We start from the raw sequence: 70,629 nt of genomic DNA, 5'->3' as shown, positions 1-70,629 counted from the left end.
TAATGCCACTGTGATAAGTTATCAGAAGAGCTGGCACAAGTGGGCTACCTTTAAATAAGGAATGAAGGCACTGGTCCCACTCTCCTAAAATGGGTGAAACCAAGGAGACTACTGAACCACCTAGGCTGAACGGTAATTAGGTCTTCTATCAGGAACCACAGGGACCCAAGTCTTCATCTTTCCTCAGATACCCTGAGCAATATCTGACCTTCAATTAAGAAGACTCAGGGCTGGCGCTTGGGGTGAGAAAGGACATAGGAGAGCTCTGTCCTTGGGGCTGAGGAAAACTGATAGTGTGGAGAGGCTGGGAGGGGGAGACTGGGGCCCTTCTCTGTGTGTTCTAGGGACCGTGCTATTGACTACACCTGGTGGGCTCACACACATATCAGAGTCCCTGTCTGGGAAAGTGCAACCTGTACCTGGTTGGCCTCAAACAGGGGCTCGGATGTCGAAACTCCTTTCTTTCCCAGTTCACACTGTTGGATGTATAGAATTGAAATGAGCTTAGAAAGAGAAATGAGAAACCTTATAAAATGGGAATCATCAACAGGAATGATAACCTGCACACCCTCCAAAGCCTTTTGCCCTTTAGTCATTGTCATGTGAGATGAAATATTGGGGTGTGGGCAGTAGGCTGGAATTGGGAGAAGATTGCACAATGTTTCACTAAGGAAAGGGTTTCTCAATCGAGGCCTATACTGCATAGATTTGTGACAGGACTGAGGTGCCAGGCTGTTTGTCCCCTAAGAGGCTCTTTAGTATCATAGGGTCATGAAGTATCATCCCAAATTACTCAATCCAAATTGACCTTTGTCTCCATAGAATTAGCTCCAGAAAGTCTGGAGCCTCACTCCTAGAGAGGAATCAGGAAAATTGTGCATGACTTGGAACAGGAGTAGGTATGCTACTTGAGAAAAAAGTGTGAGACACGTGAGAGGAGTGGGCCCTTGCCGCTCAGCCTCTCTCTAAGGAGGCTCCTTGGGGAGAGGAGCCCACAGAGGCCCTGTAACTCTAATCTTCCTGGGCTTCCTTTGGCTCTAGAAGGATTTCAGAGGGTAAATTCTAGGCATCCATCAAGGGGCAAAAATGTACTTCCCTTCATTTTCCCACCTGTGCCTGGTTTCAGGACAGTCACTGATGTGGCTTCATGATGTCCTATGGTTTTGGGAACCTGAATGAACACTCAAGTTTATCCTCTCGTGAAGCAGTCTTGAGCTGCTTCATGATAGGGGACTCAAGAGTTGGAAAATTTTAGTTTAAGGTAAATGGTCATAAACCTAGTAAGTAATGCACATGTTAAAGCTATTGTAATCAGAAACTACAGCCAAGGCCCATCTTGGCTCCGGGGAGAGACAGCCAAGCTCCTGGGGAACTGCTAAAGATTCTTGCCTGGGGAACAAGTGGAGGCATCTGGGTCATTGTGTTCCAGGAAGAGACATATGACCACCGCCTCTGGGACCAGCTAACTGCCCAGGGAGAGAATACTGCAGTTTTTAAGTCTAATTTTTCCTGAGTTTCAAACCCCCTTACTGCACTTTGTTCTCTGTTATAAAAAGGCTGGCTTGGAAAGAAAATGTAAGATGTCCATTAGGGTATGAACCCAGCATCTTATCAGATCACTGGCCATCTGAATAAAGCACCCAGAAAGATTTAATCCCTGTTTCTGCTTATTGGGTTCAGTACATGACAGGCAGCATGAATGCTGGTGTCTTTCCCTGTTTCACTCATGTGTACATGAATAAACTTTGTCTAGTGTTTCCTCTTAATCTGGCTTTTATCAGTTAATTCAAAGGCCCTCAAACAGGAACCTAAATGGGTAGGAAAAATTTTCCTCCCAACACCACTTAAGATGATAAGAGTACTACCTAAGGACTAACAAACAAACAAAACATGGGTGGTGGGTGAGGTGGTGGGTGAACTACAGAAACATGAAACTAAAACCTTATGCCATGGTATGGCTTCCTTAGCCCCAATGCTACTCCCAAAGTCATACACACTAGCCAATAAGGTTGACTTGACTAAAGATTTCTAGGACATCATGGGACAAAAAAATTAAAAATTTTTATTTTAAAAATTCTGTTCTTCCTACCAAGGTCCCTTTGTTTTCTCCTCTTCCCCTTTCTTTCCCTCCCCAGGATTTCAAAACTGGCTGCTATTTTAAGCCCAGGTTTTTAGCAACACCAAGATCTGTTACTTGACTCCACCCCAAAAGCAATTCAGAGATCACCCAGTGTTATTCCTTTGTGAGAGATCTCAATGCAAAGAGATCACCACTCTCTGTGAACAATCACTGACCTACCACTTATCAAGGGGGGACCCTCCCAAAATGGAATTTATTTATAAAAAATTGTATATTTATTCTTACACATTTAAACATCAGTCACTTTCAAAGTACTCTCCATTTGATGCAATACACATATCGAGGTGCTTTTTCCATTGCTTAAAACAGTTTTTGAACTCCTTGATTTTGAAGCCTTTTAGTGCTTCTGCTGTTTTTTGTTTCACCTCTTCCACATGGACAAAACGTTTCCCTTTGAGGACTTTTTTTCAGCCAGGGATACAAAAAAAATGTTGCTCTGGTAGATAGGAAGGGTGGGGTGAGGGGATCATGTCATTTTTGGTCAAAAACTGCTAAACACTCAGGGCATTGTGGGTGGGCAAATATGCTCCTAAATTGTTGCATTCACCAACCGCGAGGACAAATGTCGGAGACTTTCAGGGTTCCAAAGATGTTACTTTATTGGCCAAGTTTAACCTGCGCAGGGGTGAACTCTCCAAAGTGTCCGGAGACACGGTGCCCGCAAGGGCTGCAAATGAGAGTCGCGCCAAACCTTACAGGCTTAGGGTTTTATAGAGGCGCGCAAGCAAGCTGGATACAGAAGCAGATGTGGCGGTTAGCGGTTGGCTCAGGGGCACAATAGGGTTACTGACTATTGGTGAGTTAACTCGTGCACTGGCTCGTGCTCCTTTACCTGATTGGTCAGTTGAGCTCGTGCACAGGGGCAAAATTTCCCTCCCTAGTAACTGTCCAGATGGCTATCTGCCTGACTAACCTTGTTGCTCTTACACCACATCCTGGGACACACCCCGCTCTTCGGGTGTGTCCCGGAGCCTCTTTGCGTTAGTTAGTGAAACACCTTTTGCTTCCTTACAGCTATGTTCTGGCTAGTTCCCCTTTGCCCTCAACATAAATCACCCATTATGAAATGGGCAAATACCTTGAAAGAGTCTTCAAACAACAACAAAAAATTCACTGAGGCTGAATGCAGCCTGTCACAACAATGCCAGCTGGTACACTGATACAGATGGGTTCCTAGAACACTTTCCCAGCAGGGGAAGCCTGTACTACAAGGTACAAGGTACCCACCCTCCAGAAGATAAATTGTGTTTTGGGGTCCTCCCTCATGGATGCTTTCTAAACACGACTTTAAGCACTTTGCAGGTCTTACCTTCTTTCGTCCTAATATCAGATCTAAGAGGTACATTATGGCCATTTTGGAGACCAGGAAACCAAGGGGCAGGGAAATAAATCAAGTTCTGTAACTAGCCCAGCTCTTAAGGTGCTAAACTAGAATTTGGACTGAGAGAGTCTAAATCCAGAGCATGGACGGCCAGACAGTCCAGTTTCTCCGTGTGTACCTGGCTCTTGAGCTGCTGCTCCAGCACTGCAGTCCTGAGCCCGCGAGTCCCTTAGCAACTTTAGGAAAAACATATTCAAAGGGAAGAAACTTAATGGCTTTGATGTTAGGGCCGTTACTGAAGAGGCACCTGAAATAGAAGCAGCACCTTCATTTTGGAATGTGGAATTTGCTAAGCAGTTAGCTGCAGTAAATAAACAGTCCTTTTTGGAATGGTTTTATCCAGTGGATGAAAGAGAGGAGACTATGGGAGTTCCCAGTTAGCAACAAAGCAGGTTTTGATGATGATGGTTCAGAACTTCATGGACATATATTTCTAGGTAAATATGTGGAGGATTTTCCAAAACAATGACCAGTTCACCACTTCATGGAGCTGGTGACATGTGGCCTTTCCAAAAACCCACATCTGAGTGTTAAACAGAAAGTTAAAATATTGTGAGTGGTTAAGAAGTTGTTTTAATGAAAAACAGGACATTCTTTAAAAAGTGACATACAGTTCAATGGGAAACCATGGAAATTTTTATTTCAAGCTGTTGGAGAGTGATATAACTAAATAAAATAATTTTACTATAAAAATAGCAAGTCTAGATTTTGATATTTCTCATTTAAGCAGTATCAAATTGTCACCCAGCAAAAAGAAATCTCTTTCTAGAAGGGAACTCTGCTGCTAAGAAATACGATGTTCTCTATTTTTTCTCCAAAAGGGATTTTGGGTTTTGGTTTATCTTTAGTTTCTTTACTCAACTCTAACCTATAGGATGAGTGGTCACTGTAGATAAAAACTGTCATACACTCAGGAGGGTTGAAGTGACCAGAACTGGGTGGGGTCATGAAGAGGCTTCCTTCTTAACCAGACTGTTCAGGTACTCTCCACCTCCTTCCCTAGCTAGAGACAGTTGGGTACCTCTCCCTACTTGCCCCTCACCCCTCGCACCCCCATATAGCCATCTGCTAATAAGAGATAGGGAATTCTGGTCAGAGCCACTCCAGGACTCCTGGGTAGAGAGAGGACCTCCCTTTCCCTCCCTCTCCCTTGATTACATATTATGTGCCCTTTGCTAATCTCCAAGGGCTATTTGGACTTGGTTGGGGTTTGAGCATTACTGCTATAGTGGCTTTCTCTGTTGTTCCCGTGGACCAGCAGGAACAAGTAATGAGACACTCATTACTTGTTCACACAATGAACAAGTAATGCCCTTCCTCACAATGCCCTTCTTTTCCTCTAGGCTGAAGCCAAAACGCTCCTCCCCTACTTCTCATCTTGGAAGCCAAGCCCCTTTGTAATCTACGTAAAGTCCACACTACAAGGATCTGGTGACTGCATAAGTTGGTTTTCCACTTGCTCTCGCCCTTGTCTGGAATCAAAGCTAGAGATCCAGGTAAGTGGCCCAAGAGGTTGTCTCAGGAGCTGCTTCTGCCTGAAGGTTGGAGGGGAGGGAGCCAGGGTGGGTGACGCTAACAGTGTGAAAGCATGGGCTAGGGAAACACAGCTGGAGGCAGAACGGGGATGAGGAGGGAGTACTATGGTTGCAGAGAACCCATGGGGCTGGAGAGGGAGCAGCCCCAGGCAGGGCAGAGGCAATCATCTTTTTGGAATACAGTGGCATCCCTTTGTGAGGCCAGTGTCAGGCACTGGGTTGAGTTTCCCTTGTGTTGTAGGACAACAGGGCTCTGTCCACCACGATCCTGGATGTCATGATAGTATCTGGGATACAATTTGGCTCATGGTTTGTTTAAAAGGATCTTCTATTGAGCCACTAGAGCACTGAGTACAAACGTATTTTATTTTTCAAATGTATCTTTAGATTTTTTTAAACAACCCTCCAGTATTCAAAAACAGGACTGACGGGATTTTAGGTTGCTTTGGAGGTCACAACCCAGAGGGAAGGACTTCCTCTCTGTGACTAGTAGAAGTTAAATGCTTTTGGAGAAGAGTCTGTGTGAGTGTCTCATTACTTGAAAAATCTTGCAGGAAGATGGATGTCTTTCTGGCTGACTGGAGTGTAAGCCAGGGAGACCACAGGTGGGAAATGAGATTCTCTTTCCAAAGTAAGGGTTTTCCTCTTCTCTACCTGTTCTGGCTAGGCTCCTCCAAGGCAGTGAGGACAGCATGGCTCAGATGTCCTTCATCCTGTGCCCACTGCTAATCCTGGTGCTATTGGTGCTGGGATGGGCCCAGCCTTCCCTGGGCAAGGAATCGTGGGCCATGAAGTTTCAACGGCAGCACATGGATCCAGATGGTTACCCCACCAACTCTAGCTATTGCAACCAAATGATGAGGCGCAGGAAAATGACTGAGGGAAGGTGCAAGCCGGTGAACACCTTTGTGCATGAGCCTTTGGTGGATGTCCAGGCCATTTGCCTCCAGGGAAACATTACCTGCAAGAATGGGCAGCCCAACTGCCACAAGAGCAGCTCCAGCATGAACATCACGGACTGTCGCCTGACGAATGGTTCCAAGTACCCCAATTGTGCATACCGGACCAGCCAGAAAGAGAGGCAGATCATTGTGGCTTGTGAGGGAAACCCATACGTGCCAGTTCACTTCGATGCTTCAGTAGAGGTCTCCACCTGAGACCAGGGCAGTGAGGTGCCCGACCTCATCGTGTCACCTGCCTCTCCCCTCTTTCTTCCTTGCCCTGTGGGAGATCACTCAAGTTTGGGCTCCTATATGATAGAAGCATGCTTCCCTGGTGTGAGGTTTGCCCTTGTGTGGTTTGGAGGATAAGGAGTGGGTTGTGAGGAGGGCTCCATTTTAACCACTTTACTGCTTCTTTCAATAAAACTCAGTTGCAACCACCTGGATTCCTGGATTCTGTGCAGTCTCCATTTCTGCTTTCCTGCCAGAGGGTGAGAACTGTAAATCTGGTTAACTTTGGTGAGCAGCGAATAGAATCATTAAATGCCTCATCTTTTGACTGTTGGCTTTTAGAGATAATTCTTTTTTGAGATAATGTCTTTTCAGGTAGATTCCTTGATGTCAAGCATAAACTTTTAAATCTTGTGGAGGAAAGACTGTTCCATGGTGTGACCCCTTCTCTCACCATTGAGCTGGACCAGACAGAGATTATTTCCCACAAACCACCCTGAGAGACTGTCTTATCATAATTGATGTTCATTATGACATAAATCAGGACCCTTTCCCTGCCTCCTGTGACTTGCTACTTCCTGGAACAGGCCATTGTCCTGACCTGGTCAAGCATGTAAAGTAATTTTTATACCTGGTAGCATTCATGTACTAGTATTCCTGATTATCTCTCCCCTCCCCCTTTACCTTATGTAATTCTTTGTCAGGTGCTGCAGGGATCCATTCTGTCTTGCAGCCAACCAAGACATGCCTTGTATGTAAGTTTCCCTTAATGAATTCTACTAATTACCAGACTGGAGTGACGAGCCTCTTTCATTGGTCTTTCCTTCCCCTTAGGGAAGCAGGATTCCAGTTCTTGGACCTTTCCCTGTGTCCGCATTTACTAACAAGTGTGGGATGTTTTAGATAAAAGGGAGCTACAGGGGACACTGTCATGCTGGATGGACTGACAGAAGGAAAATCTTAAACACTAAATTCTCTGACACAGAAGGAAGGACAGTGTGACCTCAGGAAAACCCTGCTCAGCCTCGGGGTTTGGAGGAGGAGTGTATGAAATTATAATCTTCAATTTGCCTTTCTTTCTTTCTTTCTTTCTTTCTTTCTTTCTTTCTTTCTTTCTTTCTTTCTTTCCTTCTTTCTTTCTTTCCCTTCTTCCTTCCTTCCTTCCTTCCTTCCTTCCTTCCTTCCTTCCTTCCTTCCTTCCTCCCTCCCTCCCTCCCTCCCTCCCTCCTTTCTTTCTTTCTTTCTTTCTTTCTTTCTTTCTTTCTTTCTTTCTTTCTTTCTTTCTTTCTTTCTTTCTTTCTTTCTTCTTTCCTTCTCTCTCTCTTTCTCTGCCTCTCTCTCTTTCACTATTACTAAGTCAGAAAAATAGGAAGCATTTTTCAATCTGTTGAGATTTTGCTTCCCAGCAATTGTCATCGGTTTGGCTCACCAAAAATTCTCTAAGGAAAAAATGAAAAATAAAAATGGTCATTTCTTACTTAGAAAATTGGAACCTTCCATTCAGAAGCTAGAGGGGACTTTAGAAAGAAAATAATTAGATGCCAACTTGTGTACAAACTTTAATTGGAAGTGCCTGCTTAGACTGCTGTAGAAGAACTAAAAAGTGATGTAGTTGAACAGTAGTGTCCACGGAAGGTACGAGAGGAGTAAGAGTACATGCCACCCATTTGCCATCCCTGACATAATGTAAGCCCTGCCTTCTGAGGAGGAGCAACCTGAATCTCAGAAAAGTTAAGTGGCTTGTTCATGGCTGCTGCTAGTTAGTGGCAGAGCTGGGAGTAGACCCCAGGTCTTCTGGCCTCCAAGCCATCCTTTCTGCCACTAGAGTATACTTTAAAAAAAAATCCCCAGTCTCCCTGCTCCACCACGTGCTGTGGGGTTGTGGCTCTTTCTTTCTGGGTTCACAGGTGGCTCTCACAGATTTCTCAGAGTACATGGCCTGTGACTCTCTTCAGCTCTTGGCAAAACTTCCTTATAGCCATTGAAAAGACTAGACTTTCATCACTTAATCATTTTATATGTTCCCCTGTTTATAGCTGCATCTGGCTCTAGACAAGGTCATAGGGAGAGAAAAGCCCTACTTCCAACCAGTTTGACCAGTTCTGTCATTGTCTGTACATACTACATTTATAAATATTGGAAGTGATATTTTTCTTATGAAAGTGAATGCTTAGCCCTGGAAGCTTCTGTGAGGAGGAGGGCCTGGTGATGAGAGGAATCAGAGATCCCTACATTTCTGGGGTAACAGAGATCTCACTGCTTACCAGCAGTGAGGATGCAGGTGGAAAAAAAGGAAACTTTAAGTTTCCAGATATGTTTCCTGTAGATAGATTTTTCTTAAGGTCATCTGACTCTTCTTTCCAAGCTCGAAGCTCCTCATTTTTCCTCCTGCTAGTGGTAACACTTTAGTGGGGCTTCTAAGAATGCCTACTTGGTGTTTTGCTGCATCTGTACCCACATACTCAGCAGCCATGGCCCCTGGGTCCTTGAACCTCCTGGGTGTTAGCCTAAAAACAAAAAGCAAACATGAAAAGCATAAGTGTTTTGGGGGGATCTGAAAAAATTGCAATTCGGAAGAACAAATTCAGGCAGAAACCTAGATAGTGTTCCCCCTTCACAGGAGAGGGGCTCAAGGTTTTTATAGAAAAATGGGAGAAAAATAAGTAAGTTGTATTTAAAAAGAGTTTATTGGTGCTGGATGAATAACATTAGATTTGTACTTTATGCATTGGCCTGAGATTCAGCCAGAATTGTATTTAATTGATTGGTTAGCGATCTGGCCACCCACAAAGCCCAATTTTATCAATCCTTACAAACAAAATATTCTGGTTATTACTAGCTTCTTGGAATTATGGTAATTTGGCCCAGTTTGTAAAATAAAGAAAAATAAGACATGCAGGGCAGTTCCTCTGAAATGGCTACTTTGGCTCTATGTTTATGTGGCTCCACTCATGTTATCTTTCATGTGCGACATGAGACTGCTAGAGGGCTCCATGTGTGGAAAAAAGTAATAGGTGACAACAAACTGCCCAGGTTCAGACTTGCACAGCCAGGGAGACAGTGGGGAAGGAAAGTGGCCTAAATAGGTGGAGACTGGGAGAAGAAAGATGGAGTCTTGTCCTAGAGGGGTCAGGCACAATCAAGAAGAGAAACAGTTGTTTGAAGACAAATCAGAGGCCTCTGTTCTCTGGAGAGACTATTGCTACCCTACAAATAAGGAAGTACTAATCCTTCCAGTGCTAACAGCAGATTTGACCTTGGTCCTTGATTTCAGCTAAGACAGCATTCAAAGCCAACAACTCAAATAAAAATGAAAGTCTATTTAGAGATTTGCAGAGGTAGAAGTGAACCAGCTGGGCTGTGTGACTTAGGAAACAAGTCACAGAAGTAAAAGAAGGGCCCTTGGAGCTGAGGAGAAAGGAAACAAAGATGACATTCTTGAGGGAAGAAGAGGGGTAAAGGCATGAGTGTGTTCCAGAGAGAGTGTGCCTGAGAAAAGAAGAGGGAGGGGAAAGGCATGCGTGTATTCCAAAGAGAAAGAGCACACACTAAGTCCCTCATCTTAAGGGTTTTCCTGTGTTTCCTAAAGGAAGGTATTTTAGGGGTCTCAGGGGAGGATCCTAATAGAATATTCAACAGCTTTCCAGATGTGTCCTTTCAGAGTCATGATTTCTACTGATTGGTCAGTGCTTGGTTAGGGGGTCATTAATCATTGCATGTGGTCCTGATGTCAGCTGTGGTGTCACGTTGTCTGGTTTTGCTGTTTTTCTGGGCCTGGAGCTGAAACACAACCAAGGCCTAGATGTCATCTCTAATTTGATCAAATCCCTGTCTCTGTGGTCAACAGGCCCAAGCCCTAGTTCCTAAGATCATTTGATGTTGATCAGATCCTCACGGTCCTAGGGGCTTAACACCTCGGGAGTAGTACAAAAGCTTGTATGGGCATCATATAAGGTTTTTCTCCAGCCCCCTTGTTCCTTCTCTAAGGAAGTCTAAGTTACTTGACTAGTGATATGAAAGATCTAAACCATATGACTAGCAACATGCTAGGGGAGGAAAGGTTACCCTTGGGGTAAGGTTCCTAGCCTATAATACTTGTTTTCTCTACTTTTGCTCCTTGCTAGGAACCTGGAACTTTCCATGTGGGTGATATTCCATATCTGGACTACCTGCTCTGCTCATGCCTGTCTAAATGCCTACTGTATCACTGGAGACTAACCCAGGCAGATTAATCTTAAAATGGAGGTACTAACATGTTAAGATGGGTATCTGCTTGGCGACAGGGATGGCCATATCCTGTGAAGAATAATGCTAATTTTTAGAAGCTTCTTTAAACCAAGGAAACTTTAAGAATTCCACACTTTCAGCGGACAGATAAACATGTTAGAAGTTTCAGCTCTTCCTTACCTCCGTAGCTGTAAGTGTATCTGATACAGTCGGCAGTTAGACGGACATGAGCAGAGCAGGAATGAAAGGCTAAGTACAAAAGGTCACTAGGGCAGAAAGCCTGGGGTGTTTAGCAACAGGCAAAACTGGGAAAACAAGTATTGTGGGGTGACCTGTCCTCTCCTCGCATATTACTAGTCATGTGGTTTAGACTCCCTGAGCTTTCATACTGATAGTCATGCATTTGGACTCTCATCTGACCTTTCCCCCTCTGGCATGTCCCTAGCCATATGGTAGACTTGCTTAGAGGAGAAACAAGGCCAAAGTATAGCCTCATCTGACTTTCATACAAGCTCTTGTATGACCACTCCCTTAAGTATTAAGCCCCTAAGACAATGAGGTTCTGATCAACATCAAATAATATTAAGAACAAAGCCTTGGATCTGTTGACCACAGAGACAGAGTTTTGGTCAAAGTAGAGATAACATCTAGGTCTCAGTTGTGTTTTAGCTTCAGGCCCAGAAAAGCAGCAAAACCAGACAACGTGACACCACAGCAGACATCAAGACCAGATGCAATGACTAATAACTCCCTACCCAAGCACTGACCAATCAGCAGAAATTATGGCTCTGAAAGGACACATCTGGAAAGCTGATGAATATTCTACTGAGATCCTCCCCTAAAAAAATTCTGTTCAGCCTCTCTCTTTTTCCCTCTCTCGCATGCCCACCCCTTTCCTTCCCCCTTTCTTTCCTCAGGCACATTAACTTTGCTTTCTTTCTCCTAAGCTCCAAAGGCCCTTCTTTTGCCCCTGTAACTTGCTTCTTGAAGTATGTGTAGCTCAGCTGGCTCACTTCTTCTATGGCTCACTTCTACCCCTGTGATTTTCTAAATAAACTTTCACTTGTATTTGAGTTTCTTAGCTTTGAATGCTCTTAGTTGAACTCAAAGACTGAGATCTAACAACTGGTGTTGTTCACCACCTACATATGGACAAAATCATAGTGTCTTTTTCCTCTTCTGGCCGGACAATCCTCTTCTTCCTCTCTCTGTGGTAAATTCTTTCTTCAGTTTCAGCAACCAGTGGTTCCCCAACGCAGTACTATATCCACAACTAAAATGAGTCCTCCGATTAACAGAGTAAATGATAATTATAGCACGTTTCTCTTTTCCAAGAGTTACCTCATCAGTATTTGCATGTTGAGCTCTCTCTCTCTGTAAAATGAAAGCCTGCTCCCAATCTCCTCGTATGCCTTCTTAGACTGGTTCAGACCTTACAGAGCAAGTGGGATCATTAGGGCCTCTGAATCTACTTGCTCATGGCAGGAAGCACTTTAATATTGCTTTTGGGCATAATCATAAGTCCATATATTAAACAATTCTCCACATGCATTATTCATAATTTATGATGGAGTTACTACCTAAAAGGTATGTTACTGGTACAGGTTTGTATGCCTAATGCTTAAAAAAAGATCAATATTCAAAACGTTAGAGTTTGAAGGAAAGTTCATTGACCAAGAAGGTCCAACTCAAGAAGATTGGGGAGGGGAGTTGCCTTATAGCTTCTGCAAATCCATCTCTAGGGAGCAGAGAATGCAGATGTCTTTACGTCAAGGGAAGGGAGGAGGGCCGAGGCAAGAGGTGGGTGAGGATCTCAGACAACTAGGTATGACAGGGATCTGAGAAAGAACAAGAAATTTCTAAGTCCCTTTGTTCCTGCCAGTCCACTGATCCCCAGTGAACTGAATCCAGTCTGGAGACTCCTATAAATCTTTTATAAACTGTCATTACTTTGTATGTATTTCCCCACCTCTTTAGGAAAGGCTTCTTTTGACAAGGGGCTGCTCTTGCAAAGGCTCAAGCCTTAAGCAGAATTCCTCTAGTTAGTTAGCATATCTCTAACAGGAGATATTAACCCTAAAGGTGATGGGAGAAATGCAGGTTAGAATTAAGACAGAGAGAACAAGCATTTCACTCAGTTTTAGGGAGAAAATAAAAGTGTACCTCCTGAAGACTAGACAGTGGTACACCTGGAAACATCTCAAGACTGTATCCCAGGGGCCACTTGCTAGGGCAAAAATCCCAGATTTTTGGTACCTTCAGAAACCATTCAATGAATTCACATATACTTTGGGTTTCCTTGTAGCTTGCAGTCGTGGGTGGGAAGATGTTTTCTTACTTTCCCCCCACCTTGTTGCTTATCCCCCCTCTTACTACCTTATTATGTTCTTAATTAACAATTTACAATAAATAAGGCATCATTCATCAGAATGGATGGAGTCTCATTGTTAGATAACCTTAAATGCCAGGTTCTTGAGTCTCGATGTTGTAGAAATAGTCACTGAACTCAGTATGAGATCAAGCACATAGATTTTATTGCAAAGAGCTTGTTCACAGGGGAACTGACTAGAAAAGAGTAGTTGAGCTCTCTGAGGGGTTCTTGTGGGTGTCTTATACAGGGGCCTTGTTGTGGGTGTAGGACTTGGAAATGCGGATGAGGTCGATTGTATCACGATCAATTGTCAGCTGGTGGCAGTTGATCCTGGGGATGTCACAAGATGTTTCCCATGGTCAATGGACCCTTCAAAGTTCCTGTAATATAATATTTGCAAAAATATTCTTGTTAAGGTCATGGGTCCAGAGACTTGAGGTTCTGCAACCCACTGTGGGTTCTTGGCTTCACACAGTAAAGAACTCAAACACTAGCCAGCATAGAGTTTAAAGTGAAGATGAATTTATTAGTAAAGCAGTGAGAAACAGAATGGGCTACTCCACAGACAGAACATCCCCGCCTTTAGAGAAATTTGTTTTTTTATTGAGATTCACTTAATTAGGGGATTGGGTATTCGATAAGGGGGAGAATTATTCAGGATCTTCCTGTTATTGGAAAGGGACCATGTCTAGGGCTGGCCAGTAGTGTGTGGAGGTTTCTCAGAGGAGCTCCATCAGCCATGTTGTGGTCTTTTATGGGCTTTCCATTTCCCATTGTGGTGGCTGTGGATGTGTCGTTTAGCATGCTAATGTGTTACAATGAGCATATGAATGAGGCTAAGGGTAATTAGTTGTTATGTTGGACCAATGTGGTTTCTGTCAGTTTTAAGCCAATATGGAGGGCAGTCTTACTATCTCCTTGACACTTCTTGAAGCTTTTATCGATTATAGCTGCTGTGCTCCATACCCTACTCATTACCATTGAATTGACAAAAACAACTATTTTGCCGAACATATGTTAAAAAGGATGTTATCATTGTTGTACATTCTATCTTTTTGTTACAGGCCCAAGGTTCATGTGCCCGATGCTCCAAAAGAAAGGCCAATAGTCAATAGATTAGACCTTGGAGCAAGGAAAGGTTCATTGTTTTTAAAATAGGCCTATCTTGAGAACTAATTCTCAAATCCATCTTAAAAGAGTCTGGAATCCAGCATCTTTTATTGTCAAGGGAAAGGAGGAAGGGCAAGACATGGTATGGGCTGGTCTTAGAGAGGTAGGCCTCAAAAGGGATTCTAGGAAGAGTGTGAAATTTCTCAATCCCTGTTCCCAGTGGGTCCATGGACCATCACTGACCTGAGTCCAGTTACGGAGACACCTGTGATTCTTTGAAAAACAGTCATTATTTTGTGCATATTGTCTCACCTCTTTGCTGACAAGGGGGCTGCTCAAGTTCAAGCAGAATTTGTTTAGTTAATTAGGATATCTATAGCAGGACCTGTTAGCCTGCAGACCATCAGAGAAAGGAAGCCGTTCATTCTGTTACACTTCAAGGTTGTGGTTAGGTTAATTTCAACCACTCAGCCAGGGCTAGTACTTTCTTAATAGTATAATTCAGGTACTAATGATTGACAAGACAAAGGGACAAAGAATAAAGTACTCACTAGGGGCCATACTTCCTGGTGGTCTTGTGATAGATGACTGTTTCTATTCATACCATCACCAGCTTGATATTTATTTGGTTTTTATGACATACTAGCCATTACTAATAAAGGGACCAAGTTTTGCCACCCTAAAGCTCTCTTTTTTTGGATATTAATTTTAAGCTGTTCATTAAGAAACAAAAGACTCAGAAAAAAAACTTTGACTCACCCCATTCCCAGCCCAACAGATTCAGACTGAGAAATTTGCTTCAGAAAGAAGGTCTTAGAATGCTGACTTGGACTTCCGCCAAGATGGAGGCATAGGTGGAAACACTGTGCCTTCTCCCACAACCAAGTTTGAATACAACAACGGTTTGGAGAAACAAAGACACAACCAAAGGACAGAAAATTGAATTATATGGAAGTCCGACTACATCTAACCGTTCAACGGGGACGGTAAGAGGGGCGGAGCCAGCAGGGAGCAGGGTCGGGCAGGACAGGGTCCCCGACCCAGGCGCACAGGCAGACAGGAACCAGTTGGGGTGCGGGGCAGACCGCGGGCGCATATTCGCACACAGTGAGACAGACCACGCAGGCCCCAGGGGGCGAGGGCTGACTGCGGTGGCACACTCGTGTGCAGTGGGACGAAACGCATGGGCCCGGTGATGGCAGCAACTGGGGCACGGGTGAGGGCCGTGGCGGCAGGCGGCGGACAGGACGCCATAGTCCCTCTTTGACCCCGCCCCCACATACAGCGTCAAAACCCAGCGACTTAGTTGCCCTGCAATACCAGTGAGAGCCATTGTCCCTCTTTGACCCCGCCCCCACATACAGTGTCACAACCCAGCGACTTAGTTGCCCTGTTCTAGTGAACATTTTAGGGCTCTGATCCTGCTATGGAACAGGCACGAACAACCCAAAAGATGGCGCAAGAAGAATTTGAAGTCCCAGAGCCAATAACTCTAAGCGACCAAGAAATTGCCAGCCTCCCAGAAGCACAATTCAGGACACTATTTATCAGGATGCTCACAGAACTGGTAGATTATAGTCACAAATTAGAGGAACAAAGTCACAAATTAGAGGAACATATGAAGGCTAAACTAATTGAAATGAAGGGAGATGCACAGGAAACCAATAGTGATGGAAAGGAAACTGGGACTCAAATCAATGGAATGGACCAGAAGGAAGAACAAAACATCCCACCAGAAAGGAATGAAGAAATGAGAATTCAAAAAAATGAGGAGAGGCTTAGGAACCTCCAGGACATCTTTAAACGTTCCAACATCCGAATTATAGGGGTACCAGAAGGGGGAAAGAAACAGCCACGAGTGGAAAACGTATTTGAACAAATAATAAAGGAGAACTTCCCCAGTCTGGCAAAGGAAATAGACTTCCAGGAAATCCAGGAAGCTCAGAGAGTGCCAAAGAAGTTGGACCCAAGAAGGAACACACCAAGGCACATCATAATTACATTAGCCAAGACCAAAATGAAGGAGAGAATCCTAGAAGCATCAAGGGATAAGGGGACAGTCACCTACAAAGGAGTACCCATCAGACTGTCAGCGGATTTCTCAAAAGAGACCTTACAGGCAAGAAGGGGCTGGAAAGAAGTATTCCAAGTCATGAAATCCAAAGACCTACAGCCAAGATTGCTTTATCCAGCAAAACTTTCATTTAGAATGGAAGGACAGATAAAGTGCTTCTCAGATAAGGTCAAGTTCAAGGAGTTCATCATCACCAAGCCCTTATTATATGAAATGCTAAAGGGACTTATATAAGAAAAAGAAGATGAAAAATATGAACAGTGAAAGGACAGCAAACACACAGTTATTAACAACCACACCTAAAACAAAAGCAAACCAAGAGGACAGCTAGATCAGGAGTGGAACCATAGAAATGAAGAACACATGGAGGGTTAGAAACAGGGGGGGGAGGGGGAGAAGGGGGGAGAAGGCACAGAAAATAGCATAGATGGTAGGTAGAAAATAGATAGGGGGAGGGTGAGAATAGTGGGGGAAATATAGAATCCAAAGAACTTGAGACACGTGGTTATAAACTAAGGGGGGGAGAATGGTGGGGGAGGGAGGGTGCGGGTGGAGGGGATTGAAGGGGGGAATGGAACAACTGTAATGGTATAATCAATAAAATATAATTAAAAAAAAGAATGCTGACTTGGCCCAATTTGAATTAAATATGTATGACAACGGGGGGGGGGGGCAGGGCTGGGAATACAAGACAGAAAACTGTACTTGAACAAGAATTAAATTTAAAAAAATTAAAAAAATATGTATGACAAACAAGAGGGCTTCAGACAAGGACCTATTGGCTGGATATACCCTGTGTTTCCTTGTTTCTTTCTTTCCTTTTTTAAATCCTCACCCAAAGATATTGATTTTTAGAGAGGGAGGGAGAGAAAGAGACAGAGAGAAACATGGATATGAGAAAGGAACATCAATTGGTTGCTTCTTGTGTGTGCTCTGATGGGGTGTAACAGTGAAAAATTGTAACAGTGGGAAATTGTAACTCACCCTACCATTCTTGACATTGTTTCTGTGAGTGCTGACTCTGACTAATGTACGGCTTATAGATGAACACCATGTTTGTTTCAGAATCCTAGGAACTAGTTTCAAAAGATATAAACTTCGACCTTCAAGCATCCCAGCTCTGGCAGATTTGCTGACCTTCATCCATGGGGCCAGGATGGTGTGAACCCATGATGACTGAACAGGATGGTGCACACCAGAACATCACTTGCTTTATCCGGATGACCAGCACTAGTCTGAACATAGAGAACTTTGTGACTCCCTCCCTTGATCTCTTTGTTCTGTTCCCCTATCCCTCCTTATAAAAAACCTCTGCTTCCAATGAGAGGTGGAGATGACTCTGAGACATGAGTCCCCCATCTTCCCAGAAGATGAGCTTTGAGACTTCAGTCCCCCATCTTCCAGATGGCCAGCATCTGCCAATAAACCACTCTCCTTTATATCAGCACCTGCCTCTCAGGTATTAACTTTCGTAGCAGCAGGCAGCTGAACCTGAATTTGGCTACATGGGGATTGAACCCACAACCTAGGTATGTGCTCTGATCAGGAATGAAACTCTTGACCTCTTGGTATACAGCATAATGCTCCAACCAACTGAGTCACTTGGCCAAGTTGCATCTTCTTGTTTCTGAATTGCCTCACAGGAACTTTCCTGCCATGTGTCTTCTGCTCTTTCTCAACTACCGGTAAATCACCCATTCTCACTTCTGAAATCAAATATCCTGTTCCCCTATTTCTCCTTTGTCCAAAAAATGTTTCTAAACATTTTTATACGGTGAGACAGTGTTGCCTCACTGTCTTTGGAATTATCATGCCTATGTGAATTTCCCCATGTGCATGCATTCAACTTTGATTTTCTCCTGTTATCGATCTTTGTTAATTTGTTATTAGCCCAGCCAAAAGAATTTTAAAAGTAAGAGGAAAAGCACTATTATTTTTACCCCCCACAATTTGGTGAGTCAGCCAGAATTACTGGATGGATTTCTGCCTGCTCCCTAGAGTCCTGCAGCTGAGGGGTCCTGGACGTCTGAACACAGCTGGCAGAAGTAGGATGCACTTAACCTGTCAGCTTCTCTGATGTCTTGTCTGTGGAATTCGGTGGAAATTGAAAGTGGTGAGCCTATTTCTCTCTGCTAAATGTAGATTGGCAGGAGGAAATATTTGTGAAACTAGTCCCTTGGGCCTAGTGACTCTTGGGGTTTTTTAATTTAATGTAATTTTTAAATTGATCCTTTTATTCCACAGACAGTTATTTTGTTCTTTCATGTCTATGGGGTTTTTAATGTCATTTTGTCTTCAAATGGAAATACCATAGGGATAGAACACAGGCATAGACTCCCAAGAAGCTTGTCGTTTGAGCTGGTCTCACAGGCTGAGGAGTTAAGTGGATCTTTCCGGACCAGCATCTTCCCAGACAAACGTTGCCATGAGTCTTTATATAAAAATCAAATGAGGTTTTTTTCATCCATCTTATTCTATGTCCTAAGAGCTTGGCTTGTGAGCAGCAAAAATATTTTCTCTGGTCTCCACCATCTGGATGATGCACTTACTGGAGTGCACTTGGTGGCAGTCACATGCACTGCCAAATATCTGTCTGTCTGGCTAGATCAGCTCTCAGGGGAGTTGGTCAGAAGGGGACCCAGCTCATAAGTGGGTAGTTATTGTCTAAACCATTATTACTGTTCGGGCTGTAAACTCTGCTTCCAATAGTACTAGCCTGGTGCCACAAGTAAGCAGGTTTGTGGCTGAAGGCACCTCACATTCGTGGGAGATCTCCACCATCCCGACCCCCTGTGTGATGATGGTCTGCACTTTCTCTGACTTGCTCTGAGAGTGAACTTTTGCGTCTGAGAGCTGCATCTTTTGCACTCTCTTCGTGTAAGCCTTTCGCTTCTTTGGTTAAGGCGTAAAAGGCTTATTGTTGGAGCTGCTATTAAAATTCCACTGTCACTGACCAAACTGTTGATGTTTTGAATTGAAAAATCTTTTAAATTAAAAACTTTAGAGAGCAATCATATTGGCATAATGACTAGCCATTAAGATATAGTTAATAAAATGGAAGGACAGAAATTAGAATAAAAACAAAATTCTACTCAGATCCTTTTTTATTTATCTTCATATTTTTGCAGATACTGTTTAAAAAAAGGACAATAGAAGCACAATTTCCCAGCACTTAAGAAGAAAAAATAGATACACAAAAATATAACTTAAGACTTTCGAATTAGCTATTTACCTTTTTGGGGAATTACAGGTGCTGATTAGGTTAATTAACAAGAGTATTTTTAATGCAGAAGAAAAAGTTGGAGATTTTCCCAGAAGGTGGAAAAATGTTAAAAGGGTTAGGATAAAGGATTATAAGAATAGGTATATTTAAACAGGTTTTAAAGGATTTAATAAATGATCATAAACTTAGCAAAATTAAGAGCTAATAGTTCAAAGTCTGATAGGAATATTTTGAAAGTCCCAACAGGTCTTCCTGCTGGGTGTTCAGAAATATAAACACAGCTCTCTACAGCCAGAGGCTGAGGTAATTAAAGAAAAAAAATGGGCACTTTTAAAAATAAGTGCCTAGCTCTGACTGGTAGTTCAGTTGGCTGGGTGTCAAGTCATCCCACAAAATGAAAGGTCACAGGTTCAATTCCCAGTCAAGACACATGTCTGGCTTGCAGGTTCAGTCCCCAGCTGAGGTGCATACAAGAGGCAACCAATCAATGTTTCTTTCTCACATCAATGTTTCTCCCTCCCTTCCCCTCTCTTTAAAAATAAAATCTTAAAAAATCAATCCCCCAAAAAGTAAGTGGATGAAGTCACCATGCCTAATCCCCTCACCACCCCACTCCCCCATCTCCACCCTCCTTAAAAGTTGTCAAAGGTAAATGAAAAATCTTATATATTCTTTACAGTTATTACTAATTCTGTTTATGTGTATGCTCTGTTTGTGATATGTGTTTGTCTGCGTTTATACACAGTGTGTTTTCTGCCTCCAGATGATATTACTAGGTTGTAATATTTTATTCAATATTACAGGAATTAGAGGCTTAATGTTACAGGTTTAAAGGAATTAAATACTTACATAAATTGCAATATAGAAACTATACCAAGTGTCTTTCATTATCAAATGATCTGGGAAAATATTTTATATTAAAGCTAGTTTAAGTTTGGCTTAATTAAATAGACATGTGTTTTAGACTTATATAAAATATGGTATTTTTGTTTTACTTGGTTTTACAAAAGTAATTTATAATTGTTACATAATTTGTTAAGAAAATAACTTGTGTGATAATTGACTTTAAGATCACATAAAGATATTAAGAAATAATAAACAAATAAACAGGAGTTCCGGCCAAGAAGGAGGTGTAAGCAGAAACCCTTTGCTTTCTTGCACAACCAAAAGGAAGATAACAACCAATCTAAAAACAATAAGCAACCAGAAGTGCCAGAAAATCAAACTTCATGGAGCTCCAACATCCAAGGACTTAAAGAAGTATTTGCCAGACCTGTAGGAGGGATGGAGACAGGCAACCAGGCGGACAGAGAGGACCTGAGGCAAGGCAGAGGACCGTGGGAGTGATGTGGGGCTGGCTGAATGGGAAACTAAAGACTCAAGCTAGCTGTGGCGGTTGCCATGGTAGGAGAAACTCCCAGACTCACATGACAGAGTTTGTTGTTGGAAAGTGGGGCTAGAGCTGAGTGAGCTACATTGTTCCCTCTTTGACCCCTACCCCACAGACAGCACCACAAGGCAGCAAAGAGGGTTGTTGCCTTGCCCAGGTGAATACCTAAGGCCCCACCCCCTACAACATAACAGGCATGCCAAGACAAAGAAATATGGCCCAAATGTAAGAACAGGTCAAAACTCCAGAAAAAGAGCCAAGCAACAAGGCAATAGCCAACTTATTTGATACAGAGTTCAAAACACTGGCAATCAGGATGCTCACAGAACTGACTGAACTTGGTCGAAAAATGAAGGAACAAATGAAGGCTACACAAAGTGAAACAAAGCAAAATACAAAGGGAACTGACAGTGAAGGGAAGGAAACTGGGACTCAAATCAACAATTTGGAGCAGAAAGAAGAAATAAACATCCAACCAGAACAGAATGGAAAAACAAGAATTCAGAACAAATGAAGAGAGACTTAGGAACCTCTGGGACAACTATAAACGTTCCAATATCCAAATCATAGAAGTACTAGAAAGAGAAAAAACAAGAGCAAGAAGTTGGAAACTTATTCGAGCAAATAATGAAGGGAAACTTCTCCAATCTGGGTAAGGAAATAGACTTCCCTGGAAGTCCAGGAAGCCCAGAGAGTCCCAAAGAAATTGAACCCAAAGAGGAACACACCAAAGCACATTATTATTAAGTTACTCAAGATTAAAGATAAAGAGAGAATCTTCAAAGCAGCAACAGGAAAGGAGAGAGTTACCTGCAAAGGAGTTCCCATAAGACTATCAGATGATTTCTCAAAAAAACCCCGTGTAGGCTAGAAGGGGCTGGAAAGAAGTATTCGAAGTCATGAAAGGCAAGGACCTACATCCAAGTTTACTCTGTCCAGCAAAGCTATCATTTAGAATGGAAGGGCAGATAAAGTGCTTCCCAGATAAGGTCAAGTTAAAGGAATTCATCATCACCAAGCCTTTATTATATGAAATGTTAAAGGAACTTATCTACCAGACGATCGCGGTTCGATTCCCAGTCAGGGCACATGCCTGGGTTGCAGGCCGGTTCCTTGCAGGCTAACTACCAGCAGGGGATGCACAAAAGGCAACCATACATTGATGTTTCTCTCCCTCTCTCCTTCCCCTCTAAAGATAAATAAATAAATAAAATTAAAAAAATATTTAAAAAAAAGGAACTTATCTAAGAAAAAAAGAAGATCACAACTGTGAACAGTAAAATGACAACAAACTCAGAATTATCAACAACTGAATCTAAAAAAGAAAACCAATGAAAACAGAAACTAAGGAAACAACTAAAACAGGAACAGAATCAGAGAAATGGACACCACATGGAGGGTTATCAGCAAGGATGGGGAGGGGAAGAATGGGGGAAAGGTACAGGAAAAAGAAGCATAATTGGTAGGCACAAAATAGACAGGGAGAGGTTAAGAATAGTGTAGGAAACAGAGAAGTCAAAGAACTTATATGTACAACCCATGGGCATAAACTATGTCCAGAGGGGGGAGAAGGCTGGAGGGCTGAAGGGGAAACATTGGGAAAACTGTGATAGTATAATCAATAAAAATTAAAATAGAAATTAATAATTTTTAAAAGAAATAATAAATAGATATAAATAAAAATAAAATGTTTTAGGTAATGTATACATGTTTAAAAATAGTGTTCTAGATGTCTTAGGTGATTTGAAGCTTTACAATTTTCTTGGCTAGATTGAATAATAGATGGTTATTGAATGTCTAGATTATTTTTTATTGAGATATAATACTGACACATGGATTGCTATATAAGTATTAAGTTTACCTACTTTTGGTTTCTTGTTAGAGAAAAATTAAGAGATAAATTTGGATCTGTTAATAAATATGTCTTGCATTCAATTGTTTAATAATTTATTTATTAAACAATTGTAAATGCATTTGTCAATAAAAGAGCCTATATTTCTTGAAGTTATAAAATGTATTCATAAAATTGCCAATCTGAAAAATATTAATTGCTTATTTTTTAAGTTGTCACTAGAAAGTGAGGTTTCTAGGAGTTATGAATTCTAATTAAGATGGAAAAAATTATGTTTGTGGTAATACAAGGTATAAGGTATGGAGACACATTTGAAGAAAATTAAAGAAGATAGTTTTGTCTTAAGTTGGTTATTTTTGTAAAAGGCAAAAGATTTATATGATCCAAAGAGAAACAAGAGTATTAAGTTGGTTATTTTTGAATAAGAAGAGATAAACTAAAAAGGACTAGGAAAGTTATAGAATGTTTACTAAAATTAATTCTTTTTTTTATCTTTTTTTTTACACGTTTGTTGTTTTATTTTTTTTAAGATTTTATTTATTTATTTATCTTTAGAGGGGAAGGAGAGAGGGAGAGAAACATCAATGTATGGTTGCCTTTCGTGTGTCCCCTGCAGGGAATCGGCCTGCAACCCAGGCATGTGCCCTGACTGGGAATTGAACCGCGATCCTCTGGCTCGCAGGCCCGCGCTCAATCCACTGAGCTACACCAGCCAGGGCCTTAAAATTAATTCTGAGGGTAAATTTATTTATGGTTAAGCTAAATAAAATTAAGTAAATTATTAAATGCCAAATGTAAACTAATACAGAATTAGAGTTGATTTTCTTTCACACTGTTAAGAGTACAAAGTTTTTTTTTCTGTGTTTATTATTCTACTCCAGAGAAGACATTATGAAAATTTTCCACTTAGACAGCAAAGCTTTTATGTTTTATTAAAATTGTTCTGTGTCATATTTTCTTAACCAGGTTCTTGATTACTTAAGAAAACAATCTTTCAGTCCTCTGAACTAAAGTTTTGCTAACCTATATTTGTATGATAATTTATATTGTCACTTTGGGGAAATGAATAATTTAATATTGTTTTATAATGAATAATCTTTTTGGTCAAGTATGCCTGATAACCATCCCAGGATTTGAATTTTAGAAGGTGACTTTCTTAACCTGGAAATGGCTATGGATTATTTCAACGGGCCCCTGAAATGCTTCAAGAATTTGTTTTCTCTCTGCTTATAGAAGAGAAATTTTAAACTAAGTAGTACTATTTGAGTGTGTTTGCTTATCAAAAAGCCTATGTTTCAAGAAGTTATGGAATATGTTTGCAAATCTAAGGAATGTTAATTACTTACTTTTTGCTGTCTGATACAGAGTTGAGAATAGTCCTTTCTACTGTTAAAAGGACAAGAATTTTTGTTTTTGTTTTATATATTTTTTCCTACCTGATCCCTCCAGAAGTTGGCAGTTCTTTTCTTTTTAAATATTTTATTTATTTATATTTTTGGAGAGTGGAAGGGAGGAAGAAAGAGAGGCAGAGAAACACCAGTGTGCGGTTGCCTCTTGTGTGCCCCCCACGGGGACCCAGCCTGCAACCCAAGCATGTGCCCTGACTGGGAATCAAACCGGTGGGTGACCCTTTGATTTGTAGGCTGGCACTCAACCACTGAGCCACACCAGCCAGGGCAGAAGTTGGCAGTTCTTAATGAGTGAGTTATGGTAAGGTATTTCATTGCATAAATCCAATAAGACTGGTTTGTGATTGTGGTTTTATTAACCAAGACTTTGACTGGAATGTCATGTCTGAAAGAGACATGCCTGGACTCTGGATGTCACTAGAATGCCTTGAGGAACTGAGTTGACTTTCAAAGCTAACAAAAGCCCACTGCCAAAGTAGCCTGATACCTTGCTTGGTCATGTGACTCATGGCAGTCTTCCCAGGAAAGGAATGGAGGTTGCTTTCCTGAAAGATGGCAAAGAAGAAACTTCGCTACATTTTGGGAGGACCTTAAGAGCTTGAGGAATTTATCCAAATCTGTAGATATTGTAGGCAAAGCCTGATGGTGACTGTGACTTGGCTTCTATGTCCTGAGTGGGTGACTAATGCTCAATCTAAAGATTCCTTGTGTAAGTTTCAGCAAAGCGGATCTAAAGAGCCTATGTGAGTAATTGCTATTCTTGTTGTGCTTATGCAAATTATCAGGCCAAATCAAAAACTGGTCTTAATGCAGTCTCTTTGATAACAATAAGGGTGATATTAAGGAGAAATATTGTATTTCAGTGAAAATCACAATGTCCAGTTGTGGATATTGACACTGTTTAATATCATTCCAGAAAAGGCATTGCAACTGGGTATCTTCTCAAATGACAGTCTTGTGAACTCAGAGATTGGTTTGTGATTTGTTTTGTGCATTAACCTTTGTGTTCTTCCTCCTGTTTTCATAGGGTGTATGCCTATCACCTTATTTACCTGGTTGCTTATTTACACAGTATAGGCTTCTTTTTAGAAGCTCATCTGCATCACCACCTCCTGAAATGAGACTCAATGGTTAGGCTGGGCTGACATATCAGGACTAGATTGTTGAGTTGGTGAAGTATGGGGAAGTCTATCGGCTTTGCTTACAACTGCTTTCCTTTTTTGCCATAATGGTTCAGAGAGAAAAGACCCATAATTCTTCAGAGGGGGGAAATTTTAGAATGTTCTCCTCAGTCTGATCTGAGTTAATTATGGTAGACAAAAGAGTTTCAGATAGGTGTGACACACCTTGCACACTTTCCTCCAAGAAAGGCACTCCTCCAACTTAATCTCTGGCATTGTAGAATTAGTCCCTGCCTTTGTCACTTAGTTCTTACCCCTCACTAGACCTTTAGTTGCTGTGGTTCTCCTCATTTTTGGACTATGTCTTTTAACCTTCTTGCCAAACTTATCACCTCCAGAATACAAGGATGCCAGCTTGTCCTGCAATGCCATCCTTTGGATATCACATATGCTGCTCCCTAGGGATGGCCAAATGACCATTGGCCAGATCCTTCTCCCTCACTTAAAGGCTTCCCTCCATTACTGACCCCCCTTTACCTGTTGGCTAGTAAAAAATCTCTGGACCTGGGCATAGGTAAGACTATAGCCTTTGCCAGCAGGAAGTAATTTCAGAAAAATGAGACCTTCACCCAGTTGCCCTTGTAAAATACAAGGGTCGAGAGTTTTGAAGGAGGGAGTTGATATAGATAGCCTGGCTAGACCACTGGGAGCAGGTAGAAGACAGGGAACAGGAGGGACCAATGTTCCCTGTTAGACCAATTGGTTACAAGTGGTAACCAATGTTCGGGTAACCAACCAGGTGCCTTGCAAATGCTCCACCCCCAGTGCAGAGTTTCCTGCTCCTGGTGGCAGATCACCTACCCCCAAGCAAGATGGCAGCAGGAGGAAGTATTGCAGTAAGCACGTGCAAAGCTAGCAAGATAATTGGATTGGAGAAAAACCCTCCCATCCCCTTCCAGGTGTGGGACCAGGGGAAGGCAGGCGCACGTGCCACAGAAGTCAGAATGGCAGAGAGGACAGGGGGAGGTGCAGGACTGGAGAAAACCTGTCAGTCTAGCCTGGGGAAAAGAAGGGATTGGTTGAGGGGTGGATTTGGGGAAGTTATTTGGGCATTATGAGAAAGGACATGTGGAACATGTCCTGGAACATGTGGATTTTGGGAAATTATTTGGGCATTATGAGAAAGAACCTATCCATCCACACAGGAAACTTATATAAACCCAGTGGGGAAAAAAAGCTCAGGAGGCTTGTGGTTGCTGCTTAGGACCTGCACTTGGACAGTGTATTGGCTTGTTCTCTTCATGGGCTGCATGACTCCATGGCCTCTAGGAGGGAGTTTCTCTCTCTTGCTGACCCAGTAGAGCATTCACTGGTGCCTCTACCAGCTCCACTGCCCAGGGGCATAGGACCTTGCTGCTAGAAGCCTCATGGCCAATGGCAGTGCTGGCACCACATGCAGCCTCCAGGAGGGAGGAGGAAGCCCAAAGCTGGACAGCAGCCCATTTAGTCGCCTTGGGCTCCAAATGATAGTACTTTAAAATGAAGCAGGAGTTCTGGGCACTGCTTTTAGTTTTAGTCTTGCTGGATACAGCTGGGTTTTGCCTGTGTTTTGTGGCAGAGATGAGCCTCATGAGCCTGGACATGAGAAGTTCCCCATCCTCCCAGATCATTGAGCCTTTGAATAAAAACCCCTTTCCTTTACCGCTAGCATCTGCCTCTAGAATTTTCCTTTTTATAGTGGCAGGAAGCTGAACCACACTTGATTCAGTAATACTGCCTTTTGGGCCCCATAGCTTTGTGGAGCTCCCATATGTACATATGTAATTAAAATTGTTTTCTCATACAGCCATCTTTTCATTACAGAGGGCTCTTAGCCAACAATCTAGAGTAGAGAAAAAATTGCTGTCCTCCCCTACACCCAGGGTCAAAATAGTTCTCTTGGAAAACTGGCAAATGCAAGCTTAGATCTTTGTAGGCTGGCAATGTTGTGAAAGTGTTAGAGTAAGCAGTTAGTTAGCTAATTACCAAAAGATGATGAAACAAATGGAACGTTATCCTGGGGAGTAACTGTCATCATTCTGCCCAACGGTACAAAATATTCTGCCTAGTTGGCTAGGCAGAAAAAATAGCTTTATAGATGCCCCAGAGGGTATCTTGTATTCAGCTAGATTACCAAAGGGAGAGATAAAATGGTGAGGGGGGATTCTTTGTACTTTGTGCATGCATGCTAGAAGCCATGATGGTACAGGGGAATTTCTTTCTTTTTTTTCAATTTTTTAAATTGTAATTTTTCATTATCATTTAATTCTTTTACAACCCCCTCCCCACCACAATTACTATACTGTTGTCCATGTCTATGAGTCCTTTTTCTTTTTTACTCAATCCCTCCACCCCCTACTTCCCCCCCCCCTTAGCTATCATCTTGCTCTCTATCTATGAGTCTGTCTCTATTGTGCACAGTATTTCTCTTACTAAGTGCATGTGTGGTAGAAACCAAGTATGAAGCAAAAGTGTGGGGTATGCTCAGTAGGAGCCAAAATGATGACCATGAAAGGGGGAAGGCACTAGCCTGAGAAGGTCGGGGTAAGAACTGGGTTGGGGAAGGGTACAGGTCCTGGAGAATCCAGGAAAGAGACTGAATAGTCTGAAAGGAAGCCTGCGTTTTCCCTGAACCCAGGAATATACATGGAAACTAGATGAAGAACCCAGTGTGCTCATGCCCTACTTTCACTTTTTTTGCCTTCTTTTTCCTAAATTCTAAGGGTCCCCAAAGGACTTGCAACCAGGGCAGCAGTGAGTGGCAGCAGAGTACTCTATTTTTCCCTCTCTAACTTCTTTTCCTGAGTTCACACAGTCACTGACTGCCCTGTAGCCTGCTTGCTCTTTCTGGCTCTCTGGGCATGTACTGTCACTCTTTACTTTTTGCTCCTATAAATCTTGCCACTATTACTAACCTCCTCCTACATAAGTGTCCCTGAAATTCTTATCCCCTGACACCATGGCCTATTTCCAGACCACACCAAGGCAGACCTGCCTCAGTCTCCCTCCTCCTCTGATAATAAAAGAGTTATCAAACATTCCTACTCATGCTCATTAGAATGCAACAGAAAGCGGTTTTATTGATGTTAATGCAGTGCAACAAAGCTTGGCAAAAGTTTCAAGCTTTTCCTTATTGCCATCCTTGGAAACACAGAGCTTCAAAGCAGAAAAGAACCCTATTTCTTTTTGTCCCAAATCTGGTCTGGTGCCCTTGGCACTCTAATTCAACCAAAACTTTTTCTTTTCTTCAATGGGAGCCAGGGAAGTCAACAAAATGTGGAAGAGATCATAAGAGAGCCTATAACAAGTGAGAGGAAGTGGTGAAAACTTTAAATAACCTTATCTAAGTGTACAGGAACCAAAGGATAAGGAGGGTCACTCTTCTGAGGAGGATCACAAGCAATAACAAAAAACTTGTACTGGGCAGTATCTTTGTAGTTGCAGTTAGGATATATCCCTGCAGTAAGATCACAAATGGTCATCTTGACAGGCTTTGGACTCTGGTGACAATTTTTCTGGCCATTCTTGCAGACAATTGCAGACAACGCACAGGTAGCAGTCACGTTCTGGAAGGAGTCATGCAGAAAGGTGTTTTGAGGCTTACAGTGCCAAGTATAACTATTGACACCACGCATTGCCCTGTTGCATTGGAGAGGGCTTGGCTGTATATGCTGAATTTCAAACCACTGAGCCTTGGTGAGATTCTTAGGCAAAGAATAAACTGGACACACTGGCTCCCAAGGTCCCAGCATCAGTAGGAGGAGAGGAAAGTGTACCAGGAGATGTACCACCATCTTTTCTGTGTAGGAAGAGGGAAAACAATTGTAGCAGTAAAAGCAATAAAAGCAACATTATTATTTATAACCATTTAGATTTTAATTGTGCTATTTAAGATATCATAGCTTTTTTTTCCCTAACCATCTTTCTCACTTGAGTCTTACAATTCTGTGATGAACCTGAAGCCGAGTGAAGAGGAATATGAAGTAAGAAGACCTTTCCTCTGATTGGCAGATCTAATTAATTGTTTCATCCTGTACTGTGTTTGATGGCCCCCCTGTCAGAAATCTTGTCTCTCCCCTCTTCAGTCCTGAACTGTTTACCCTCCACCTATTAGACCTAGACCTCCCAGCCATCTTCACTGCCCTAGTCTCCCTAGCCCTGAGGTTTCTCTTACCTGGTCTCCACACTGGAGCTTTGGCTGAGAATAGAAGAAGTAGTTAGCCTCAGGCTCAGAGGCTTTTGTAGCTATTGCTGCCCTCCGTGAGTCACAGCTTCCTGCCTGCAGCAAGGGAAAAGTGCAGAGCCCTGAAGTAGGGCCTGGAAGATAAACTTCTTGTGAGCAGTGTGGATGAGATGCTAGGTCTTCAGACTTTCTATTTAAAATAGTGTCAGTATCACTATAGATGCAGGAAGAATAAGCTTATTTTAAAAAACAATGTGACTAAAAACTCACAGTTTTGAGGAACTGGTCACTTCCTGATATGGGCTGAGTGCTTTCTTTCTGATCTGAAGTTTTGGTTTCTATAAAGTTGTATGATTTCTATTTCCGAAGAGAAAAATGGGCCAAGAAAATCTGATATAATAGCTGCCACATATTTGGTAATGTTATAAGTTCCAACAACAGATGTAAATGAATTATTTATTTATGTGTACATTTATTAGAGCAGATTCTGGGCTACTCAGATTCAGGAGCTTATGATCTAATGAAAGACACAGCTAAACAGCCAAATACATTATACATTAATAAATAAAATAGCAGTTACAGCTCTGATGGGAGAAATGACAGGGGAGCGAGAGGAGATAGTAGAGAGGAGGGGGTCACTGGAGGACATGACACCTGAAATGAGTTTTGAGAATTAACTAGAAGTTAGGTCAAGAGAATGGTAAGGGCATCCCTAAGAAGGAACTCTGTGTGAAAAGATGCATACACATGAAGGAGAAGGGAAAATTTAGGGTATTTGCCTATTGAATCTGTTCTTATCTTTCCATTGGTACCACCTGGAGCCTGCATCCATGCTCCCTGACCCCAAAAGAGGAGATTTGTAATGGGTTCCAGAAGTTGGAGTGTCCCAGAATATAGGATATCCTCCCCCCACACAAGTCTGGCTGGGGAATGGGACACATGGAGCAGGGCCATCGGAGAGTTATCTTGCATATCAATAATAACAGGCCACCTTCATACCACCACCAACCATTCAGTTAACAGCTATTTTATATATCAATAACCGCAGACTAGTCTTAAAGCTCGAATGGAGTGAGAAAATATGCATAGCTTTTACCCAGACATAACTGGGAGGCAGCTCCCTGTGGTTACAACACCTGTGTGAGAGCTTGTAGATGGTTGGCTCCATGCCATGGGGCCATGCCTGCCCAGACTTATTATGGCAGCCCAGAAAGGCTGAAAAAAAAAAATACAGGAGTGCTGGCAGGTGTAGCCAATTGTGGGAGGAGTCAGGAATGGGTTTACGGAGGAAGAGCTGCACCAAGATTTAAACCCAGGTGCAGCAGGCGTGCTGAGGTCTAATCACGCAGTTTTGGGAGCAGACAGGGGGCTCCCTTGACCTTGCGGCTTAGGAAGCAGGAAAGTGGTATGTGGCAGCCATGCGGAGCTTTCTCTTAGCAGTTTGAAAAAATGCAATGGGGACAATGAGAGACCATGCAGGAAGAAACTGGACTCTGTTGGTGGGCCATGAGAAGTTGCCATGTGGTTTTGGATTAAGAACATGTGACACAGCTGATGGTGCTGAGAACTGTGGGAGGCCTGCCCAGCCCAACATGTATTACTGGGGGGAACCAGGAGTCTGGCTGAGCACGGACTTGTATTTCTTTTCCTGAGATATGGTACCCTTGATGACCTGACTGGGCAAAGGGGGGAAGGCAGGAGTGTATATGTGTTAGTGGGTTTTTTAAAAGAACCTTTGAATTTTTAATGGTGACATTTCACCATTACTCAAAATCTGTGTCTTTTGAATAAATAGTTCCTTTCCTTTTTACCAAACTCTGGCATTGAGAGCCAAAATTTCTAACACCTGTTGGCGGGCAAAGACGGACCTGGGACAGAAGGACCCTAGGGGAGAGGGGTTGTTTTGGTAACAGTATTTTACAGCCTCCCCCTCTGCCGGGTCCATTCTGTAACAGTAATACAGTTCCCTTAGTGTATGGTGGGGCGTTCACAGGAAAGCCTTCTATATGAACTCTCTACCTCTAGCCTCTTTTCCTTCCAAACCATTCTACATGTTACTTGCAGACTAGTATTCCTTTAGCATAAGTATTATAGTGAAACACTCCTGTCTAATGCTTTTAATGGCTCTGATTATCTACAGGATAAAAAATAATATCTGTTTATAACAAATTTACAGGAGACAAGGTTAATGTACCAAAATCAATTGCTTTCTTAAATATCAACAATGAACATTTAGAATTTGAAATTACAAAAAAGACAAATACTAACATTAGCACCCAAGAAAAAGGAAATACTTAGGTATAAAGCAAATAAAATACACACAAGATCACTATGAGGAAAGCTATAAAACTCTGATAGAAAAAAAATAAAAATAGGTTCAAGTAAATGGAGAGATATTTTATGTTTATGCTGAAGGAAACCAGACTTTGTTACCCCAAAATATAGCTCTTCAATATAAAAAGACATAAAATCATTTTGTGTTGAAGGCAATTAAGAATCAGAAAATGCAGGAAAAAACTAAACAAACACCACCCCAGACCCCTTTTCAGCCTAAAGTCAGGAAATAAATTCTTTTACTGAAGATAGACACTTAATCAGCCCAGAGAGGGTACCAGAAGAATCTGCAAACTAATTCTTATCTTTACCATTTGCTACCCATAGACCAAACCCCTTTGGGGTTTTTTTCCTGAAAGGTATAAAATGTTCCTGTTCTGGTCATTTGTTTGGGCTTTCATTCTTTAATGAAGGCTCCCATGTACATGCAAAAATTTAATAAAATTCATAGACTTTTCTCCTATAGATCTGTCTTTGTCAGCTTAATTTTCAGAACCAGTCAGGGATCCAAAGAAAGTCAAAGAAAATATTTTCTTCCCCTATAAATCATAGGAAGAATCTAAGTTTCATACTATAGACTTTTAATGCAAATGATGTCATCATGGGTCTATGGTGTTTTCTTTTTTCTTTATTTAAAAATGTTTTAAAACATTTTATTTACATGTTTTTTAGAGAGGGGAATGGAGGGAGAAACATCAAACTGCTCAAGAAACATTGATCAGTTGCCTCTCACATGCCTCCAACCAGGGGCTTGGCTGGAAACCCAGGCACCAAACATAGGTTTAATACTTGATCTAATGGCACTTTCTAAGTAATCTTACCTGACCAGTATGAAATTTTCTGGTCAAGCCCCAGGAAGGTAATCTGTCTAGGAGGCTCTCTGCATCCTCCACAGAAAGAAGAGGCGATCTACATAAAAAAAGCCCTCTCCCTTTTCTCCCCACCCCCAAGAAAAGATGTTCCAGCCCCCAAATAATCTTTTCTTTCATTAATAGCTTTCTTGCCCCACACTATTTCTTACAAAACCTTCCATTTTGTACATCCCCTTAGAGCACCCTTCTAGTCGTTGGATGGGATGCTGCCCGGTTCATGAATCACTTAATAAAGCCGATTAGGTCTTCAAATTTATTCAGTTGAATTTTGTTTTTCAACAAATGGGAGGGATTACCACGAATTGGAGCCTACAAGCTTCTCAATGGTCATAAAACTAAACTGGGTTGTAAACATACAGCAGTAGCAACAACTAAGAAAGAAGTTTCAGTGGCTGAAATGTGTATGGCATGTTTCTGGAACTGTAATTGGCTGGGTATGACTGCTGTTAAGAGGATAGTGAAGTGAATGATAGGAGATGAGCCTAGAAAAGCAGGCAGAAGTCATATTATAGAGGATGTTATCTGCTTTACTAAAGAAAGTTGACATTTCTTGTAGGATATGCACCTGGTATATCCTGGTGCATATGGTATACATGGAAAATTCTAAAATTTGGATGGCATAACCATACTGGTGACCATGAAGACCACAAATGTTGCATACAGCGTTTATTCATTAGAGTTTCTGGTTGCAAGCAATCCAAACAATTTTGAGCTAAGTTAAGGGGGGAAATAGAATAGTGGTGGGAGTAGGATTGGAATTTATTGAAAGAATCTGGGAGAGATTACATATGAAATATAGCAGAAGAACTGGTCTTTCCAAATAGCTGAAATCCAGTAAAGGGTAACTGGAGATCAGGGCCTGATGGGTATAAATCCAGTTTAAATTTATTTTTTAATACTGCATTGATACTTGATACTCAGATTCTGAGGACAGTGTAGAGGAAAAAAAACCTTTTTATTCTGTCCTTATCAGTTCTCAGCTAAAGCCTCTGTAACAAAAGACAGATTCATGAGAAAAACCAACAGAATTATTAACGTGAATATTTCATACTATACATGAGAAAAACTCGGAGATGAGTAACTCAAAGAGATGGCTAGAACTTGGGCTTACGTGCCATCATAGCTAAAACAAAGGAAGAAGAGTGTGGGCAAGGCAAATTATGGAAAGGTGACCAGGAAAAGCACAGTAAATTAGGGTAAATTTCATTACATAGACGTAACTCTGACTTCTCCATTAATAACAGTTTCTTGTGACTTAAAGTTATCTTTTTCCTCCTAGTACAGAGGGAAACACCCTTACAAATAGAGATTTCCTTTGTAACTAAATTTACTCGACAAAAGTGTAGAGAATTTTTTATGAGTTTATTTGAGTCCAATTGACCGTGTATGCTGGGGGAGCCAGATCTCAAATGCTGTGGAGAATAACAGCTTAATTCATGCATTTGAAATTAAGGTAGGAAAGCAAGGAAGAGGTGGGAGAAGACAATGTAGGGATTGGATTACATGAGAGTTAACAAAATTATGGGCCCTCTGAAGGGTGGTTACTGCTTATTTCAAAGGCAGACACACGCACACACATGCAAAAGGACAGGGCTTACTTAAGTGACTTTTTACTAAAAAGTTAATGCTTAGGGTTGACTATCCACCTTGATCTGCCCAGTTAGGAATTTATGATTATATCACCCTATGAGGTTACTTTATATAGTACCCCCTTTTTCAACCACAAAAGGGTAATTTATACTCTGCTTTCAGAGCTCCTTCTTTGCTCTTTCTCAAATAATTCTTAAGCCAAAGAAGTGTACTTTAGGGTGGTCTATTCTGGTGCTCTACAAGAGTGTCCAGTTAGCTTAGTTTGACTCTCATGACCGTCACCTGGCTCTGTAGAGGAGATTGGGAACCTTGATGGACAGCCTCACCAAACTGCACGTGAAAAGGGAAAGGGTTGTTCTCTAAGGGAAGTGAATATGCAGCTATCTAAATGGGGCTAAGTGGATATGAGAAAGCTAAAAAAAAAAAAACCCAGGCTATTTATACTATATATATACTTAAATCTATTTTCCTCTTATACTGTTTTGAGCCACCATTTTAACCATTTAATAAAAGCAACTTTTAAAGAGTTTTTTAAGTGAGGTATTTGTTTACATTTACTGCAGATCAAAATAGACTGCTCCAAAATATGACTGTAAGAGACCAGAATATGTCATCCCAAATAAGCTACTACATTTTTCTTTTTTATTGTATTGTTGCCATTGTTGTGTATCCCCCCCATATCCTCTTCCATCTCCACTCGCCCCCTTCCCATCCCCTGTATGCTACTACATTTTGAAGCAGCATTTATCAAGTGAGAAGAACAATCAGTATTCCCCATATGAAAACTGATCATTGATGAAGAACTCCTGGGTTGACACTAATCTCTTGTGAGTATGGTTGGTATAGGCCATCATCTCTCAGGTGTCTGCATATCCCCAGGTACCCTGAAAAACTGCAAAGCTGAGAAGCTGCCCTTGGAACACGATGACCAAGCTACATTTATTGGCTACTCATTGAGGCTTGAATTTCAGGGAGATGTTCAGTCACCCAATTAAAGTGTTGGTACTAAAAGGGGAACTCAAGAATTAAAGCTTTTAGCTTCAGTTATAGTTAATAGGCTTAAGTGATTAATACATATGGAAGGCTGTTATTCCAGGAACTAGAAGACATCGCCTATGTGACTCCAAGAGCAATTCAACCTTTGTGCTCAAGCAATTCCACCTTTGTGCTCAAGGTGTTCTATCTAAGCCATTGTGTTCTAGGAAGATAAAAAGTTGTTGATCAGCAGATAAATATTAGGAAAATTGCTGTGGGACTGCAACTTTTATCTGATTTACCTTTTCTCAAACTCTTTACCTACCCTTTCCTTCTTCCTATAGAAAGGTCAGCCTGAGAGGAGATATTAAGGTGAGTTTTAGTGTACATAACTCCACTGTCTTCTCAGATTGCCAGCATCTGAATAAAACACCCATAAAGATTCAATCTTTTTCTCAACTTATTCATTCTGGTAGTGATAAGCAACACAAATGCCAACTTTTCTGGTTTCAGTACCATGGATTTTTCTTTAATTGTTTCAAGGCTGGAGTCATTCAACAATGCAGGAGGCTGAAGAACACAAGTACTGTACTTTAATGTTGGGTATTTCTTCTCCCCATACCTGCCTTAGGCAAAATTGTATGAAGCAAATATTTATCTTACTCTGTATCTTTCACCACCATTTAGCAAACAGAATTCTAGAGGACTCTAATTATTTGTGTCCTTGACATTTCCTCCTCCAATTTACTTCCTCTTCCCTCCAACAAAATTTAAGTCTTGAACTCCATTCATGAGAAGAGTTGCATTTTAAAGTTCTCCAATCCCATCCCATATATCTGCCAAGTGAAAATGATTATTATCAGATAAACTGGACTGTGTTGATATCTTTTATATTATGTATTGTTCTTCAGGAAACATAATGCCTTAACCCAGCTAAAATGCATTAGCCTTCTTAGAGATATTCTTAACAAATGAGTCCAGCAGGAACCTCTGTCCTATAGCTGATGAAGAAGGTTCTTTATAATTCTAAAAACATATAGCTTTCGTATAGATGGCATCCTACTGTATTTTTTACATTAGAAATTTCTATCGTCTGAAGCCAGTGAGAGGAGATAATTGATGGACACGTGTGATTTTGGCTTGATCAAAGTCTAAATTAAAGTATCAAGCCAAAGGGTGGAAAAGGAAGAAAACTAATGTTGACTGAGCACTATGAGCCAGGACCATACTACGTGTTATACTCAATCAGCTTTGCTCACACCCCCCACCCCCCCAATCTGAGTGAAATTCAGCAGGTCGACACAATCAATGCCTAGCATTCTTATCATACACATAAGCATATTACAAACATGTAAGTCTCATCTTAAACCTACACATAGCACAAATCACATCCAAGCATAATATATATCACACACACCTCTAACACACCAATCACAACACATACTCTGCACATATAGCATATATAAAAGTCACACATATTGAAATGATATAATTTATTTAGGAAAGGAAAGATCATTCAGCTTGGGTAGGTATAAGGAGTCGATATAAGGAGAATTCCTGGGTTAGTCAAAAAGACATGCCATGTGAGTTGAATCTTAACAAAAGAAAAAGAAAATAAAATGGAGTAATGCAGATAAATGAGGGTAGAAGTGTATTCCAGACAGAGAATCAGCATAAGTGAAGTTATAGGTATCACATGAAACCAAGTGATACATAACTAAGTAGTTGGAAAACATTGGCACATAAACACAAAGTAGGGATTAGTAAGGGTTATTGATGTGAGCAGGCCCACCACAACTCAGGAAGCATAAATTCTTAAAACCTGGAGCTGTGTGTAGACTTTCTAGTTGCTGATGACATCTAACAACCGGGTGTCCTCTATGCTATCAACAAATCCATTCATGCCACAATGAAATTCAATGTAGCTGTAGCTCCTGTGCTCTTTGTAGCTCTTTTTGTTATTTCCTTGGTAGCACTTGAGTATTTTGAAGGGATACTGGGCCCATATATATACATTTCTGTAGCGATCTCTCCAGTTCCTGATGCATATGTGCTCAATTTTGTACCAAAAGGTATAGACGAAGATGTGATAGTTCTGGTCTTTTGGAGCTTCTCTTTCCTTCATGAGATCATTGCATCTGTACTCACTGAATTCCAAGTCTGTGCTCAGGTGGTGCTGTTTCATGAATTCCCTCCAGGAAAGCTTCTGACTATCTACAAGGAGCTCCCCCACAGAGAACAGCAGGAACAAGAGGGGAACTAGGACCTTTAGACAGGATGGCATCTTAGTCACCAGGGTTACCTGTGGGTCAACATAAGAGAAAGAGGAAAGCATTACTGCAACAATGCCCTAAGAGCTGAGTTCCACCTTAAAATTCCTTCCATGCCAATGTAGACTTGTAGGCCCAATTTTACCATTTGGTCCCAGGCTAGAAGATAAGTCTCATTAGATGACAAAATTTATACAAACTGAAAATATGCTACAGCCGGAGTAAGACAAGCACAGAATTGTAAAACAAGATGATGTTTATTTTGAGAATTCCAAGGACCTCCTTTCTGCCCTCTCTTCTATCCAAGCCAAGGAGTGCTCTAGCTAGCTCTGTTTTGCAGTAAAGATGGGTTCTCATAAAATAGTGTGTCTGAAAGAGAATAGTATTTTCAGTTTTATGTCTGTGAAGTAAAAAGGGTTGTCACTTTTCAAGAAAATGTAGAAGACAAATAAAAACTTGGGGTACATTTTCCAAGCAGGAAGGCTTGAGTTCCCTGAAATCCCAGGCTGCATTTAAACAGACTTTGTAGATGGTGCTTATCTAATCTTGACTTCCTTATAACAATTCCTTAAAGTCTGTGGGAAACATCACTTCTGACTACCCACTTCCTTTCTCAGAGGTTATTTCTCTAATTATCATCCTGATGAATGACCTTGATTTGCCATTAAAAATAACATCATAATTCCAGTCAAGATGGAGACATAAGTAGACTTGCTTTGTCTTCTTGTGGAACCAGAGAAAGGATTACAACTAGATTTCAAAACAAATAACATCCAGAGTTGTCAGGAAATTGAGCTGTATGGAAATCTGCAACCAAGGATTTAGAGAAGTTACCTTCATCTAAATGGGTGCCTTTTCAACAATAGACCACACTACTAAAACAGGGAGTCAAAGCAGCTCTACCTAATACATAGAAACAAACACAGGGAGGCTGCCAAATAGAGGAGACAAAGAAATAAGGCCCAAATGAAAGAGTGGGACAAAACCCTAGAAAAAGAACTAAATGAAATGGAGATAATCAACCTATCAAATGCAGAGTTCAAAACACTGGTGATCAGGTTGCTCAAAGAACTCAATGAGTGTGGCAACAACATAAAGAAAGAAATGAAGGTTACACTAAGTGAAATAAAGATAAATCTACAGGGAATGATCAGTGAAGGGGAAGATGCCGGGATTCAAATCAACAATGTGGAATGTAAGAAAGGTATAAGCATTCAACCAGAACAGCAAGAAGAAAAAAGAATTAAAAAAAAACAAGAATTGGCTAAGGAGCCTCTGGGACATCTCCAAACATTCCAACATGCAAGTCGTAGTGATGCCAGAAGGAGAAGAAGAAGAACAAGAAAAACTTACTTGAAAAAAATAATGAAAGAAAATTTCCCTAATTTGGTGAAGGAAATAGACATACAAGTCCAGAAAGTATACAGAGTCCTAAACAAGTTGGGCCCAAAGAGGGACACACCAAGACACATCATAATTAAAATGACAAAGGTTAAAGATAAACAGAAAATCTTAAAAGCAGCAAGGGAAAAGCAGAGAGTTACCTACAAAGGAGTTCCCATAAGACACTCAGCTCATTTCTCAAAAGAAACTTTACAGACAAAAAGGGACAGTCAGGAAGTACTCAAAGTGATGAAAACTAAGGACCTGCAACCTAGATTACTCTATCCAGCAAAGCTATCACTTAGAATTGAAGGGCAAGCCCTGGCTGGTGTAGCTCAGTGGATTGAGCATGGACTTGGGAACCAGAAGAATTTAAGGGCAGATAAAGTGCTTCCCAGTCAAGGTAAAGCTAAAAGAGTTCATCATCACCAAGCCATTATTGCATAAAATGTTGAAAGGACTTATTTAAGAAAAAGATCAAAACTATGAACATCAAAATGGCAACAAATTCACAACTATCAACAACTAAATCTAAAAAAAAATAAGCAAACAATGAGAACAGGAACAGAATCATAGACATGGAGATCAGTTGGAGGGTTATCAGCTGGGAGGGTGAGAAGGAGAATGGGAGAAATGGTGCGGGGATTAAGAAACATAATTTGTAGGTACAAAATATACAGGGGAGTGTTAAGATTAGTATAAGCAGTGGAGAAGCCAAAGAATTTATATACATGAACAATGGACATGAACTAAAGGGAGGATTTTAGGAGGGAAGGTGGGTACTGGGCAGAGGGGAAAAAAGGGGAAAAATGGAGTCAACTGTAATAGTATAATCAATAAAATATATATATTTTTAAAAGACTACATCATAAAGAAATTCCAGTTTAGAATATTTTGAAATATTCTAACCAACCATCAAGATTAAAATTGCCCTCAGAGGAGCTACTCTGGTCAAAATCAGTGCTTACAGACATTTGATAAAGTTTCCACTTTAAATCAGCTCTGTCCTCATCACCATGAGGAGTTACCTGGCCCTATAGAAATTCTAATTATTATCATCTCTCTCAGAATTGGTGTCTTCAAATAAGCCTAATAATAGCTCTCCTACAGACCTGTGAGAGTCTAATGAGATTTGTGTGAGAGCACTTTTGAGGATCTCAAGTGCTACATCAGGCACAGAACAAGAAATAGACACATGCTCCTTTGTGGCACCCTGTCCCTAGCTCAAATAGCCTAAATAGGATGAGAAGATCAGAATTCAAGCTGCTCCAATGTATTATGCTTGAAAAGATTGGGGAGGAAGGAAGGTGTGTATCAGTGAGATTAATGCTGAGTTGAATTCAGGTCTTTGCTTTTTACAAGTTGGATCACTTTGCCTTTTCAACTCCACCACCCAGAAGTTCAGTCAAACCCCTTCCAGTGTTCCTGAACCCTTCCCTCCAATCATCCTTAGTACCAGTCCTTCTAATTTGCCCTATTCAGATTCAATACTCACGTCACTGGTCGCAGTGGGGGGTCAGTATGTGATCTAAAGAGTGGAGAGTCCGTGTCCTTTCTTTTTTCTTAGAGCTAAGAAGTTTGCAGCAGTAAAGGAAAGAATAGGTGAGGACTTTGCAAGTGTTCCAACTAACTGGCAGTGGTGGTGTGGGAGAGGGGCAGTCTTACTATGTGAACCTGTTTCTCTGTCTTCTCATGTAGAACACTTGGGTTCACTCTGAAATTAGCCTGGAGCAAAGGTATCACACATCAAAAGCAGTCTTCTGGGTACAAAGAGATGGCAAGGCCCTGGGGGCAGGTGTTAAAGAACAAAATTCAACCAAGTAAACTTGATGATCTAATTGGCTTTATTAAGCAATTCAGGAATCAGGGCAGCATTCCATCTAGCAACTAGAGAGGTGCTTTGATGAGTTGTACAAAATGGAAGATTTTTATAGGCAGAAGAAGAATGGGACTAAGAAGCTAAAAGGAGTGGATTATTTTAAGCAAGCTCACCTTCATTTAGGGGAAGGCAGGGGAACTTAACAGGCAGATTACCTCATCAGTGCTGATCAGGAAACTTCCAGATTGATTAGTTTAAAATTTCATCTCTGGAAAAGGCTGAAACTGAAATTTGGTTAGTTATTAAGTTTTAGTTTGGTGACATGACTTAGCCAAAGTGACTCACAATTTCAGTCATGATATTTCAGGCTTATTATGATTTTTTGACTTTGTAATGATGCAAAAGCAATATGCATTCAATAGACACTGGCTAAGCTAAGCTATGATGTTCAGTGATGTTAAAAAGAATGAAGTCTTTGCTCTGGCTGGGTGGCTCAGTTGGTTGGAGCATCATCCTGTATACCAGAAGGTTGTAGGTTTGATTCCCTGTCGGGGTTCCCAGTCTGAACATGTAGGGGAGGCAACCAATTGATATTTCTCTCTCACGTTGATGTCTCTCTCTCTCTTTCTGACTCTCTTCCTCTCTCTCTCTCTAAAAAAATCAATAAACATAGCCTCAGGTGAGGATTAAAAATAAACAAATGGAGTCCAAAGCAGTTGAAAATGAAATCACTTTTGGTAACCATTTGAGAAAGTAGATATGCTAATTCACTTGACCGCAGTGATTATTTTATTTCACAGTGCATATTTGTACTGAATCAAGTTGCACATCTTAAATATAAACAATGTGTATCTGCTGTAATTCAAATGTTTTCATTTTAGTCCTCTCATGTACACACACATACTCTATCTCACGCACACACACACACACACACTTCCCTTTTTAGTTGCTGGTGTCCATACATCTCTGTTACTCAATTTGTTTCAAAATCCGATGGCACCCTGGTACTTGTTGTTAATTTGTTCTAGAACTTGAGAGAAGTACTGAGCAAGCACTGAGTGCTGAAACATTTTTCTCTTGTCAAAATGCAATGAGTATAGGGTTTGAAGAGCTCTGAAGCTGAAGAGTACTGAGGTATGACTGTATTGAAAAGGAGAGATATGAGAGTTGTTTTTAGTAAATGACACAAATGTTTCTGTGTCACGTTCATCGAACAGATAGGCTTTAATTGTGGACCAGAGTTTCTGAGGATATTAAGGTGTTGGTGTGTGTTTATAAATGAGAGAATAATTAAAAGAGGATAGAGGGGAAAATTCCCCACACAAGAACCATAGTACTATCTTCACAGATACCTGCAATTAGGGTTCTTTATTACAAGGAAAACATGAAAAATTTTTCATTTATGAAGAGTGACCGAGTGTTAACAATCTAGTATGTTATTAATCTTCTGACTTAGTACAGTGATTCAAAAGTTTGGGACAATAGAAAAAAATTATTTGTATCATTTCTTGAACTTCTTTTTTTATTGCTGTTTAGTTACAGTTGCCCCACATCATTTCTTGATCTCATTAGACCCAAACATAACATGGTTGCCAAATCAAACAGATAGAACTCTCATTTATCAGTACATATTTGCAAAATTTTAATGCTTTCCCCCAACAGCTGGCTTTTGGGAATATCAAAAAGCAGATACTTTCGAAAAACACTTTTTATGATAAAGTAGAAAAAGTCCTGGATTAGTAGCTAGTTGAAGTGGATTTTTTGCTTCAGCTTCTCCACTAACTTCATGGTCTTCAGCAAATCCCTTATCTTTGGGTTCCTATACATAGCACCATCAGCATCACAAGGGCACTGTGGTATTAAAATGAGATAACTGAGGTGCAAGCACCTGGAAATACTTGAAATGCTACATAAATACATATGGCTAAATTCCAGAGGGTAGGATCGGAGAGAGCTATGCTGACCAGTATTATAAAAGGAAGCAGAAGAGTTTACTGAAATGTTTATTACAGAAAACTCCAGTCCCATTTTAGGTATATGTCTCCATTTCTCTTTGATGCATTTAACAAAATGGGTTACATAAACAAAAAAAAAGTAGATATAAGCAGAGGAGACAGAGACTGGGAAAGCTCAAATACATTACTCATTGCTACTCAAGGAGTAAGTTAAAGGTCAACCACTGGGCCATAACCCCTGCACGGTACCATCTATCTGTCAAAGTGCACAGGCACCTCTGGGTTACCCTCACAGGCAATGACAACACGCCTAGTGCTGGTCATGGCCCTATATCTGCAGTTAGAGGCCCTGGAACTTCCTGTCTCCCTGCAGTCTGTGACGTTCACTACACCCTCATGGCAGTTCATCTTGCCGTTCTTGCACTGGATATTGGTGGTGCTGCAGATACTGCGAATGTTCCAGATGTCCTCATGGATGAAAGTGTTGAAGTGCTTGCAATGATGTGAAGTCATCTTCCGTCTTTGCATCATCATGTTACAGTAGGCATCGTTGCCACCTGCCCCATGAGGGTCCACGTGTTGCCGCAGAAATCGTTGGTACATGTGACCCTGGCCATAGGAGGGCTGCACCAGCCCCAGCCCCAGCAGGGTCAGCAACAAGAGCAGAAGCAATGAAAGGGTCTTCTGGAGAGCCATCACTGCCTTGGGGATGCCTAAAGAGAAACCAAAGGGAAGAAGAAAGGAAGGTAACAAATGGGCACCAGAGAGATTTTGAGAATGGCAAGCTCTACACTTTCCTCCCCACTCTTCTTTTCTCACAATTTTTCGCACCACTGCTTCCCCAAGAGTGAAAAGTTTGCAAACATGATCTTCTCTGAAAGGAGGAGCCTTCTCTTTTGTGGAGAGAAGTTGCTAAAGCGAGCACACAGTCTCATGGCAGAGACTGACAGGGTGGATGTACAGATGTATATCCTGTATGGTCAGGGTGTGAAAAGGAAGAAAAGGCAGATCTAAATAAAACTGAAGTTCTCTGTCTCTTCAGGGAGTTCTCTAGTCATGTGACCTTCGGAGAGTGTTTGGTTGCCTGGAGACTCTGCATCCCAATATTTTGGATAGACTGAGGGTGTGTCAAGGAAAGTTTATAAACTGATTTTAATTCCTGACATTTGTGAATTGAAGAAGTTGCAGAAAAAAGGATAGAACAATGCTTGGGTTTAGCCTTTTCTCTCATGTGTCTACTCTTTTTTTAAACTAAAAATTTTTTTCCACCTATAGTTGATGTATATTACATTAGCTTTCGGTGTACAACATAGTGATTAGACATGCATATACCTTATGAAATGACCATTCTGGTAAGCCCAGTACCCATCTAACACCATATAGAACTATTACAATGTTTTTTTAACTAGATTCCTAATGCTTACTTCATGTTCCTGTGACTATTTTTAAAATTGGCTATTTGTACTTCTTGATTCCTTCACTTTTTTCAACCATGTGGCTATTCTTTTAAGGGTATTAACATCAGGTCCTTTTGGAAATCTTGATAAGCCTATAAAAAACAAAGTCTAAAACAGAGTACCCAGCTGCAGCTTTGCAGATAATAAATATCTGTTGACTGAACTAATAAACAAAATGAGTGAGCTAATTAACAAATGAAATAAAATGGGTATAGAGACTGAAGGTGTTTCCCCGGCTTGTGGAATTGATTAAAAAAATTTTTTTAAAAAGAAACAAATCTCACCCTAGCTGGTATGGCTCAGTGGATTGAGCTCTGGCCTGTGAACCAAAGGGTCGCCAGTTCGATTCCCAGTAAGGGCACATGCATGGGTTACAGGGCAGGTCCCCAGCAGGGGATGCACAAGAGGCAAGCATACATTGATGGTTTTCTCCCTCTCTTTCTCCCTCCCTTCCCCTCTCTCTAAAAATAAGTAAATAAAATCTTGAAACAACCAAACAAATCTCAACAGCACAATTTCCACAAAAGAGGACTTGGACTTTCTTTTTTCCTTGCTGTTTCTGTGCACAACCTAAAAACTAGGCCCTGGTGACATATTCCACTGTCCTGCATCTACCCTCGATGCTCTGTGTTGTCAATAGCTGATGGTAGTTTTCTGTCTTCGCTGGTTGCAGAATCATTTTGTTGGCACTTTTGGCAGTGGAAAGTAAACATATTTTACAGAGTTAAAAAATAAACAAACAAAAACCTTCAGAGCCACTGCCTCAGCAGGGGTGTCCAACCATCTGGCATCTCTGGGCCACACTGGGAGAAGGAAAGTGTTTTGGGCCACACCTTAAATACACTGTCACATGTAGTCACAAAAACAATCTCAAAATGTTTTAAGTAAATTTACAATGTTGTGTTGGGCCATATTTATAGTCATTCTGGAATGTATCTGGCCGGTGGCTGCAGGTTGGACACCCCTGCTTTGAGAATATTGTTTTTGTTGATGGAGTGAAGAAAGGAATTGAGACCTATCTGACTCTAAAACCTGTGCTTTCTCCACATCTTCTATTGTCTCAATCATTCTAATCCTCAGGATATTACAGACTTCTTATGTTCAGAGTTGCTTCTCTCTAGCAACAGAGTTTAATCAGGCCTAGAACAGGGTGGGAGTGGAAGTGGAAATCCCTCACCAACACTAACTAGCTCGATGCTGCCATCTGGCTGTCACTCCTGGCTTTGGCAGGAACTCATGAACTGGGAAGCTACTGGCAATGAGGCAGGGCTGGCTCACTAGAGCAGCGATTTCCAGCCTTTTTCATCTCACAGCACACATAAACTAACTACTAAAATTCTACCAAAAAATGTTTGCTGGTCTGACAAAAAAATAGGTATAATTTTGATTCGTTCATACCGGATGGCTGCTGTTGTGTTGACTGTTATCAATTTTTTTTTACAATCTAAGGGAAAAGAGGTCAGTGTCGCTGACTAAATACCATATTTTAAAAATTCTTGCAGCACACCAGTTGAAAATTGCTGCATTTGAACAAAGAAAAATCATCTCTGATTCCATAGGAAGTGAGCAACTCAAAAGAGAAAGAACAATTTTTTGAGAGTCATACAGGCCTCTTCCTACATATGCAGTTCAAGGGCTGGCCATAGTTGAACTCCTGGTTTCATGTATATGGGTACTACCATCCTTTCAAAGATGCTGCTTCATGATAGCAGATCACACCGAGTGACTAAAATGGCTCATGAGGGACATGCATACAAGTATCAAACACGACTTTATTCTTTTAAATGCTGCCTTGTATATTCACAGCCACTCTTGCTTGTGCACAGAAAACTCAATGGTCTGTCATATTGCATTGCCTGCAGCTGTATATATGAGATATGGAGTTAGAGAGAGAAGCGAATGGTGTGGGAAGAAGAGTAGCAAGGAGAAATGATGCTTGATTTACTCCTCATCCTAAGACTCATGGACAGGACTTCTGAAGGTATAGTTAGCCCTTGGGCATCATCCCAACAATGTGCTTGGGTGGTTTTTCCCAAATCTAATTTTGCATGGTTATTCTTGCCCCTCTAATTTTCTACAGTTCTATCTACTTTTTCTCATTGTGCTTCCTTGTATCCAAGTTATAATTGGGAGAGATAACTGGCTACAGAGAAGGCTTAAATTATTCATGCAATGGTAAGTCCATGGCCTTGGCCATACTAATGAAGTGATGTAACAAGACGTGGACAAGTATTTGTGAACGGAAGCCAAATGTAGACATCAATTGGTACATCTCAAGGCTGTAGCTACAAGGCAAAATGAAATGACACCCAAATCATCCCAATACATACGTTTCAGTCAGAGCTTGCCCCAAAGTCTTTCTCCACTGTACAGCAATGATTCTCAGTAAGAACTTTTGATACTGTGATTCCAAAGACTTAGTTCTGCCACATAACTGTATGATCTGGGAGAAATTAACCTGTCTCAGCATATTTCCTCATGAGAAAGTGAGTATAAGAATACCTTTTAGGGATGTTGTAAAGAATAAGTGATAAAGTGAACACCCTGGCTGGTGTAGCTCAGTGGATTGAGCGTGGGCCTGCGAACCAGAGGATCGCGGTTCAATTCCCAGTCAGGGCACATGCCTGGGTTGCAGGCGGGTTCCCTGCAGGCCAGCAGCAGGGGACGCACAAAAGGCAACCATACATTGATGTTTCTCTCCCTCTCTCCTTCCCCTCTAGAGATAAATAAATAAATAAATAAAATCTTTAAAAAAAAAAGAATAAGTGATAAAGTGAATGTTAAGTGCATGTCGTAATGACTAGTACATAGTAAATGCTCAGTAAATGTTGGCAATTATAATTTTTATAATTTCCATGTTTCTTGGTTTCCTTTGCTTCTTTCAATCTGGATGAAATGTTGAACGACTACACCAAGTTGCGAATGTTATTGCTCTCCTCCCCTTTATTTTGTGGAGTACCTGCATTCCTTCAAAGTCAGAAGGCTGTTTTTAAGTTGAAATATCTCAGTTAGTAGAATTTATGCTGTGTCCCTACAGATTTTCCTCTTTGTGTTTGAGTGGAATTTTCTTCCTTCCATGTCACCATTCTTGAAAGGACTTGGCATATTGAGGTTTTTCTTCACTTTTCCTTGAAAAAGTCAACAAAGCACAGCTGACCAGGACTTCAGTTCCTCAAATAATTCACTAGAGGTAAAAACTGACTTGACCACCACATGACATTTCATTCTTTTAGTTGTGAGAGAACAAGAGAACCAGAGCAAGAAGTATTAGGATTGGCTACCCAGCAGCTAGTTTGGTCAGCAGGTCTGGAAGCAGCCCCATCCCACTGCCAAGTGATTTGCCCTAACCCCAGAGCAGAGTATGCAATGGTAGTACTCTCAGCAGGTGTCTGGAGAAGACATACATTTTCACAGCGATGGCATACTCCATATAATAATGGTCCACACCTTTGGCCTTCCCCATCAACACCTCAAGTGGGTCAATGATCTGTGTGGAAGTCACCTTGCCTCACATCAACGAGATGGTGGCATGTTGGAGAACATGCCAGAGGGTCCAAATATTCTACCCAAAACTGCAACTTTCTCACTTTCTAAGAGGTTTTTGAGATTTTACAATAAGGCAAATTTTCTAGTAAAAGAGGTTTGGAAATGCTTCTCCCTACTTTTTTAAGAAATGATAGTGATTTCAATTCTGAAATAGATTTACTCAAGGTAGAAAGATTCATGTGCTGAGTGTGCACTAGTAACCTACTTCTCCATCTCTTCTTCCATACATTTAAATACTGGGTGTTCTTCCAGGTGGCACGTGGACACTGATATATAACCTGGGTGTGGTTTTTTTTCACATGAGGACCTTTTTTCCCCCATTGCTTTTGGAGAGAGAAAAACATTGATGTGAGAGAGAAGCATCCCATACACACCTGGAGCGGGAAAAAGGTGTGTACAAACCCACAACCTAGGTATGTACCCTGGCAAGGAATAGAACCCACAACCTTTCAGTTACAGGACAATGCCCTGACCAACTGAGCCACACCAGCCAGGGTTATAACCTGGTTATTGAGGATGCAGGGCTTTTGGCCCATTTCAGGGCAGTGTAGACAGCAGGAGAGGCCACCATAGAGAATACTGTGACCAATATAGTCATAGATTCACAGGACAGCAAAACTAGTGATTTATAATTGTAATTTATTAACAAGTACTTTCTAAATAAAATGTCCTGGCATCTGTTGATAGAAATTAGGTAACAAGAAATTACCACTAGCCCTGGCTGGCATAGCTCATTCTTCTCACCAAGAATTGGTGAGAAGATTTTGATTCTTACTGATTTCAGAGACATTTTTATTTATTCACATGTTGTAAAACTAAAAACAAAAGACCCAGGCTGTTCATTTCCTGGGCCCCTGGCAATGGAGGTTGCCACCACTGCTCTGCAGTGTGTAGGAGAGATGCAAGGAATGGAGAGCACAGCCCATCTGGGCCGGTGGCCTGCTTCTTATGAATGGATAAAGGACTCATCAAAGTGGACAGGAAAGCCATGTTCACAGGCAACAACAATGACTCCGTGCCCTTTACTAGCTCTGTACTGGCTGGGAGGCCAGGAGGACTGTCCTATATGCTTGCAAGTGGTGATCTGGAAAGAAGACTTGCTTCATCCAAAAGTTCCTCTGTAGGGCACCCCATTCTTATCATCACAGATCAACTTGAGATCTGTCTTGTTGCCACGAATAAAGGTGTTGGTGCCTTTGCAGGGTGAATTCGTGTTTCATCTGGCCATCATGATGTTGCGGTATTTGTCATCCCGGCCACTTGGTTTGGAATCATAGTGCTGGGTCAGGAAGTGTCTGCACCTGCAGTCATCCTTAGCCAGGATGGACAGAGTCAGACTTAGACCCAGCATGAAGACCAACAACAGGGGACCCAGGCCCATCATCATTTCTTCCAACAAAGGTGCCTGCCAAGGGCAAAGGAGGTATGGTAGGGCAAATTAGGCTAGAAGGACAGGGACTTTTCTCTCTAACAGGGTGTCATGAGTCAGGTGTCCCCAGTCACCTAATTATATCTTTTCTCTTCTTCATTAATCTCATCTTTCTTGTCAATCCATTCCTTTGGAAAGGCAATCTAAATTTCCAGAACACAGCTTCCAGCCCCAACCATTCAGCCTTATCCCTTAAGATTCACTGAGTACTTACCTTTCTATTAGTTATAGCATCACAATATCCATTCATACTCTTTAATGCAGTTATTAATTAATTTAATAACAAACATTACATAAGCCCCTCCCTACTGGGTACCAGACACTGTTAGATCCCGGAACACAGAGACTATTAAAATGCACTAAATGCCTCCCTAAAAGGAGATGTAGCATCCATGGGGAAGGGACAGGCACTCCAGTTCACTAAGATGAGGCAGTAAGATTGGAGGTAAGAGTTGTGAAAAAGAGGGACTTTCAGGGAACTCTGAGCCCAGGGAAGGGTCAATCTAAGGATTGTTGAAGACAGAATTCCAGGTATTCAAGTCAGTAAGCCAACTGGCTATGAGGAGAGCAGGTGTTTACCTAACCCTAAGGAGAAGGGACACAGACCTAATTCCTAAAGAATTAGGTGGCTTGTGGTCAAATGTGTAATTATTATATACCATTTTTAAAAACTGAGAGGAGAGTAAAGAAGTCAAGGTAATGCTTGGAAGTGGACATGGGGTCAACTTTCACAGGTGACAAGAAATTCAAGCTTATGCTTAGGAACGTCTCACCTTGGGAACAACAGGGACTATTTTTAGAGAATATTTTCTAGTTTTTCCTGAAAATATACACAGACGGTTACACAGCAGGCAAACGATGTTACTATGTGATGAAAAACAAATAATACAACCTCCTCAGAAATTTTCTTCAAGTCAAAGCCCTTACAATTTGCTATTATGATTTCTTAACATTTTCCTCAAAAGAATAAGGAAGAGATGAGAATTGCTGCCATCACCTCTTAAGGACTTTCAGTCTGAAGTGCAGAACTCACACTTCCTAGGGGTAGTGTGTCACAAACGTTCAAACACACCCAATGATAGGTTTGAAAATATTATAGAATTAAGCAAGTATAGATTATAACAAAATAGAAAACAAATTTCTTATGAATTTGAAAACTTTATGACTTAAGAAATTTGAAGATTTGAGAATTAAAAAATATTTGATGTTTGCAGCAAGTAGTTTCTGACTATACTTTTAGTTCTTTGGAGAAAATTTTAAATATTCAGAGCCCTCAAAAACCATCATAGTTCTACCCCACATTATATCAAATACGTGTGAATGTTCCCACATCCAATAATAAAAATGACTTTTCACTATAAATTTGAAACTGAGTTTTATAATTTTGTTTCTCAATTTTATTTGTCTATGAATGACTCATTTACTTTTTGATTGTTTATGACTTTTAGCAATCATTATACATATTCTTACAATGGGAGAAATTCTTACAATGGGAGAAAAATATGACCTTCAAGTTATGCCTAAGTGTAATGTAATTCATATAAATCCTAAATTTCGAAATAAATAGCACATTCTCATAAACATTAAATTATTAATTTTTATTTTGTGCTTTTCTTCGGTATAGGTCAATAAATGTTATTTTCATGTCAAATCTTTTTATAGCACTTAAAGATGCCACGGGTCCCAGCACTAAGCTTGTAGTGTTACGTAACAACCCCAGGAGTATGACTGTGAGTGTAGGAAGACCGGGAAATCCAGGGTTCTGATGACTACATGGGAAGGCACATGACGGAATGAGCAAAGTGAGCACTCTTGCTCATCATCATCTGGCACTAATATACCTTATCTGTTTCATAATAATTATAGACAGATTTGCCACACTGCTGAAGAATATGGAATTATACACTAAGAAAATAGTTGGTTATTCCATGATGGTGAAGTAAATAGCGGCTGAAAAATTCTATTAAGAACTCAGATTTTAATTTATAATAGAATCAAGTGAAAACATGTTCTTGGGAGTTTAGCAAGAAAGTTGAACATGACCACAGAGGGAAGAGCCACCGCTAAAAGAATAACAAGTATTCACACAGGGCCCCTGTTTCAACACAGCTGCTGGCCTGCTGTGCTCCCCATTTGCCAAGCTCTTTACATTTACATTGTGCTTTTTAGTCTTCTGGATGTGTTTCTCTTTCTAGTTTTTTGGAAGACCTCATCAAAGTTTTATTGATTTGGATTCAATTCAGTCTCTTCCTCTGTGATAGACAAATATTGTCTTCTAATGTCAAAAGCAATTGTAAAATCGCAGGCTCCCGAGATGGAACAAACAGGACCTTCGAGGTCACAGAGTCAACACCTCTCTGCCTTGGGCCAGGATCCCAGATTCAAACAGGAAGTAGAATGGGACAACTGTAATAGCACAATCAATAAAATATATATTTTTTTAAATCAGAAAGTAGAACCAGAGCTGGTAGTAGCCAAAAGGGTCACTAGGTGGCAGTGGTGGATAGAAATGTTGCCAATGTCTTTTATGCGATAGAGCAGGCCCAGGGTCCTTGTAGGAGGTGCCAGTGCCATACAGGTTGTGGGGATATTGTCACAGAACGGAGTCTGAGCTGGCGGGCCTGTCTACAGTTTCTGTCTAAACACTCTTTGTTTTACATCTGAAGACCAATGACATCCCACTAGATATAAGTGTCGAAGCGAAAGTCACAAAGCTCAAGCTCAAGATACACCTGTTGTCAGTTTTCATGGGTGCCATTTCCAAGCCTTTATTCACATGCTCTTGGGCAAACAATTACCTGTTCACTTGTCAGTGTTTCCTACTGATAAGTTACAGGAAGGCAGAACCCATATTACTCACTTTGAATCAGAGTGCCTGCCTCACAATAGACTTTCAATATTTTTTTTTAAAATGATTGACTTGGTTTTCCTCTCCAGGCTTATTATGTTTGTTCATCTGTAAAATGATAGTTGCTAATTCTAATGTCTGAAATTCCATGATTCTCATTAAGAATAGGAGAATCTTTTCTTGTTTTACTAGCCAGAGTTGAGTGGAATTAAAGAGACAAGTTTGTATACGTTTAGTTGGTGGTAGAAGGCATTGGGTGAAAGAAATAGATGATGAGAAGACCTGTGACCCAATCTCACTGAGATGTATCATTTCTTAAAGCTCAGTGTATAAGCCAAGCCCACAGACCAACTCTAGCTAAGGCACTGGACTAATGCTACGCAGGGGCTTCACATCCTACAAAGCCACTTGCTGGTTGGAGGTTAAAGGTCTCACATCCCAGTCTGGAGAGGTAAAGGAGAATCTTTGTTTTTAATCTGCAGAATTTGCACATTCACTTTGTTAAAACTCAGCTAAATTTTGCTCAGGCTTATTTTAATATTAACTCCTCCAAGGCATTCAGAAATCAAATCCCAACCAGTACAGACCATAGCCACCAGTATTTAATACCTCATCGACATACAACTTCCTCACTCACATATTCAATCCTAAATCCCAAAACAGGTAAAGTAAATTTGGGAGAAAACAAGTATGAGACAGATAATCTGTGGTGTGGAAGTGAACCTGTCCAGGCCAAGGGTGCAGGCGTCACATCTGGTGGTCAAACTCATTCACACGTGTCTTTCCATATTTTTTTTCTGTGTGTGTCTTTCCATAGTTAAGCACATAACTGTCAGTCAGCTTTTCATCAGTGAAATTTGTCCCAACTGATCATTAGACAAACTATCATCTGCCTCAAACCAATCCTTTAGTCTTTGCAAGAATTAACACTCTGTTCTTCTCTCCACAGGCAATATTTTGTGTTCAGGAGATCCATCCAACTTTATGTGTCAGGGAGTTAACTGGATAGTCTATGATTAGTAACTATGGTTATAATTTCCATAAATGTAGCTTCACACTTTTATATATTATAGGGCAATACCCCTAAATCAAAAGCACAACATACAATACATATTCCTCCCCTTATCTCTTTTTCTTCTTTCTTTCCTTCAGCCTGCCGGTGTACCTTCATTTGATCTTGGAATGTGTTCTACTTGGCTCTTAAAAAGCAATCAAAATGTTTTTTAAGAAGAAAAATTAGTAGTGAAAGTTACCAGAAAACTGAGCTAAAAGCATATTTTTGGTGTCTTTTCTTGCTCCATCACATTTAATTCCTGTGTCCCGCGGGGGCATCCAGACACCCTTCAGCAAGTGACTTCCCCAGATCTTTGGGTATTTTATTCCAATTTAAGAATCCCTCCTCAACCTCCACTTGCTCCCAGTCTCACTAACTTCCCTTCATCCACATATAGGCTATTCCAAAAGAAATTTGTTTTCATTTTAAACTTTAGAATCTGATTCGTTTCAGTTCCTTAATTCATCAGCTTGGGCCCAGAAGGTTTAAAGGGGGAAAAATAATTTCACTGAAATGGACAGATGGCTAGAAATAGTATATCTATATATATAAAAACGAATAGAGCAACATATTGTTCGGGGGTAAGAATCTTACAAAACTCTGGAAGTTTCCCTCCAACTGAAGATGGCTTCTGGGATGGCTTCCAACTGTTTGTTCCTGGAGATGGGTTGCAGCTGTGTGAAGCCAGAGGCCCCGCTCTGGTTCTGATTATATAGTAATGAAATGAACTGGGTGGGGAGATACTTGCAAAAATCCCCAGTCCTGGCAGAGATGTGGAAACCAAGGACACTGCTCTTGGACAAACAAAGAAAGTCATTCCCCCTTTCCCTGGGCGTGACTGTGTCAAATATTGACCCAGTGGGAGGCAAAGTTTGATATTGACAAGCATGGCCCTTTGTCCCAAAGCCACCCTTTTTCTGATGTCTGTGGTTCTCATTCTTGCCCATGATAGGACTGAGGTTTCATTGTTCACATAGAATGATCTGGATCCAAAAGATGTTGTTTCTGATCTATGGGCCAGCTTCTGATCTAAGAAGCCTTCGGAATACATGGGGTCTCCCAGAAGGATGCTGCTCCTTTGTACCTTCTAATTACCCACATAATTTGGTTCACGAAAGGATGCCAGGCCAATAAGTAGGTTATTCCACAGATTTCACAGAACCAGGTAAACACTTCTAGAGAAAGTTAGGTGACAGCTATTAGTACCCCACTGCCCCTGACCTCAACCTTCCAGCTACTAACTTCAGAAATATTTTTGCCATATTTCCTGGGCTTCTCCTTCCTTTCATCCTCAGCTGTTCACAACAGACTAACCCTGAGCATTCAATCTTCTGTTCCTCGTAGCAATATGGATTGTCTCCACCAGCCCTGCAACACTGATAACCATCACTCCTTTGATGTTAGTTGATCTCTTTGTCTCTCTCTTAGATAGAACCCTTTGAGAGAAGAATCATTATCTTACTAATTTCTACAGTCTTAGTTTCTAAAACAGTGACTGACACCCAGGCCCCAAGTTTTTTCTTATCCCTCACGGTCTAGGAGTGCATTCTCTGACCTCCCTTTGGAGAGCCAACCTTGAAAACTCTCCTGACTTCTCTTTAAGACTCACCACCACAACTGGGTTTGGTAACAGTTACCAGTAAAAGCAGGTAGAGTAGAAAGGCTTCCAAGAGTCCTAGAAAAGCTCTGCTTCTAGCTTACTGGTAAGTCCTTAAAACCCACTGAGATACCTTCATTTCTGAGGTGTTGGTCTCCATCCCAGTGCAATCTCTCTTAGGAGAGATTAACTCTTTAAACAGCTGTCAGTGAGTTACACATGCCTGGGCATGTGCTCTAGAACGTACCTTAAGAACAGTTTTTTTGTTTTTTGTGGTTTTTTTTGTTTTTTGTTTTTGGTAACTGGAAAGGCCTGAGAATTTAAGGTGAAAAAAATGTGGGTGAGGTAGGTTAGTAAAAATTGCCTGGCAAGTGGAATAAGAGAAATGGAGACAAAACAGTTAAACAAATGGCTGAGCGATTAACAGCCAGCCAATAAACCACAAGCCCCTACCCTTCCTAACCAAGGATACCTAGGAGCAGATGGTTTACATTTCTCCTCCCTGACCAGACAGCGAATAGCAACCACCCTAGTCAGGGAGACAGATGACAGAGATCTAGCCAATGCCATTAGTGTCAGCCAGAGCCAAGAATGGATAAAGTCAGGAGAATGAATAACAGAAATCCCAGTTAAAGCCAGATAAATCCAAGATAAAGCTGACCAGAAAATGATTCCAAACCCCACTATATGCTCATTTTGATACATCAGGATGTTAAAAGACACACCTGAAAAGCTGATGAATATTCTGATTGATACCTCCCCTAAAGTTCCAGCCTCCAGAAAACAGATAACGCCATCAAGACAAAAGACCCAGTGCACAACAACCCTGCTTGAGCACATCCCGTCTCCCTTTCCTCAAGCAGGCAATTTTGCTTTCTTTCTCCTGAGCTCTGAGGGCTCTTCTCTTGCCTAACTTTGCAGTGAGACAAAGGCAGCCCAGCCTTGGCTCACTACTGATACTGTGATCTTGCTTCTTCTATTCTAAGCCCTTCCTTTGTTTCACTGTACCAAACTTTAATAAACATACTCTCAAAATCACCTTAACTCATATCTTGAATTTCTTCCTGCACAAAGTCAAGAACCCACATACCCCAGGTCATGACAGGGCAGACCTGTCTTGGTCCAGCCCCAGTCCCTTTCTGTGATAATGGGCAGCATGGACAACCCCTCAAAAAAGATAGAAACTTCACTTACTTTCAGTTGTGCTGGGACAGACAGTGTCCTGCCTGAGCTTCATTCCTTCCCCCTCNTCCCCCCCCCCCCCCCCCCCGCCCCCGCCATCCTCTCTCTTCTTCCTTGTATCCCCAGCCAAATCCTGAGCTAAAGGGGAAAATGTAGGGGATAGTGAGAAGAGGACCGGGCAAACTGCCATAAACTGCCTCTCCCTCAGGACCTGGTGCGTCAGGGTCATTGAAGCCTCCGGAAAGGAAAGGAACAGGCACATCTCTAGCTGGTACCTTTGTGCTGCCAAACATCTAAGTTCAATGTCTTTTAAGAGCAAAGAGAAGAAATAGGACATGGGATCCATAGAGTGGAGTCTCTACTGACATCTAGCAGAGCACCCAAATGCTCACTTTCCTTTTGTGGGCAGACAAGCTGTTTGAGAGTGGTGCCCATTATAAATTAATCACACAGCACTTTTTAAATGGACACTGAATTGGTGAGTTCTAAAAAAGTCGTCCATTACTCATTTGTTAGGGAAAATGGCTGCCAGGCCCATTGCAACACCCTGATTGCCTTAGCAGTCCAGGAAGACTGAATCAGCAGTCAACTCCCACAGCCTTTGGCGATCAAAACAACTTGCTCAACCGGACCCTCCTCTGATAAATTGCCTAGCAACAGAGATAAGGTACTACACTCCAACAACACACACACACACACACACACACACACACACACAGTCCCATGGCCTGAAACACTAGTTCAAGCACCAACTCACACAAACAGATCAGCCTCTGATTTTAGTTCCGCAGTGATGCTGGGGAGCAGCCTCCAGTCTCTGAACAGAGCCACGTCCCTTCTTTGCCTCTGTGGTTTCACTTAACAACCTTGGGAGAATTCACAACCTGCCTACAAAGTTGACAATGTAGAGTCAGGAGAATGGTAAATGGTTGTTTTCATTCTAATTGTTTTTATTTTCAGCTTGGCACAATGAGGTTATGATGAAACAGATAATAAAGTTTTGGAGGAAAAAGTTTTACAATTTTATTAAAATGCATCTCGGCGCTTACTCTTTTGTGTTTCAAAATACAATAAGAACTTATAGTCTATGATTAATGAACATTATAATTTCTCAGTAATTTTAATAGCTGTGAAGCAATTGCCAATTAAAAATATACTCATATACTTAAAAAATGTTCTGATGGCTTGAACTTGAAAGTTATTCCCCTTTTCCTAAAATGTTTTTCTGTGTCGTTTCTTCAAGCCAATGTTTCCCTGCATATAGACATGGGGCACTTGGGTTCTCCTTCTAAGGACTCCACTGCTGGTGTACTTTCCCCCTTTATACAGAGTACATATGTTTCATTCTTTCCTGAAGACTAATTATAAAATTGAGTGATGGAGGGAAGGGGTTAATCTCTAAATTTATTTACAACTCTTAAATAGTTTTGGTTTATAAGCATGAAACTTACTCAGTAACAGAAGTAATGGTTAAAAGAGGATGTGGTTCACGTGAAAAGAAGGATCACGCTCCCACTTCCAGAAAGGGGAAACAGTATTTATAGAGGGAGAACGAGGACTAAGGCTTGCTGACATGGCTCTATTTCCAAACAGAACAAAAATTAACCATTCACTTTTCAACAAATTCTGGGCTTTGTGCCCACTCTCTCTTTCCCAGATGTTTTGAAGTGTTCTTTGAGAATAACTGTTTAGAGAGATTGCTTTTTGCTCAAGTACAGTATATCAAAATCTCCTAAAGAGGGTTTTTGCCAGTCTGCTTTGGTCCACTTTCTTAGCCATCTACTTTATGAATCACACCACTAAATACTTCCAACAATAACTTGACAAGCCTTGTACCTTTGCCTGCCCCTAACCTGGCATCTGCACTTTCAACAAAAGTTAGAGACACTTCTCTTTTCCTGGGATGGATTTTCCTATCCTCTTTGCCAAACGATAGTTCTTCTTATTGCTGGAGTACTTTTTAAAAAAACGAATTGGGATATAATACCTGGCCCCTCCATGCTGTTATAGAATAAGGGATAGCCCTGGCTGGTGTGGCTCAGTTGGTTGGAACACGGTCCTGCAAACCAAAGGATTGCATGTTCGATCCCAGTTGGAACACGTGCCTGGGTGTGAGTCCTCACACCAGGTGCAAGCCAGAAGCAACCAACTGATGTTTCTCTCCCTCTCCACTCTGTCTAAAAATCAATGAGCATGTCCTTGGGAGGGTAGAAAAAAAAACAGAGGGAGAGGGACCTTATAAGACTATCTGTTAACCCCTCATTTTACAGATGAGGAAACTGAGGAACAGAGGAAGAGAACACGTATGGCCCAAGGAACATGTAGTATTACTAGGACTCGATGCATTAGGACTAGAAGCTTTCCAATGCACCACGCAGCTTTCGTATTTTATACTAGCAATTTCTAGAAAATAAAAGTTAATTTAAAGGTGCCTGTGAAAGCTGCTATTTAAAGGAAAACTACTTTGAATATTTCTATAAATTGCAAAAATATTTTATGTGTAAAAAATAAAGTTACTTGAAATAAAGTGTAACACAATTATAATTCTGAACTAACTAGTTAGTAGTTGTGTAGTCAAAAAGCTCTTTGAATACCTGAGACTGCTTCCCGGAAGTTGGCCACCTTCTGGCATTCAGCTAATTACAGTGCTTGGGTTTCTAGTGATGACATTTATGACTTGAATACAAGGTTATTAAAGATACAAAGGGAGGGTCTTCGCTAATTTAAGATTTTCCTAGTCCCCACAAAGGTGCTGAAACTGTGTTTTCTGTCCTTCGGAAACAAGGATGTCCTGTTATGCCCTATCATATGCTGTTATCATTTGATGTGTTGTCTCAGAGTAAGAAAACTGAGGATTCCAATGTTCCGTTACGAAAACTTAAAGAAAAGCCTGCTGTCAGTGTCTCCAAGAATTTCACAGCACTGGCTGTGGATGGGTTGTTTGTGGGTTAAGAAAGAGGAGACAGCGGTGACTGAACAGAAAATGAAAACACCAGTCCCCAAATGTCATTTCCACTTGGAAAAACCGAACAAATCCGGCGATCAACCTGAGTCTTCACCAAGACTCTTTACCAAGCAAAGAGTCTTTCGTTTGAGCAAGTACGCGCCTCCCTGGACCTCGGTTGGTTTCGCCCATGCAGTGGTCCCCTCGACTTCTACGTTCTGGGCAATAGGCATTCGTGTTGCCATCTCTGCCCAGTGCGGGAAGTAAACACGGGTGGGAATGTAGAATCACTAACCTGACTACATTTTTACCTCCCTCCCCGTTCCTCCGTCCTTCTAGTCCTGTTCCGAAAACTTCTCCCAAAAGAGACCCACACTGTCTCTGCTAAGAAGGGACTCCCCTGCCCAAAGGACCCCTCGTAAAGTTACCGACGCGGAGAAGAAGCAACAGGAAGCATGAACCCATTTGGACCTTGGAACAAAGTTGCAGAAAAGTGCAGGACAGTGGAAAGAGAAGTTTTTGTTCTCACCTGCTTCTTCGTCCTTTGTATGATGATGGTGGAAAACGCAAAGATGTTTTGACTCTGGCTTTGGATCTGCGTGGGGTCAGTGTCGTGTGTGTACACCAACGGGTTAGGGTTTCAGCGAGGAGGGGAGAGTCAGCGAGTGAGCCCTAGGGTAGCTGGGGCCGCGCCCTGTTTCTCGGAGGAGGCCCCTCACGGTCGGACCGCCTCCCGAGCCCGAGCCCAGGCAGCCGCAGCCCAGGCGGCCCCAGCCCCACGCCAGCAGGAGCGTCCCTGCCCCGCCACGCCCAGAAGAGACCCTGGAGATCTGGGTTCGAGACCCAGCACCAGTGAAGGCGCCGCCTGCTTCGGCCCCAGAACGCCGGACACCCGCCCCGACTCCCAGAAACTTAGTAGGACACAGGCCAGTGCCCCCAGGAGCGAGGGGGCCCTTACAGGACAGGAAGCCAGGCAATTTGGTTTCTCACAGGTTATGAGCTCCTATCTGCCTCGTGTTGCAGAACAATTTGGAACAGGAGAAACCTGTGTGGAACAGAAACTTTTTCGGTAGTTCCTAAAAGAGAAAAAAAAAATTAAAAAGCTTGGGCTCGTCCGGGATTTGAACCCGGGACCTCTCGCACCCAAAGCGAGAATCATACCCCTAGACCAACGAGCCGAAACAATAAAGTTCTTGCATCTATTTCCTCTGAATTTCGTTTTCCCCGCCAGGCTACCCCGGCGTTTTTTTTCCTTGTTCCTTGTTGCGACTGTCAATTTTCTTGCCTTCTTTAGCTTTTATTTTCATCGTTATGAAATCTCACGTCTAACTCTAGCCCTGTCCTCATTTATTCTCTCCGATCTACATCCAGGACCTTTCCAGACTCCCGATTAGGTGAGAAGCCTTTCAGATTCAGGCCACATTTGAGTTCCACCGGGCCCCTCCAGGGCGGGTCTTGCCGCGAGCTCGAGTCTGGAGGGAAACGAAACGGGTTGGAGCTGGAGGGCCAGGAAAAACTCGTTTGCAAGGTTGTACGGTCCTGAGCCCCAGGACAGACGCGCGAGAAGTATATCTAACTAGCGGCTACCACCCCGCACGGGCCTAAGATCCGAGGGACCAGACTGATGTGGGTATCAAAATACCGGAGCTGGAGCTGGTTTGATGGTGCAGCGGGATGGTGTGCGTTGTTCCAGACCCATTGCGGTTTCCCTGGATGAGTTAAGTTCTCCCCACCTTTGCTCAAATTGTTTTCTCGCTTTAGAATTCTCTCTCCCAGTCTCATCCCTATTCACGTCAAATCCTAGTACTCCTTCCTGCTGAGGCTCAAAAATCTTTTCATGGAACGATAAGAATATATAAAAGGCTAAATAAATGAAAAGTCTCTCTTTCTTCATGGATGCGTATGTATAATGGGGTCATACACTCAGGCTGCAGGTCACAGGTAAAGGATTTGTTCTGCAAATTAATGCCTCGAAGATAGCAGAGCACATACACACTTTTGTAAAATATTGGGTACCAACAAGTGGTCATGGGCCTCCGACATCTGGTCCTCAGGCAGCAACCTAAGATCAACCAGAAGAGGGGGAAAAAAAGGGCATCTCTTAAAAGAAGATATCTCAGAACCTTTCCAGCTGGTCGGTTGAATTATGAATTACTGCATACTCCTTAATGCTTACTAAGCCTACCAGACAAGATCCATTTTTCACGATGTGATACCTGAAGCTGAACCACCAGTGAGTGAGCTGTGTTTCTTAAAGACAGGGCAGGAAAGGGCTAAGGTCTACACACTGTAGAAAGCTACTCCAGAAGGTAAAGGACAGAACTGAGGAGCGAGCGGCCAGCCCAAAATAGCACTTTCTCCTTCGAGCCGGAATCGAACCAGCGACCTAAGGATGACTGGAAACGGTGCCACTACAGTCCTCCGCTCTACCAGCTGAGCTATCGAAGGGAGTGCAAGCGTCTCTTTTCTAGAATTCCCTGTTCAGGTCAGAGATAAACAGAGGCGGGTGCGACGTGACTCTTTGGTTACCCATAGTTGGATACCACGGAGTAACCATCTTGTGAGAACTTCCTGCATCCACAGTTTTAGGAACGACCCTTCTAGAGCTGGGTTCTCCTGCTTCACCGAGGGACTTCCAAACAGGGCCAACCTGTGCTCTCCAGGAACCGCCAGAACCCTGCATCCCGAGGTTGCATGGATCTTCACTCCGCCAAGAATGGGGGTGGAGGCAAGCAGGGGAGGGGGGAGGGCGTTGTTTACACAGAGCGCACGTGGCCGGGGCTTTCTTGGCATGGGGTGTGCCTAGAGTTGGGGCGGCCATTTGGGGTTTGGGAAACATTCTCACCTCGCTACTCCGAGCCAGGGAGCGGGGCACGGGTCTCATTTCCTCCCTTCCTGCCCAGGCCTCGGAGCCCAGGCGCACCGGTGCAGGCCAGCCGCAGCTCTTTTCAGCTTACACGTTTGCAGACTTGGGGACCGCGAGGGTGTGGAATTCAAAATATACGGGTAAGCCCAGAGTTTCTGGGAGAGCTGACTTTTGGTGAAACTATTTTAAGGTTTTCCAAAAGAGGAAGCCACAATCTCTTTGAGTCAATAACATGGCCATCCAAGTCTCAACCTGAATCCCCCCGCCGAGATACTGAAGTGTTCGAAAACCACTGAAACAGGAAAACTCTGCCGAACTGCATAACTAGGAAGGTCGGCGAGGGCAGGAGGATCTGGTTCTAGGTTCCATAAACCTGTCCACGGCGGCTGGTAAGGGTTCGATCCCATTGTCTTTCTCCACAGTCCTCATCCGGGCTCGGGCTGGACGACCCTCCAGGGTCTGCCCGCGAGCGGATCTGCCCAGGTCCTCTCGCAGCTTATAGTGCTGTGCGCCACAGCCCAGCGAGCAAACAGGACTTGCACAGTGGCACAGGAACCTGAGAGGGAGCCGCTGTGTTCCGCGGTATTTATTCCGGAGGTCTGTCCTACACCACGAGGACCCAGAGGCGAATATCCGGGTGGATTAAAGTTATCGGAGAGAGGGTAGTAGTGAGAAGAATTAAAAACAGTAGTAAACACCTTAAAGGCCCCAGCGAGATTTGAACTCGCGACCCCTGGTTTACAAGACCAGTGCTCTAACCCCTGAGCTATAGGGCCCTGCACTTGGAATGTTTTGTTCTTGGTAGTGAAGGAAAAATTTTATGTTGCGTCTTTACTAAAATACCTGAATGTTGGAAGCAAATGAAATCTGAATGTCGCTTCCATGTTTCCCAACCATTGAAATTCCGTTTGCAGGCTTTTCCTGGGAATAGCGCAATATGGGGGTCGGTGACAGAGACAGCCACTATTTAAGTCTAGAAAAATATGCCTGACCCAACACAATCTAACACAGTGAAGGCTTCTCCCCGCCACCCACCCCCAGCCCCAAGCTACAGATTGTCAAAATTAAGAAGGAAATCCCACAGAGAGAAGTTGCCTACCACGGGTCTCTTAGCTGAAACTTGGGTATCTACACTGAGTTTCGTACTTGACTCAAGACGTCCACCGACCTGCAACCGCCCTCCTTAAGTTCCTTAGATGTGGGGACCCTTGGTAACATCGAGTCTCAGCGCCAGAGCAGGCATTCATTTAATTCATTTCTTTATTCAATAAACACTGAATTCCAAGTTTATGCTAGGCTCTGCACTAGGAACTAGGCACCCAGATATGGTCTTTACCTGGAAGTCACTGTCATAGTTTTATGGAATAAACGAACTTCAGTTTTCATGAAAGAGAATAATAAAAAGTGGCTGTGGTGGTGTAAGGCAGTGGAGACTGCCAAGGATCACGGATAGAGGCCTTCTGGAGGAGATGCGTTTGAGCCGCACTCTAGAAGTAGATTAAGGCACAAGGCTGGGGATGGAGTGCTTTCTGGTAGAAGATTGGGAGGATCAAGTCTGGCAGACTCCTGGAGGTGTTGAAAGGACCAAGGCAGCCCACTGCCTTCCTGAAAGTGAGGGAACGTAAGAAGACAGGTTAGTAGGAGACAGATATTTCTGGAGTGAAGTTGGCCGTTTGAAAAATTGAAAATGGAAACTCATTAGGCATGGATATGAAGGATGAATTGAAGGTAAGAGAAACTAGTGTCAAGGGAACACCGGATATTGGCCATGGTGCAAATGCTCCAAAATAAAGCTTCGAAAGGGTAGCATTTATACACTCAGAAGGGGAAAAATGAATGAAAGAGATATGGGACAGATTCTGCTGAAGGTAAATATGAATAAAGAGGAAATAACACAATAAAGAGGAGAGAGTTGGGGAGATTTCTCAAATATAGCTTGAAGAAGCAGGATGATAGTTGCAGGGGAAAAAAACGTCTTAAAGGGAAGTTGGGTATCTGGAGACGGCAGAGAGGTGCTAAGATTTAGATGAGCTGAATTTGAGGTGAGGAGGGAGGAGTTTATGGGACTTGTACAATAGTTAGAATACTCTTCTGTCTAGAGTTCCATAGATTGATAGGTCAAGGTTAGCTCAAGTGACAGAGCAGTGATTTTTTTTTCTGATCTGACAAAAACTTAGGTATGAATTTGATTCATTCATACAAACATCTATCGTTGGCTGTTTTTGTTTGTTTGTTTGTCTTTGTTTTTGTTTTTTAATAACTAAGGGAAAAGAGGTCACTGCCCCTGAGTACATAGACAGGTATTGCATGTTTTAAAAATTCTTGCAGCACACTGGTTGAAAACATTCATGTTGATCATCCATTGAGTTAGAGCTAAGAATTATGTGCTCTTGAAGAAAAAACATACAAGGAGAAAACAGCAGAGGTGTGAATAGGACAATTCTGAGTAGCCCCTGCTGCCTACATTTGTCATATAAGTGGGTGTTATAATTTTTTAAACATTTTCCTTACATTTGGTAATTTCACATATTCACATATCATGTCCTTAGAAAAGTTGCTTTCCCACCTGGAGCTGTAATTGGGCATGTGACCTAGGTTCCACCAATCAGACGTATCCAGGGAAGATTTCAATTGAGAAGTGCAAAAAAAGGAATAAATGATCCTATAGGGAAATACCATGTTTTTTCAATGGTTAAGGTGTTAGATTCTTGGGTATGGGGTTTCTTAAATCTGTAGATTGTTGTCTTTCTTCAGTTCTGGAAAATTCTCAGGCATTATTTTTTCAATTGCTGTTTTTGTCCCTTTTCTCCTCTCCATTTATAAAACTGAAATTAAACTGAAAATAGTAGACTTTCACAACTTGTCCTCTATTTTTTAACCTCTCTTCTATATTTTGTCTTTTTGTCTTTCCATGTTACATTCTGAATTACATGCTTTTACTCATAATCCAGTCAAATCCAGTCATTCTTTCTACAGCTATGTTTAATCAGTTATTAAATCTACTGTCTGAGTCAATTATAAATTGTAATTTTTAATTTAGAGGTTCAATTTGATTACTTTTCTAAAGGAATTTTTCCGAGTTTTATTGAGATATTATTGACATACATAACTAGGTAAGCTTAAGATATAAGTTTAAGGTATTATTATTATAAGCAAACTATACATTAGAGCAATTAAGAAGAGGAAAAATAAGAGATCTTTATTTATTCTTTTTCTAACACTCTTTCTTTGTACAGATCTGAATTTCTAACCTAGAAAGAGAGCCACTCTGGAGAACTTTCACCATTTATTGCAGGACAATTCTATGTGCTATGGATTTCTTGAAATTTATGTTTGTCTGAGAATGTCTTTATTTCACTATCACTTTTGAAGATGACTTTGCTGGCTACAGAATTCTAGGCTGGTTGGATGTGTTTTTTAATCAAAATATCTGACGATATTTTTTATTGCTTTTAGAGAGAGAGGGAGGGAGGGAGAAAAGGGGGAAGGAAGAGAGGAGGGGAAAGAGAGAAAAATAAATCAGTTGACCAGGGATCTTACATACTCAGATGGAGGATCTAACCCGCAAACTTTTAGGTACATGATGACAGTCCAATCAACTGAGCCACACCGGGCCGGGGCCTCATGGGATATTTTTTCTTTTAACACTTTAAATATTTCATGTAAGTTTTAATAAGCTAGCAAATGCAGTTACTATGAGTGATTGCCCCAGACAATCAAAAGACTTTAGATAAGGTGCCAAAACACACCGTGCTACTACGTGCTTGTCTAGCTTCTTTTAATTCTTCATCTGTATTAAGCAAGCCTTTAACTATGGTAACAGCTGACTCTTCTGAGTTCGTCTGAGTACGAGTTAGCTACCTGTACCTAACCTTTTAATTAAATATTATAATTTAGTTTCTTCTCTCCATTTCATGTGTTCCTCTTAAGGGAAGAAAATAATTTTGTTTACATTTGCACTGATGACCCTGACTTTCTATACCATAAACATTAAAAAAAATAATTGTGAGCTAAGTATTACCAACCTAAATCAGTCTGCCTCATTATATTAAGGAGAGAGTACTAAAATGACTTTTTTCAACCCCAAATTCTAAATTGCAAACTCTCTTTGAATAAGATTACTTCATGCTTTTGGGTTCGCAGCAGGAGAATGTAATGAAGAAGGTGGAAGCACCAGGCAGTTTACGCACAATTCAGCCCCATTTAGATTTGAACTCACAATCCCTGATTTACCATGCACAAACTTTTGAGCACACAACTGCACTAGCAGCACCATTTGAAAAAGGTTCTAAATAGAGAGGTTCGTGAGTCATTAAAATAGATCCAGCTTTGAGACTTGTCCATCATGTGCAAACAATTGCAACTCCAGAGAAACAGCTGGGTCTGAACAAGGCCCAAACCTGCCAGCAAGATACCCATATGACGCTTGGAGTCAGCAGGTTATTACCTCTGGAAATTCCAGATCTGCAAGGTGCATCACAACTTCCCAAGTTACATTCATTGGACAGAGGCCGCAGCTCCCTGAAGAAGCCCAAGGTTCTGTGGCTTCCTGAACAGGCACTGGAGACAAATGGAGAAGGCCAGAGAGCACTGGTGTTCTAGTAGGACCACTTGCTCTGGCTCCAGATCCTTTACAAACATTTCAGATCTCATCTGGTGTGTGCTTGCCACCCCAAGATGGCTTACACAGAGGCATGGCAAGTCACACCCAAGAAGCCTTCCCTTGATTGTGCCACTCCATTCTCCCATAGAACAAAAAGCTAAATTGCCAAGGATTTGAACTTCCATATCCATTCAGGCATAGAATACAAGGAAGGCCTAAGGTTCTGTCTTTGGTTTGTGTCAGCTGGTCTCCTCATATGGTGACATTCAAGGCTGGAAACTCTCCATGGCTACAGAGCAATGGAGCCTCTGGAAAGTCTCCAGTCCCACAGTGTTGGGAGAAAGAAACTTTTCTCTATCCTCTAAGGTTCTTTCAGGTGGTCTCACAATCAAATTGACATGAGACAGATTAACAAGAAAAATATAACCAAATTTAATTATGTAGATATGGGAACTCCCTATGCATGACAGACTCAGAGACTTCACATACTTATTTGACAGAAGAATAAATGAGGTATATCTGCCATTCTGAGCAAAGGATTCAGTAAGCCACCTTGGGACTTAAGAGAGGAGGAAGGTCATTCTCAGGATGAGATGAACACATGTTCAGTAATTAGAACCTTGTTCTGCCCTATAGATGCGACATAAAAAGTTCTTTCTGGTGAAAATTCTTATTATGGGCAAAGCTTCTAATTTAGATTAAGGGACAGGTAAAAGTTTCTTGTGGGTTTCTTCTGCAGGGTTTGGATTGCCATCAGCTCAAAATAATTCATGAACCAAAGTAGCACATTGTGTGGGCATACCTGTTTTGAACCTCTCCAGCAGCAATGGTTTGGCCTTGTGGACCCAAACAGACTCCAGAGTCTCAGTGAAACGTGATTTTCAGGAGGATCCTATTGGAGTTGGTGACACACTCACTCAAAAGTAGGTCTTTTGAGTATGGGTTGCCCTGTCTCTGTGAGTGGGCGAGCTCTCTTGGGGTGAGTGCATGTGGAAGTATACAACATTGTCAACAGCACATACCAGGTGAGGTATGAAACGTCTGTAAAGGACATGGAGCAAGGGTAAGTGGTAGTATTTAGCCGCCACTGTTCTTGCCCCTCTCCTTTTCTCAAGTGCCTCTCCAGGAAGCCACAGAACCTTGGGCTACTTCAGGGATAAGTGGCCTCTGCCCAAAGAAACCAGGTGGGTGGACAGAGGAGGAGAGCCAAGCTCCCAGACTGCCAGGAAGACTAGGTACCTATTGGTGTTCTCTGCCCACTTGGCCTGATATTTTGTTCTCCATCACTTTCTAATAAGCCACCCTGTACTTGAAGAATGAACTTAGGTCATGATGGGCAGCAGGATGGGTTGGGAAGCAGTAGGGGAACATTAGAAGCAGGGGAAGAGGAGGGCTAGGTACTTAGGTGCAGCTCTTCCTGAGGTGCTCCATCAGACACTGTGGCACCCCTTGGTGCCCATTCAAGTGGGTTCTCCCTTGCCTTTGCTCTGCAAGCCCCCCTGGAACTGATATAAGCAGCCTTTCACCAACACCCACCTCCATTCATCCTCTTACCCCCTTTCTAGCCATGGACATTGGCCTTTATTTCCTTCTCTGTGAAAAGGGGCGCAGCAAGGGGAAATGAGACAACTGGGCACAGCCTTGGCTGTGGCATCTGGAAAATTGCTCCCCCCCCCCAGATGTGAAGCCACTCCCAAGCCCTGATGTGTGTGCACTTTCTTTAAAGGAGGCTCCAACCACCCCAAGGCATTGCTGGGCTGGGGTACTCCAGCGTGCCCACCTCCTTTACTTCCAGAAAATGTCATGCCCCAGGGCAGTTGCCGTGTGCCCTCTGTAGCTTATTTGATAGCATCGCATATTCTGCAGATCCTTAGGTTGCTAGTTCAATTTCCCTTGAAGGAAGTTCCTGTTACTTTTGCAAATCTTCAGTAGCACAGGACAAAGCCAGGAAAATCCTGTGTGCTGTCACCCTGTGAGTGTGCTGCTGCTAGTGAACACACTGCTTCTTCCTACGTGCCACACACACATAGCCTTGAGTGAAAAATAGTCCCAGGTGCTCTCCTACCTCATGCACAGACCCAACCAGCCAATCCCTGACTCTTCTCCACTTTTATGCACCCACTGCTTTCTTCCACCAATGATGGTCTTTTTGGACACTGCAGAATTGTATCTCTGCATGCACTGGTTCCTTACATCAACCACTATGTTTAGAGGTTTTTCCCTAACTACTAAGAAATGTGCTCTTAGAATTATGACCAGAGGCAGGTATAGTCTAAGATTACCCGTCATACTCCATCTTTAGAAGATGCTGACACTTATCTACACTCCCTCTATCCACTACAGGATGAGAACACACTCCATTGGAGGTCGTGTCTTATGACATAGTAAGGGACCTAGTAAGTTCTGCATCCTCTTTCCACTCATGGACCCAGATAGTGTTGACTCAAAAGAGCTTCTGTTCTATGGGATTGGCATTCACGTGTGTATTAGACACAAACCATGTAATAAGCACCTAATCTGCCCCTTGAATTATGCCAGGGATGTAGATATTAAAATATAGATCTTGCCTTAAAATATTTTTGTTTGTAGGGGACATGGAGATGGAAACAAATACTTACAATATGAGCCAGAAAATATGTAGAAAATATGGGAGGTCTTCAAGTAGAGTCAATACACTGGAGTTAGTGGAGATTTAGAACAGGGGTAGTAATCTGCGATCCAGCGAGTGGAGTGGACACAGAACAATATTTAAAAAAAACAGAAACCAGGAGATTGTTGATTTTGTGTGTCACTATATATGGTATCACTAGAGCACACAAAGTCCATAACTAGCAGGAAGCAAAGATCAAGTTTGTGCATGCAATTTTTTTCTACCTACATATGCTATATTTAGCATATTCCTGTGGATCCAATTGCTGTGCACCCCAGAAGCAAAGGGAAGATTTCTCTAGAATCCTTGTGAGTTCAAAGATGATACCAAGCCATGATACCATGGCTTTATCACTTAATACGCTAATTGTTCTGGTAAAGTGATGAGCAGGGAAAAAGTTGACAATGTTGTATACTTCCACGTTCACTTCCACTCCATTTATTTCTACTCTCATTGTCATTTTCTTTGCGCATACTTTTTTCAGCTTCTTGCCTTGGGTCAGAACAGATGAAGGCAGAAATATTGTCGATGCCAAGAGACAAAAAGCATATATCTTCGATGAAGAGTTTGTCTTTTCCTCAGATTTGGCAGGATAGGGAAATTGAGAAATTTCCATTGAAGATCTACTCAAATTCTGAAGGTCTTTCACTTCTGTCAGGCATGATATGTAGAGACGGTGAGTCAGATCTGGTCTTCCGAAGGAGCTGAGACCTCATGGACCAGCAAAGTATATTTGAGAACTAGTGGAAGTGGGAGCATTGCCAAAGAGTGGAAATAATGGAGCATGGGGTATGGAGCCCTCTGGCAGAGCTGCCTCCTTCAAGGAGTGGGCAGCTTCTTTCCCTGTGAATTAAGGTCAACAATGCTCATGCTGGAGGTGAAAAGGACAAGATCAGATCCTGGGTGGGTATGGTTTTAAGGCTGAAGAAAAACAGGAAGAGAACGCAGCATCAGAGGAACACCTGTCTAGGCAACATCAGAGCTCATAGCACTTTGGCTTGTGGGTCTTGGGGGTTCTAGAAAGCCTCCCGTTGAGCCCCTGGAGGAGGCAGTACTGGAAGCCCCAGAGAAACTGTCACTGGCAGGATCAGTGGATACCCTTAAAAGTAATCAATGCAGCAGCTCGGTTGGGGACTTTCTGGTTCAGGATGCCATTTGACCCTGAGGGGGTTAACTCCTGAAAATTTTGCAAAAAGCCTTTTAGGTCAAATCAACAAATCCTGCCACCCTTATGCTCTCCCTGCAGAAGTCAAAGTTGCCATCTCAATCACTTAAAGGCCTATTAAACTTGTACCTTCTGCAAGAAGACATCTCCGGGGGACTGTTGAATGACCCACTAGCCTACGGTACATGGGCAAGACTGCAGTGGGGATTGCATGTGGGTGCTGAGCTCTGACCCAGGTTGGCTGAGCAAACAGCTCTTCCACTCCTTCAGGGCCAAAAAGTGTTTCCTCCATCATTTTCACCAGATCAGAACAATAAGCAAGCAAGAAGGAGAGGAAGCAGCACTAGGTGAAGACTATTGACAAGGGATGGTCATTGCAATTAAAGGTCCTTAGTTAGGATACTGACCCCTCAGTGATGACTATACCCATGAGCTTCCAGAGTTCGACCTCACCTGGGCCTTTTTCACCACTGTTGAAGCTTTTCAAATCTATGGTGTCTTTGAACAATGTAATTTCTCACCAATTTGGGTGGCTGATGATTGAATAGACACTGGTATCTGTACCCCTCTAAGGAGTGCGAGATGAAGGCCTTTCAAACATCTTTCCAAAAATGTTCCTGTCTGTGGTGAACAAAAGTTTTCCTAAAACCTGCAGTATGCACCCTTTGAAAGCTCAGCTGGTAGAGGAGGGGACTGTATAGTTTGGTTTCTATAAGAACCCTCAGGTTGCTGGTTCCATTCTCACCCAAAGGTGTTGCACAGATTTGTTTCTTAGCACATGGAGCTACTTCAAAGTTGGTTTTTTTGATAGAGCCAGAAAGCAACTGGATTCAATCAGCCTGTTCGAAAAGTTTTGCTGGTTC

At 41.9% G+C, this 70,629-nt stretch overlaps 5 protein-coding genes and 3 non-coding genes across 10 annotated transcripts; 1 reads left to right on the top strand and 7 right to left on the bottom strand.

Annotated features, from left to right (window-relative positions):
- The first annotated feature begins 4,872 nt into the window (after positions 1–4,872).
- RNASE1 (ribonuclease A family member 1, pancreatic) lies at positions 4,873–6,973 on the top strand. The gene is made up of 2 exons (XM_037039757.1): positions 4,873–5,017; positions 5,724–6,973. The coding sequence occupies exon 2, from the start codon at positions 5,749–5,751 to the stop codon at positions 6,211–6,213; it is 465 nt and encodes a 154-aa protein (XP_036895652.1). The 5' UTR covers positions 4,873–5,017; positions 5,724–5,748; the 3' UTR covers positions 6,214–6,973.
- A 21,125-nt stretch (positions 6,974–28,098) lies between these two features.
- RNASE6 (ribonuclease A family member 6) lies at positions 28,099–29,553 on the bottom strand. Of its 2 annotated transcripts, XM_037039756.1 has the most exons (3): positions 29,498–29,553; positions 29,219–29,361; positions 28,099–28,843 (listed from the first exon to the last, which is right to left on the bottom strand). In XM_037039756.1, exon 3 carries the CDS (start codon positions 28,836–28,838, stop codon positions 28,374–28,376), a length of 465 nt encoding a protein of 154 aa, XP_036895651.1. In that variant the 5' UTR covers positions 28,839–28,843; positions 29,219–29,361; positions 29,498–29,553; the 3' UTR covers positions 28,099–28,373. The 2 variants fall into 2 exon arrangements, with proteins under 2 accessions (XP_036895651.1, XP_036895650.1); XM_037039755.1 differs by lacking the exon at positions 29,498–29,553 and having other exon boundaries at positions 29,219–29,442.
- A 7,029-nt stretch (positions 29,554–36,582) lies between these two features.
- On the bottom strand, positions 36,583–37,371 carry EDDM3B (epididymal protein 3B). Its single transcript, XM_037039799.1, has one exon. The coding sequence runs from the start codon at positions 37,331–37,333 to the stop codon at positions 36,842–36,844; it is 492 nt and encodes a 163-aa protein (XP_036895694.1). The 5' UTR covers positions 37,334–37,371; the 3' UTR covers positions 36,583–36,841.
- A 4,600-nt stretch (positions 37,372–41,971) lies between these two features.
- On the bottom strand, positions 41,972–59,200 carry RNASE4 (ribonuclease A family member 4). Of its 2 annotated transcripts, none has more exons than XM_037039751.1 (2): positions 59,012–59,200; positions 41,972–43,138 (listed from the first exon to the last, which is right to left on the bottom strand). In XM_037039751.1, exon 2 carries the CDS (start codon positions 43,119–43,121, stop codon positions 42,678–42,680), a length of 444 nt encoding a protein of 147 aa, XP_036895646.1. In that variant the 5' UTR covers positions 43,122–43,138; positions 59,012–59,200; the 3' UTR covers positions 41,972–42,677. The 2 variants fall into 2 exon arrangements, with proteins under 2 accessions (XP_036895646.1, XP_036895645.1); XM_037039750.1 differs by lacking the exon at positions 59,012–59,200 and adding an exon at positions 53,354–53,436 and having other exon boundaries at positions 41,975–43,138.
- On the bottom strand, positions 48,191–53,437 carry ANG (angiogenin). Its single transcript, XM_037039752.1, is given in 2 exon segments — positions 48,191–48,833; positions 53,354–53,437. A coding segment is annotated over 1 exon segment (441 nt). The 5' UTR covers positions 48,816–48,833; positions 53,354–53,437; the 3' UTR covers positions 48,191–48,374.
- Positions 59,201–59,588: 388 nt separating the features above from the next.
- TRNAP-UGG (transfer RNA proline (anticodon UGG)) lies at positions 59,589–59,660 on the bottom strand. The gene has a single exon. It is a non-coding gene; the product is annotated as a tRNA-Pro (tRNA).
- Positions 59,661–60,840: 1,180 nt separating this feature from the next.
- Positions 60,841–60,930, bottom strand: TRNAY-GUA (transfer RNA tyrosine (anticodon GUA)). Its single transcript is given in 2 exon segments — positions 60,841–60,876; positions 60,894–60,930. It is a non-coding gene; the product is annotated as a tRNA-Tyr (tRNA).
- Positions 60,931–62,051: 1,121 nt separating this feature from the next.
- On the bottom strand, positions 62,052–62,124 carry TRNAT-UGU (transfer RNA threonine (anticodon UGU)). Its single transcript has one exon. It is a non-coding gene; the product is annotated as a tRNA-Thr (tRNA).
- Positions 62,125–70,629: the final 8,505 nt, after the last annotated feature.

The sequence above is a fragment of the Sturnira hondurensis genome, unplaced genomic scaffold, assembly GCF_014824575.4.
Source record: "Sturnira hondurensis isolate 20B ecotype Veracruz unplaced genomic scaffold, ASM1482457v3 Scaffold0025484, whole genome shotgun sequence".
Taxonomy (NCBI): Eukaryota; Metazoa; Chordata; class Mammalia; order Chiroptera; family Phyllostomidae; genus Sturnira; species Sturnira hondurensis.
This window is presented reverse-complemented; position numbering and strand designations above follow the sequence as displayed.

Excerpts from the sequence above, each read along its gene's own strand:
- RNASE1 (XM_037039757.1), top strand. The coding sequence starts at position 5,749 with ATGGCTCAGATGTCCTTCATCCTGTGCCCACTGCTAATCCTGGTGCTA.
- RNASE4 (XM_037039751.1), bottom strand. The coding sequence starts at position 43,121 with ATGGCTCTCCAGAAGACCCTTTCATTGCTTCTGCTCTTGTTGCTGACC.
- RNASE6 (XM_037039756.1), bottom strand. The coding sequence starts at position 28,838 with ATGGTGGTACATCTCCTGGTACACTTTCCTCTCCTCCTACTGATGCTG.
- EDDM3B (XM_037039799.1), bottom strand. The coding sequence starts at position 37,333 with ATGCTTTCCTCTTTCTCTTATGTTGACCCACAGGTAACCCTGGTGACT.